Below are 58058 nucleotides of genomic sequence, written 5' to 3'. Positions count from 1 at the left end.
CTTTGGGGCCACTTGTCAAGTAACTGTCGATGGCTTCCAGGAGCTGAAAGCAGTCCTTGACTGACAGCTACCAAAAAGACAAGGACCACAGTGTCACAACTGCAGGGTTCAGCCTGGAAGAGAACCCAAGCCTCCAATGAGAGAGCAGCCCTGGACAACATCTTTATCTTAGTCGCGTGAGGCCCTCAGCAGAGAATTCAGTTAAACTAGCCCTAAGCCTACAGAAGCTGTGAAATGACAGGGGCAGGGTTTTGTTGTTGCCACTGTTTGGGTATGGGTTTTTTGTTTTTTTCAGAAATAGAATTTTTTTTCACATACACAAGGTCATAATTTTTGGATTTTCCTCCCCATTCTGGAGAATGTAGACTTGTCATATTTGCTTACTACTCAAGTTAAAGACGCCCAGAACATTTTCAAATGGCACTAATAACACGCCCCTTCCTCCAGTCTTTAAAGCGAAGTGAGACTCTTTAAAGGGAAGTGTACTACTCCGTATTTTGGAATGGAATTAAATGGAAAAACAGAATGAAATAGCCAAAGAAGGAGGAAGAGGGAGAGGAGGAGGAGAAAAGGAGGGACCGAGGGAAGAGGAAGGGAAAAGGCGGAGCAGGAGGAGAACAAAAATCAGGTCATAATTCTACCTCATGGTAGATTCTCTTCATCAGGTTAGCGGGCTGCTCTGTTACACACACTAACCCAGAAAAATACCACACAATTAGATTATATAGGATTTTACTTTATTGAGGCAAAATTCACATAAACTAACCACTTTAAAGTGAACAATTCAGTGGGATTTAGTACATTCACAATATTGTAAAACCACCACCTCTGTATAGTTCTAAAACATTTTCGTCCCCCAAACAAGAACCTCATACCCATTAAGCGGTCACTCCCCGCTCCCATCCCCCCCCCCCTCGCCCCGCCCTCCAGCCCCTGGCAACTATCTGTCAGCTTTCTCTCTCTCTGGTTTTACCTGTTCTGGGTATTTCAGATGAAAGGAGTCATTAGAGTATGTGACCGTTTTTGTCTGGTTTCTTCCACTTAGCATTATGGTTTATTCACGTTGTATCCTGTATCAATGCTTCATTCCTTTTTATAGCTGAATAATATTCCATTGTATGCATACCTCACAATTTGCTCATGCATTTATTCCTTGATACGAATCTGGGTTGTTTCCCCCTTTCTGACATTGTAAATCATGCTGCCACAAACGGGGTACATGTATGCATTTAAGGATCTGCTTTCAATTCTCTTGACTCCGTAGCTAGGAGTAGACTTGCAGGGTCATGTGGTAATTTTATGTTTGACCTTTTGAGGGGCCGCCAAACATTTCCATGGGTGTTGTTTTAAGCCATTGTTTGTGGTAACGTATTATGCAGAATTACAAAACAAATACACCTTCATGGTTTCTAAAATTTTTTAAATTTATATTCATGTCTCCAAATAACATGCTCAGTTCACTTAATTGTTACTTTCTTATATTTTTTAGAAATACAGTGACAACTGTCCAGTGACTTCCCACCATGAAAAATGAGTATTAAGTCCTCTTAATTCCCAGCACCATCACCCAGGTGCCGCCTTCCCAGCTTCATCCTCCCAGTTGACTGTGTTGTGACTTTGGTTAGATTATTATGTGGTGCTTACATGATTAGAACATCCATGTAGTTGAATCATGCCTTTTTTTTTTCCTTCCCTGCACAACATTTTGTTTTCCCTGGCATTAATGACTTAAAATCTAGGCTTTACATCTGCCTCATTTTCCATTTATTCATTACTATTTCAGAAACAAAACACTTTGCTTATTATTGAAATAGTCTCTCAGAACTTTCATACACACTAGGGAGGTATTCTAATAATTTTAACCTGCTGAAGAGGTTTCTTTCAGAGCCTTTTGACCTCTGTTCCCTGAACTGCCTGCTTCTTATATGTGATGCCCAGCTGGCCTCCTGGTATTTCCCTTCTGAACCATCCTGAGATTTACTTTTCTTCTCTGTTGGAGCTCTTGTCTCCTGTATCACATATATTTTCTCCTTACCTGGCTTACTCCCTCTTTGATGTTGCAGGATATTCCTCAGTAATTTTCTGAGAAAGGGTCCCTGGAGGGAAACAAATGTCTTTATTTTACCATCACACTTGACTTATAGTTTGGCTGGGTAGAGAATTCTAAACTGGAAATTGCATTCCCTCGGAATTCTCTGTATGCTAGTGTTATTATTTTTTCAGTATAACCTAATGACTAGCTTTACAGACTTTGGTTGAAACAAAAACATGTACATGAATATTCAGATCAGCAATATTTACAATAGCCAAAAGTGGAAACAACTCAATGTCCATCAAATTATGAATAGATAAACAAAATATGGCATATTCATACAATGGAATATTATTTGTCCATAAAAAGGAATGAAGTACTGACACATGCTACAATGTGACAGAATGTTCTGGAACAAGATCAGAATGGTTGCACAACATTGTGAATGTCCTAAGTGCATTGAATCATACTATTTAAAATGGTTTAAATAATAAATTTTACGTTATGTGAATTTCATCTCAATTAAAACAAGGTGTTGAGACATTTGTTAAAGTTTGGGACATGCCATTCCAGGACTATTGTTGAAAAGAATTGAAACCATTTTCATTTCAATGCTTTGTGTGTTATCTATTATTCTCCTCTGGAGCCCTGTAGGATGTTCTCTTTGTCTCTGGTGTTATCTGATTTCACAAGACTTGCTGAATGATCATATTCACCCATCATCCATTCTACTTGGCATTCAGTGATTCCTTCTAACCTGGAAATTTTTCTTAAAATGTTTCATTGGTCATTTTTCTCTGTCTCTATTTCTCTATTTTTTCCTGAAAATTATGTTGATCAGATATTGGACCTTATGGACTGGCCTTCGAATTTTCTTATCTTTTCTCTCTTGTGCGTTCTTTCTTGTTTTCTTTTTCTACTACCTGCTGAGCAATATATTCAACTTCAGTCTTTGAGATTTATATTCAAAGTTTTCATTTCTGCTATCATATTTGTAGTTTCCTAGAGCTTTTGTTTATCTAGAACTTTTTAAAAATATTATACCCTGTTTTTGTTTCATGGTTGTAATATCTTTTCACAGTTCTGAAGAGATCCAGAACAGTTTATTTTCCTGAAATGTTTCTCTTCAAATAGGTCTTTTCCTCCAAGATTCTTGTTTTAAAATGTTTATTTTTCCCTCTCTCTTTCACATTAGAAGTTTTCTTCAGATGACTAGTAAGTCTTTTATGTTCATATTTAACAGTGGGGACTGCCAGCATCATATGTGGAAAGTAAGGGAAGAAGGCAGAGGTGGACTGGGCCAGCATCTCAACATCCAGCATGTAAAATCCCCTCAACACCCCTATTCTTAGGGCTGTACCCCAGGACTCAACTGTGTATGTTGTGCTTTAGTCTTTGTCACATCCTCTTCAAAAAATAAAGCTTCAGTCTTTATTGGGCCCAGGGGAAAGGAAGCCATTCAGCTCACAGAATGGGGGAAGGGACCTGGGACTGGCTCCTTCATAAACAGACTTTCAACCAATTCTTATTTTATTACTACAAGTCCCTCCCCCAGTTACAGCACCAGGTGTCTGGTGCTGTCAGTTCTGGAGCCTTTGGGGGGACTTCGCAATAACTATTGAGTCAGTTTTCATCACTGTTTGGTTTCTTCCATTGCCAGATTAGAAATAGTTTTTTTCAGATCTACTAGTTATTTGCCATTTTTCCCTCTACCTGGAAGTGTCTATTGACATATCTTCAAGCTCACTGATTCTTTTCTTAGCCTTGTGCTGTCTACTAATGAGCCCATCAAAGGCATTCTTCATTCCTGTTACAGTATTTCTACGACTTCTTTTTGATTCATTCTTAGGATTTCCATCCCTTTGCTTACATTACCTGCTTACATTACCTATCTGTTTTTGCATGTTGTCTACTTTTCCCATCAGAGCTCTTAGCATGTTAATCATAGATCATTTACATTTCTAGTCTGATAATTCCAACATTCCTGCTATATCTGAGTCAGGTTCTGATGTTTTCTATGTCCTTTCAAACTGTGATTTTGATTTTTAGTATGTCTTTTAATTTTTTGGTGAAAGCTGAGCTAGGTAAAAGGAACTTTAGTAAATAAATAGGCCTTTAGTGATGTGGCGATAAGTGTAAGGGAGGGAAAGCATTCTATAATCCTATGATTAGGTCTCAGTTCTTTAGGAGCACAGTGAGTGAGGAGTCCCAGGGCAACATAATTTAGAGGAAATAAAGTTGGAAATACTTCAAAAACGCTATCCTCATTACAGAATGAGTGAACCAATAAAAAGCAAGGGGAATATCTAGAACTGGTTGATATTGTCAGGGAGGAAAAACTTTTCTTTCTACTCTTCTTGGTCCTTCTGACTGGTTTAAGAATTAAATTGACATGACGCAGATTAACACGAAAAAATCAAGTTTAATTTCATATGTATGGAGGGCTCATAGATACAGGACCTAAAGAAATAACCAAAGCAGGCAGCTTTTATTTTTTTAAACAAAGAAACAATAAATTCATGAAGAACTGAGAAGACAAAGGAACTTTGGCTTGGGTACTATTCAGTGAAGAAACTAAGCAGAGTGTATTCACACAGCCTTCTAGGCCCTGAATTTCCTATCTCTGGTGATAAAGATGTCTCTTCACCTCCTGGTTCCAGGAGGGAACCTTTCACATGGAAGACTTATTTCCTGCTTTCAGGGAGACAGAGAGGAAGATCAGGAGTCCTTTTTGCACCAGCTGTTTCTCAAGGAACTTTAATTCAAAATAATCAATATGTCAAAGTGGCACATTTTGGGGTAGCAAATACCCCCCCAATATTTACACATTGATAGAAAAAGTGCCACATTACTGCTGTCTCTGTAGGCTCCACAGTGATTTGCCCTTTAGTGGGCACAAAGAAATATTTGCTGACTAAACTTTGGAAGGAGTGAATGAATGAAGAATGAATGTATAAGTAGATGAGTGGATCATGAACACCCAAAGCAAGAGTACAGTAAGCTCTGAATGCTTTGTAGCTTCGTAGCAGCTTCTAGATCCTGATGATATTTGATAGATGGGTAGATGGATGAAAAGGACCACACCCAGACACTGGGGACAGGGTGAGGCCAGCTCTAAGCTGCTGGCTTGCCCCACAGCTTCTGGCCTGCAGACAGTGGGCAATGACAAGGCTTGCTGACAATGGAGGAAGTACGACTTGCCTTCTGGCTGGGCAAGCACCTCCCTCCCAGAGTTTGAACTCTGTCTATGTTACTGGGGTAGTTATTCTGAGTACAAGGTGATGTGGAGATGAGTTAGAGCTTCACAGTTCTTTATTAGTTGTCCTATGACTTCTCCCAGGGGTGGAGGGAAACAGTATCACCCATTTTACAGCCCAGTTGACAGAGGCCCAGAGAGGGGAAGAGACAGCCTGACATCAGACTAGCTCAAATCTAGCTGTGGATGGTCCTTCTGACTCATTGTCCTATGAGGATGAATTTCCAAGACAATGTAAGTGACTCCCAGCCTAACCACACGTATGTCTGGCTGACTGCTCACACCTTGGGATTCACCCATAGGTGGCAAACCTGCAGCTTCCCATTGCCCCTAGATTTTTCTGGCCTATGGCCCATTTTAAATTGGCCACAGCCTCAGGCCCCCTCTCCTGTGATTTTCTGTTGAATGGCCAAACTAGAATCCTAAAGGGCAAGCATATTCCACACCAACAGTTCTCAAACATTTTGGTCTCAGGACTTCTTCACACTCATAAAAATTATTGAGAATCCCAAAGAGTGCTTGCTTACATGGGTTATATCTATGAATAGTTACCAATTTGGAAATTAACACTAAGAAACTTACAAAAGTTTTATTCATTAATTCATTTAAAAACTAATAAACTCATTGCATCTTAACACAAGTAACACTTGTTTATGAAAAATATAGCTATAGTTTCCAAAACTAAATATAATATTAATAAGAACGATATTGTTTTACCTCTTTTAAACAAATGCCATTAACTATATAGGAGGCTTACTAGAAAAACAACTCTATTCATATATCTGCTTTTACATTAAATTTTTTTTCAACAGCATATATCATGTAGCCTCTGGAAAACTCCACTGTACACTCATGAGAGAATGAGTTGAAATGAGCCCCCAAAAAACCTTAAGAATATTACAAACATAATTTTACTTCCCAGATTCGTTAAGAGTCGAAGGACCGTGGATCTCCCTCTGAGAATGGATACCCTGGATAGAGCTTCTCAAACTTTAATGTTCTTGGGATTCCCTTGAGTAGCTGTTAAAAGCAGATTCTGGTTCAGGGGTCTTCAGTAGGCCCAGAAGTCTGCGCTTCTAACCAGCTCCCACGTGATGCTGATACTGCCGGTCTGTGGACCTCACACTCGCGGGTTCACAGCTCTGCCTCGCGCACTGCCAGATAGATGCTCTGAGTCCCGAAAAAGTCACAGTGCGCTCGCAGTCTCTATAATTGAACAAGAGTAAATTTGAAATTAAATGAACCCAGCAAGGTTCTTATTTTTTTCCAAGGTGACCACTGATTTATTTTTTTTAATTTAAATTATTTTTGGTGCTCACATTTTGCTGGTCTTAAGCCTGTAAATAATCCATTACCCGCTGGAAGGGCAAGCGCCCTGCCTAGGCCCCTGCTGCTTTGCTGCCTGGAGAAGGCCCCTCCCCCGTCATTCACTGCCCTATTTTTTCTGTATTCACCCCACCACAAGGACAGGGAACTTTAGCATGGCCTCCTCCCCGCCATGTTAGGACCTGGTGCTGGGGAGCAAGTGGGAGGACAAAGAAGTCTGAAGTCCACAAGGTATCTTCAGTCAAGGAGCCTGAAATGGGAAGTACACAAAAATATCTGTAAAAGTAGCATTACGTTTCTTCATGAAGACAAAAAGCTGGAAACAACCTGAATTCCCATTGATGTGAGAGGGGTTAGCTGAATTATGTAAATCCACACAAGATGCCACCAATGATGGCAGTGCCTGTCTATACTCTATGATTTGAAACAGAACACAATATAAGTACAATATGTGCTTAAGAAAAAGGTCAAGTTACAAATCTTCTCCATACAATAGGATTTATTATGTAAATTGATTTAAATATGCATATATGCTTTATCTCTGTTGCTTGAATTTTCTACATGAGTGTGTATTATCTCTACAGTCAGAAAGACAATGACACTATCTTTAAAACATCTGTTTATTCCACAGGCATGGATTTTAATTTGTGAAGTACCCGCTATCTGCCAGGCATTGGCCCACGTGGCATTGGGGTATATATACTAAGTTGCCTCAGTCTTTGGATCCCGTCTGCCATCTCCAGCCTGATCATTTTAGAATCAAAGAATGTTGGAACTGGTAAAACTCAATCATAACCTTATTTCACAGATGAGGGATCCAAGGCCCAGAGAAGGTGGCTGACTTGCAGAGGGTCACACAGCCAGTTTAGCCCAGAGATAAAAGCCCAGTTTCCTGGCCTTCATCCCAGGCCTTTACAGCCAGGCTACGCTGCTCTCCCCCAAAGCTGAGTATGAATTGTTGTTTGGGTTCTCATGGGGCAGGCGGAGGACAGGGAGTGCTTTTGAATGGCTTGTGTTCTGGAATACCCAGCCCAGGCAAATCCAAAATGAAAGATAAAAGATCTCTGAATAAACTGTCATTAGTGGGGAGGAGCATGACCCTGCACAAGCAGAAAGGCAGCTTTGGTAGTTCTCAGGTCTGTCCATTAAAGATGTTTGCCCTGTGTCACGCTGACAAGCACAAGTCAACCCCTTCGCCACTTTCTATAAGAAATCCAACCACATCAAACACTTTGGGGTTTTTATAGACAATTTCCCAAATGTTTGGGTGCCCACAGAGAGCAATAGCACACAGCACACAGGCCACCGCCCGCCCCTCCTGTCCACCCCCTCCCACTTCTCCTTTCCTGGCCAGCCAACCCTACCCAGTTTCTGATGGCCCCAGTCATCCCTGCAAGGCCCTTCCCAGCAAGGAGAAACTTCCCTCCCAGCTCCCATGAAAATATAATTCTATTTCATTGCTCATAAGGCTTTCGAAGCTTTGAAGTCTAGAGTCTTTGAACTCTGGAACCTTAGCCCTTGAACTAGAATAGCCCTTCAGAATACTTCCGTTCAGTCCCTCTACTCTACAGGTGGAGAAGCCGGTTTCTGGAAAGAGGTCACAGGGTACCCATGGCTTCACCATTGAATCAGAGAACCATTCCTCTCTTTTTCTTTTTTAAAGATTTTATTTATTTGCTTTTAGAGAGAGGGGAATGGAGGGAGAAAGAGAGAAAGAGAAACATTCTTTTGGGGTTGCCTCTCATGTTCCTCAACCAGGGACCTAGCCAGCAATCCAGGCATGTGCCCTGACTGGGAATCAAACCAGTGACCCTTTGGTTCGCAGGGCATCACTCAATCCGCTGAGCCACACCAAGAACCTAGGTTGACATCTCTCCTGGCAGTTGGGTTGTCAGAGGGAGGCCCTGCAAAAGTCAAGCTGAGGGTCGCCTCCAAATTTCCAGGGTAGATCTAACCCAGGCAGATGGATAAGTTCAAGAATGGTCCAGCTCCCAAAGGACCGAGAGGAGGGACAGGCAAGCCAGGTTTCCTAAGCCATGTCCTTGAGTTAGCCCAATCACCCACTTCATGTCTCTTATAGAGAGGTCACTGTCATTATTTTACTGAGGCTCAGGGAGGATCATAGACCTTAGTCAGAGTCACAGGGTGACCATGAGTAGGAGCTGGTCTTCAAATTCAGGTCTGTGCAGATCTAAAGTTTGTTCCTCCAAAACTCAGGGCTCCTCCGTGAAGGCTTACCCTGCTGGTCAGTGGATGTGTGCAGGCTTGCGGCAGGCTGTGGCATTATGGTGGTATGCCCCTTTGAGAGGAAATGGGCCTTTGCCCCTCCAGATGCCTCTGGAGCCCACATAGAAGAGAGAAGTGTGGTGGTCTCTGGAACTTCCTCATCCCACTTAGCAAGGGGGGAAGACCCCCCCAGACTGAATGCCCTGAGACTGGGTCCTAGTCCTAGCTCTGCACCTTGTAACCATGTACCTTTAGGATCCCCTCGTTTGAGGGTTGTTGTGAGGGGTGAAAAAGGCTGACCATAAACCTCGTTCCACTCTACTTTCCTCTCCTTCCTCCTCTGTTCCTTGCCTGGCTTGTGGTCTTTTGGGGCCTCGGTTTCTCCCACAGAGAATGTGGAAGTTTCCTTAGTTGAAGCCACTCCCACGCTGGATACCTTCGAGGTACAATCCAGGGCAATTATTGGGTGATTAGGTGTCTTGTAGGTGTTGCTGTTGGGGTGAAAAGGACCACACCTCCTCTTGAATTCTGTAGGCTCAGGAGTGTTCTAAGATCTGCCTTGTTAACCTGGGTCTGGCTGGCAGCTCCGACACACCGTCCTGACAGTCCACACACTGCTGTGCAGAGGAAGCAAGGAGTCGGCTGGCCCTGGCATGGCTGGTAAGTGGGCGTGGCCTGGGGGGCCTCAGGAGAAGGGGTGTCTGCAGAATGAAACTTTGATCATTGAGTGTTAGGACTGTAGGGCTGCATGATCCCAGAGCTGTTCCCTCAAGTTCGTTAAAACATGGAGGCCCAGAGATAGAAAGAGCCAACCCCAAACCACCCAGCAAGGCTGTGACAGAGCCCTTCCTGGGCTGGAGCCAGGCCTTCACCACACGCCTTGATGAGCAGGAGGAGGGAGGGAGAAGAAAGGGAAGAGTAGAAGAACCGAAATCTTCTCACACCCCGTGTACATGACATGGATCAGAAACATTTCTGGGCAGAATTGGGAATTGTAGGCTGTCTGTGGAGAAGAGGCCCCAAGAGCTGCATCCTTTTCTAATTCCCACCCCAGGGACTCGAGGGCAAGGGCAATTCTGTGTGAAGTAAAAGAGCAATGTAACTTTGAACTCTCAAAAGAACTTGCCCTTGGTGCTTCCGTTTTCTCATCTGTAAAACAGGGATCATAATGCAAATTATCTCACAGGCCTGCAATGAGGAATTGATGGACCAAGTGTGGGCACTTGTAGACAGTACACTTAGAAAATATGCCCCCTGTGGCCCCAGTATAGTGAGGGGCAAATTCCTCTCTCACCATGGGAACTTGTCTGTTAGTTAACAGTTACATATTTCATATCACCTCTGTGGTAGGAGCTGGGGTCCAGGTCTTTAAAGGATGTCTCTAATCCTATGCCTCTTGTTTTCAATTGTTCAGCATCATGTGACCATTCTGTGAGTCAACTCATTTATTTTTTTTACTTTTTACTTTCAAAGGCATGTATTTTAATGTTCTTGTCATATTTGAACATCTTCTTCTTACTGTCCCCTGCCAGTTACAAACATTACTGGCATCTGGCCTGTCTGGTTCTTAGGACAGGTCTGCTCCCTGAGGACCAGGCCTCATACCCCAGTTCACTCCCTGTGCTACAGTTTCGAGAGCTGGAGTAGCTTCTCACTATTAACCCTGGTTTACAGGGGACTAGTTTTGTTTCTTTCAGGATCTGCTTTTCAGAGTTTACCTAGAAGTCCTCTTCCCCATCCATCTTAAACTTAACCAAGTTTAATTGCTGAGAAAGGATTCTCCTAGGAGAAAAGTCAGTGATGAGGGTTCCAATGTCGGGTCTGTTACTAATTTTCTGGGTGACCATTCCTCTCTCTGAACCTCGATCTTTCCATCTGTAAGACATCAGGCCACTTGGGGACCTCCTTCTCAGAGCAGTAGACCAAGCCTACTATGCAGTCTGTGCATGGATGACAGACATCAGATCCTGGATGGAAAGTATGTGCCCTGCACGCTGCTCTTCTCTCCCCCTCTGTCAGAGCTCTTCCCTGCAGGGCCTGGACGTGGCTCAGAATTCTCCTCAGCATAGTTCATGTAGTCCCTACCACTTGATCTGTGTTAATCATTGAAATAAAACCCTTTTGCCATTGTTAAATTGTAATAATCTTTGGCTCAGAAATTCTAAGACCCAGGAAAACTCTCGCCCTGGCCAGGTGGCTCAGTTGATTGGTGCATTGTCCTGTACACAAAGGTTGAAGGTTCGATTGCTGGTGAGGTCACATGCCTAGGTTGTGGGTTTGATCCCCCTCAAGGTGCAAACAGGAGGCAACTAGTCAATGTTTCTCTCTCACATTGATGTTTTCCTCTCTCTTTCTCTCTCTCTCTCCCCCAACCCCACCCTCGCCTTCCTCTCTCTCTAAAAGCAATAATAACACATCCTTGAGTGAGGATTTAAAAAAAAAAAAAAGAATACTCTCTGCAAGGGTGGTTCTGGCTGGGAAATTGGGTTGGAGTGGATGGGCCACTGCCTACCAATGAGAGACAGGCCAGCAACTTCCAACAGGACTGGAAAGAAAAGGGAGATTGGGCAGTGGCCCCAGGCAACACCCCAATTAATCATTTAGCTGTGGAGGTCAGGTGCCCATGATGCACATTAAGGAGAGGGTCATAATGGGGCCCATTAAAAACCAATTATGTGGAGTCCAGAGTCTGAGAAATGTCACTGGCTTCAGCAAATCTTCCTGGTTTCAGTCCAACTGGCTGCTATTCTCGGGCTGGGACAGAGTTCTGGGGAGGAAAGCATCATCAGCAATTTGGTGTCTCCGAAGGCAGGAGGAAGAACAGCTGGAGTGAGCTAAGGCTGGGGTGGGAGGCAGTCTTCCGCTCACAGAGCCTTCCCTCCAACTAGGACTCTTTCTTGGGCTGATCTCTGGGGGAAGCTGTTGAGCAAGTGAGCTAGAGAGAAGACGGGGTTGTCAGGGATTGGGGGATGGGACCTTGGATGCCAGACTCCTGGTTGTGGGCATGTTGGGTCCTGAGCAGGGGACACGGCAGGCTGACTGCTGTGCAATCAGAAAAGTCTCTTCCCTTGGCGGAGCCTCCGTTTCTTCATAGTAATGTAACAGGATGGATTGAACTGGTGCGGCTAAAAATGTTCTGAAGCTGTTGGGGTCAATCAATAATTTAAGCAAGAGGTGGAGAGGAAGGAATAAAGAGAAAAACAGTGTGTATAAGAATCAAGAGGAAAGAACCAAAGAGAAGAGGGGAAGATTTGAGGAGAGAAGGAGGCAACAATGGAAAACCCCACCTATTGGCCTTGTCACTGCAGACTCGGCACTGTGCTGGGTACCCTGTAAGTAAGGAGCCCACTCAGCCTGCTTGAAGCTTTTTGTCCTGGAGTGTTTATTACTGGCTTCTCCTTTCACTCTCAGAATTTCCAGATTTAAGTGATATATTTTCTCACCACCCTGTTTATAGTCATTACCTCATCCTCCCTAAACTCGATGAGGGAGGCATTATTATTTCTACTTTTCAGGAAAAGAAATCTGAACTTCAGAGAGGTCCATTTAACTTATCCAGAGCCCACAGCCAATAAGTGGAAGATTCAGGAGAACAGTGGAAAGGCAGCCAGGACTTCTTGTGCAAATACTGAAAATATGATTAATAACATGCACATTTAGTGTGTACATAATGGGTGCTGGTACTGTGCTGAGCACTTCGATGAATTGATTCATTTAATCCTCACAACTCAAGGAGACAGCTATTATCACCCATATTTTCACCAGGAGACTGAGGTTGAGAGAGGTTTGATCACATGCCTCAAGTCACACAGCCAACACGTCACAAAGTCTGCCTCTAAAATCAAGTTCCTAATGGCTGTGCAGAGTGGAAGGTGGGAGAAAGGGTACAGGGCAGCAAAGCTGGAGGGGGCGAGAGACTTTGGGGTGACAGGGTACATGGAGAGAGAGCTCTTATGGCATCCCTCTCTCCTTGTGTCTGGTGGGCACAGCCTCAGGCCTGGGGTCCTTGAGCTCAGGGCTGGTAGCTCACCCTGCATATAACCCAGGGTGGGGGCCCAGGGACTAACAACCTGTCAACTATTCTGTCCTCAAAGCCTCAGGTGTGCTGTCAACCAGAGGGTTCCCAGATGTGACATTGCCTCTTCCATCCCTTCCTTGGTGCCCACTTTGAAGGGGAGGCAGGTATTGTGGGGAGGGGCTGAGAGGAGTCCTGGGGTATCAGAGGCACTCGACTTGGAAAACCACAGATGATCCAACCCCTAAGAATCCTGGGTCATTTTTCAGGTAAGAAAACTGAGGCTCAGAGGGAAGCAATTTAGCCTGAGTCCCACATGGAACCAGTGGCAGGTTGGCCTGCCTGGACTCAAGCCACACACTCCACCCACCTCCAGGACCCAAGGAAGTTAGGATGAAAAGGCAGGTTTCAGAATGTGACAGTTTGATGGAGAGGAATTATGGATGGGTGGAGAAGCTGGGGCATGAGTGCTGATCCTTGGGGGTGTGCCCAGAAGCTGGTGAGCATCAGCTCCCCTTTTCACACCCCCATCCCAGCCACGGGACAGCGAGGGACATTCATCATTCATCCAACCCATGTTCACTGAGCACCTACTATGCCCTGGGTCCTGAGCCACCTGAGCCAGGTCCGAACAACCCAGAGAGAATGAGCCCCAGGCCTCGCCTTCAGGGGGCTTACAGTCTAGTGGAGGAGGGAGACATGTAAGCAACGAACTATAACTGGGCTTCCTTGATGATTGACTTGGGGCAATCAAATAGTCTCAGAGAGCAGAACTTGAGCTGAGTACAGAGAGGAGGTGATATTAGATTTATTTCAGTAGTGGGTTCTGGACCCTGGCCCTGAGCTGCCTATACATCGGCTCCCCTTCTTGGTGCTTATTCGTCTCCATGAGGGCTAGGGCAGGATTGGCTGTAATCACCAGAACAATTGCTTTCTCCCTGCAGGATCCTGGCCTGTATATCAGCCCACAAATGCCAGGTCACGGGAGTGCAATGCTAATGAGCACAGATTACTTAGATCACCAAAAGAGCAGCTCTGGGGACAGCTCACACAGGGACCAGCGCAGTGACCTCCTGGGATAAGGCAGGTGTAGAGCTGGTGGCAGGTCAGGGTTTCTTCTTGGTAATAGTTCTGCAAAATTGTCAAGGGGCAAAAGGAACAGCTGTGTTTCTTCTGTGGCAGTAACAGGACAGAGTAGGGACAAATGGGGACAAGTAGAACAAGAAAAAAGACCTTGGTTTAGTGGAAGGAAGACCTTTTTCAATATCTGGGTAGTGAATGAACTGCCTCTCGGAAGTGTGCAAACTGGAACCACGATCGTGTATCCGCTGAGAACTTGACCCTGGGCAGGAAGTTGCAAGGGAGATGATCTTTGAGATCCAGGGATAATGATAATAATGACAGTTCTGACTCATCCTGCCCCTCTTATCCCCCTGTGATGAGGTTTCATATGCCCAGAGGGTGATGAGGGCTGGTTTGGGCTGTTACAGGGAAAGGGGAAGCCAAGGAGGAATTACCAGGGCATGAACCCATGGCCCAGGATCCAAGAATCTGCCACACCTGTAAGCCAGCACCGCCCCCCTTGTAAGGGCTCTTGGGCATGCCAGAGCTAAGATAATTACAACCCAATAACCTCATCCCCTGCGCCTGACTCATTCCTTAAAAAAAAAAAAAGAATGTATGAATGAAATTGCATTCTCTTCTGGCCTGTCCCAACATAGGTCATGACTTGTCTTAGGGGGCTTCAGCTCCAGTGTGCCCTCAGACAAGAAGTCCCTTTCTTTCCATCTGTGGGTCTTAGTTTCTGTCAATAAAATGGAGATGTGGGCTTCTAATGGTCCTTCCAGCCCTGCTGCTACTATTAGATCAGCCAATCCTGTGTACGAGGTAAGGGGTGTTCCTGCCTGAGTTTTCGGACTAAACAGAGGCTGTTCAAAGTCAAAGTTCTGAGATTTGAGAGATCTTTTCCTGCCCAAGAACTCAATGGGAAAGCTTCAGTCCTACTTTCAAGTGTGAGAACTGGCAAGCCATGAGGAAGTCCCCTGCCACACAGGGGCGCTGTTGAGCAGAGGTCCTGTACAGTTCAGGCTCAACCCACCACAGCAGTGGCTGTTGGGGCTCCCAAGCTTGGGATACACGTGTCAGCCGCGTAAGTTCCTATTCATGTGTTCAGTCATTATCCCCAGACCATGATGCCAGGCTAGCTAGAACTAGCCTTTTCCAAGAATCTCAGGCCTAGGTATTGAGACTAGCACCAGCCCACTCTTCATGAATGGAGACCTGTTCGAAGGCTTTTACAGTCTGGACAAGAGAGATGCCAGTAGCTTGGTCTAGGATAGCAGTGGAAACAGAGACATGGGATGGATTCAGGGCATCTTTTGGAGGTGGTACCATGTCAACTTGATGATGGATTAGATAAGGAATGTGAGAGGGAAGGGGAATCAAAGAAAATTTCCTGGTTTGTCCCTGGGCCCCAGAACAGATGGGATGCCATCCACCAAGATGGGAAAATCCGAGACTTGGGGGTGGAGCAGGCAAGAAATCAAGAGTTCAGCATGTTAGGTTAGATTTGCCTAGAAGACCACCAAATGGAGATTTGAGTAGATAGTTGAATATATTGTTTGGATTTCAAAGGAGAAGTCAGAGTGGAGATGTAAACTTGAATGATAACAGTAGCAAACTTCCGTCAAGACCACTTCACTTTGTCAAAAAAAAACTTCCAATAATAGTGAACCTCAAAAGGCAAGATTTTAGGGGTCTCATTCTTTTCCTCCTGAGATGCTTCTTAATAAAGGCACCCATTTTAGAGGATATTGCCTGACTCACAGGAAGCATGAATGTGTTAGCTATTAATCTTATTATTCTTATTATCATGGCTGGGGGCAGGTGGGGGCAGGGTGGCTTTCACATTACCTGGGGCAGCATTACCCAGCTGAAGTAGATAGAAACGGATGGAGGGAGTGGATACTTGGGCTGAAGCTGCGTATGCCCCTCACCTGTCCCCTGGAGAAAACCCCATCCACTTCAAGACCATCTAAACGCCACCTCCTCAAGCAAGCCCAAAGTTTCAGCCCTGAGCTCAGATTTGCTTCTCTACACACCTTGCTTGTCACCCTACAGACCCAGCAAGGCCCATGTTTTATATTTTCTTTCAGCTCCATGCACTTGGCCTTGACAACAGGTATGAGAATGATAATTAGTTATTTGTGAACTCATCTATTTCAGTGTCACCCTTGCTCATCTGGAATATAATGCTCTTGTTCTTGGGGCTCCAGTCTGGCACAGAGAATATACAGTTAATCCCCATATTTGCAAACTCCATGTTTGCAAATGAGCCTACTCGCTAAAATTTATTTTAACTCTAAGTCAATATTCTTGGTGCTTCATGGCCATTCAGTCATGTGCAGAGTGATGAAAAATGGGGTCGCCTAACCTGCATGCTCTGCTCTTTCTACTTTTGCTCTTGTACTACAAACAAATTTCCTTTTGCAGTCTATTCAATGCCATGCTTTCTGCCTTTTTTTTTTTTTTTTTTTGTAATTTTGCTGTTTAAAATGGCCCCAAACATAGTGCTGAAATGCTATGCACAGGAAGGCTACAGTGTGCCTTATGGAGAAAACATGTGTTAGATAAGCTTCATTCAGGCATCAGTTATATGGCTATTGTCCATGAGCTTAATGTTACCAAATCAGTAATATATTAAATAAGGTCCCTTCAAACAGAAACACACATAAAACAAGGTTAAGTAATGAACAGCTGATGAAAAAGTTGTGACCAGAGGCTCACAGGAACCCAGCCCTGTTCTTTCCCCAGAAGCAGTGGTTCAGTGCTCACTAATTCAGCGTTCATGGAGCCTTTGCAGAACGTAACTACCACAAAATAACCAGAATTCACTGTAAAGGACAAGCAGTGCTTGCAGGAGCACATGGCCGGCAGGTTAAAGCAGATGGGAGGGCATGGATGAGAAACGTGACAAGGGCTTTGCCTCATTGCCATCCTCTCCTGGCTCAGGGGTCAGAGTTGCCAAGGTGGACTGGCAGCGGTCAATGAATGGTGCTGCCCACCACACCCAGGAGTACCCCGGCCCGGAGCTGGTGGTTCGCAGGGGCCAGATGTTCACCTTCACACTGGAGCTGAACTGTCCCCGGGACTGCAAGGAGACGCTCATCTTCACGGTAGAGACAGGTAACCGGCTCACAAGCAACCTCCACTGGTCTGTACTCAGAAACACTTGTCTTGTGACCAGTGACCTGAGACCCTGTGGTCATTAGCCCAGACTTGAGGGGAAGCAAATCCCTAGAGCTGAGATGAGCCCTGAATCCTGGAAGCTTTTGATGACAGCTTTCTGGGGGTGGCTGAGAGGTACTGCCAGCAGGCAGTGGGAGAGACGAGATGACAACTCTGGAATCTTGAGGATATTATGGAATCCACAGCTTTGGGAGGTATGGGAAATCAGCAGGCACTTCTGGAGCCGGAGCTTTTCTTCCTGGCCAGGCCAAAGGCAGACTTTGGTCTCAAAGGTCCTGCCACTTTCTCTTAAGTGATCCAGGAGGGGGGTGGGAATCCGGACAGCTGAGTGCCCCATCCTGCCACTGGCCCTCTTATGTCTCGGTCAGGTCCTCCCCACAACAGTGCCCCAGCAGTTCAGCGGGTGAAAGCTGCACTTCCAGGTTTGCAGCATTTCCTCTTCTCTGGCGCTGGGTTTCCTACGGTGACTGGGGCTCCTGATTCCCTCCCCTCTCCTCCAGGACCACAGGCTTCCGAGGCTCTCCACACCAAAGCTGTGTTCCAGACATCAGAGCCGGAGGTGGGAAATGCCTGGGCAGCAGTGAAGGAGGCTCAGGAGGAGAACACAGTGACCATCGGCCTCACCAGCCCTCCCAGTGCCGTCATTGGCCGCTACCTGCTGAAATTCCGGGTTTCCTCTCGCAGGAAGCACAGTGACAGGAAGCTGGGGGAGTTTGTTCTCCTTTTCAACCCATGGTGCTCAGGTAAGAGCTGCCAAGTCCAAGGCAGAAGTTTTCCTGGAAGTGGTCCTAGAGGAGGGCCTGCCCTTGGAGGGAGCCTGGGAGTCAGGCTAATGGACAGGGAGGCGAATGCCCCAAGCCTGGCTTAGGCGGCGGTGGGCTCCAGGCAGGGGACCCTGGCAGCAGGAGCTCCACAGGAGCTGGTGCCAGAGGGGCAGGACTCGGTGCTTCCTGGTGTGCAGAGGCCAGTGGGCAGGGAAGGGGCCTGATGGCAGGAGAGGCCCAGGAGTGGGTAAGACCTGGGCTTTAGCCATCAGACAGCCTTGGTTCAGCCCCAGCTCTGCTGTTGCTGCCCTCTGTGAGTCTGTTTTCTCATCTGTAATATGAGAATAACATCGCCTACCTCTTAGGGTTATGGTGAGAATTCATAGCACTAATGCTTGTAATGTATAAAGCACAGCATAAGGGGTACTGGGGTCAGTATTCTTACTAGTATTTAAGAAATATGAGGCTGCTGTAGGCATCAGTTAGATCACCCGGAGGCACCAGGACCCCTAAAATCTCTGAGTCTTAGGCTGGGTTGGGGTTGGTCCCTGCCTGAGGCAAGATCGGCCGAGTGGAATGGAGGTTGGCCTCTAGGCAGCCCGGGAGCCCAGCAAGCCCTTTCGGCCTCCCCTGCCCCAGTCAGCCTCCCAGCCCCATCCTGCAGCTGACCCCTGATGTAGCCCCTTCCCCAGGCTGGCAAGGCCAGAGCCGCAGCCCACGCTGGGCCTGATGACTGCTTTTCAGAGGATGACGTGTTTCTGGCCTCAGAGGAAGAGAGACAGGAGTACGTGCTCAATGACAGCGGGATCATCTTCCGAGGAGTGGAGAAGCACATCCGAGCCCAAGGCTGGAACTTCGGGCAGGTCTCCAGGGGCACAGGCCAGAAGGGGGGCCGTGGGCTGGGGCCGTGCAAAAACCTAGCCAAGGAGAACTTTTGTCTGCTCACTTCTTCCCAGGAGGGACAAGCTCTCTGACTCTTAGAGCAAATTCATTCGTTCATTTATTCATTCATTCACTTACTATTAGTTGCATCAGGGCTGTGCTGGGTCCTTGGGGAGGCAAAAGCTTTGGATATAATTTGGGAACAGAACTGGTCAGAGCTGCTATAGAAAGGTAAATAGCTTAGACCAAGGGTTCTCAATCTCAAGCATGTGCCAGCGTCATACAGAAGGCTCCTTGAAACACGTGGATGGCTGGATTCCACCCCCAGAGCGGCTGATTCAGTAGGTTGGGGCGGGGGCGGGGAGGACATTGAGAATTTACATTTCTAACAAGTTCCCTGGTGATGCCATGGCTTCTGGTCTGGGGCCACACTTGAGAGCCACTGGCTTAGTTAAAGTTACAATACCAGGTGCGATGGGCAGAGGAAAGTCAGGGGAGTAGAGAGAGGAGAAGAGGAAATTCAGAAGAGCATGAAAGAAAATGCCAGCCATCCCAGGGATTGTGGAAGGCATCGTGGCATCTGGGCTGGGCATCCAAAGTTGGGTGGCGTCTGGACAGGCAGAGGAAAGACAGATAGAGCAACGTGGAGATGGGAAGTCAGTGGGTAGCTGAGGTTCCACTAGAGGAGTTTGGCCTGCCTGGGCTCCGGGTGCCCGACCAGAAGGGTGGCCAGGCAAGTTAAGCACCTTGACTGCCGATCTGAGGAGCAGGAGTGGAAAGCATTTAGGGCTCAGGGGCTGAGCAGGGATGATACACTGGAGAGTTTAGGATCCACCTAAGGGGTAACCACTTCTCAGCATCTACCTCTTATTGTCATGTGGAAAGTGAGGGTCCCCAGACCTTGCAACTTTTCAGAGACTAGAAATTTTAATTTGTATGTAAAAGTCTCCCAGGTTTTAAATGAATCCCCCAGTTTGTCAATTAATTCAAATACAGTTGAAAAAAAAAATCATAGAAACCAAACGAGTAGGCCAGTGGGGTAGGTGTGATTCTAGAGCCACAAGTACACCACAATACTACAATACCTGCTGTGTGTGCCGGGAGCCGTGGGAGCTCTGGGGTGGGGGCAGCTACTGAACAGAAGAGGACAGGATCAAGATTGAGCTTCTGGTTCCCAGATGACTTTTTTTTTTAAGATTTTATTTATTTATTTTTAGAGAGAGGGGAAGGGAAGGAGAAAGAGAGGAAGAGAAGCATCAATGTGCAAGTTGCCCCCCGCATGACCCCAGCGGGGGACCTGGCCCAAAACCCAGGAATCAAACCAGCGACCTTTCAGTTCACAGGCCAGTGCACAACCCAATGAGCCACACCTACCAGGGCTCCCAGATGACTCTTTAAAGAAGGGTTTCTGAGACTCGGGAATGCCCTGTGGTGACCTTGGGGGTTTGGGGGAGGCAAACTCCCCTGCACAACACAAGTGACTGACTGGGTGAAGGTCATGGGAGGGTCTAGAATATGGTTGAGGCTCTGGCCTCTAAGCACAGCCTTTCTGGGGACAGTTTGAAGAGGACATCCTGAACATTTCCCTCTCAATCCTGGACCGAAGCCCCAGTCACCAAAAAGACCCAGCCACCGATGTGTCCTGCCGCCATGACCCCATCTACATCACCAGGGTCATCAGTGCTATGGTAAGGAGCCCCACCTTCCCTGCATACACACTCCCTCGTGGATCCCAGGCCAACCCCAGGGCCACACGCAAGTCACCTCTTGTTTCAATTCTCTATTGCTGCCCAAGAAACCACCCAAAAACTCAGTGATGTAAAACAACCACTTATTATGCTTACAGTTTTACAGATCAGGGACTTGGGCAGGATGGCTTTTCTCTGCTCCAAGATGCTTCAGCTGGGGTTGTCTAGATGGCTGCAGGTGTCTGGGATGGTTTGATGGAACCATGTATCTGGGGCCTTGTTCCCAGCAGTCAATGTGTCCTTGGTCTCTCCCATGCCGTGCCTGCTGGAGCTGGAATGTGAGGGCAGCTTGTTCACTCTGGTGTCTGGCTCTGGGCTGGGAGAGCGGGAAGGGCTGGGGCTGGCCAGTCATCGCTCTATCTCTCCATGAAGCCTTTCCATGTGGCTAGGTTGGGTTTCCTCAGAGCGCGGAAGTCTCAGTGTAATCAGGCATGACACCTGGCTTCTCCCCAAGAGATTGTTCCAGAAAGAGAAAGTAGGAGCTGCCAGCTGCATAAGGCCTGGGCCTGCAGACTGGCACAGCATCACTTCCTCCATAGTCATTGGTTAAAGCAGTCAAGGGCCAGCCCAGATTTGGGGAGAAGGTACACAGACCCACCTTCCTGGGGAAGGGCTGCCATCTTTAATCCATTACATGCCACAGTCCTTTCTCCACAAAAAATAGCAAGAGGGCCTTTTATCTCCCTCTAAGAAAGCAAGTGTTAAGGTGATTAAGTGGGCCTTATGATTCCAAAAATGGACAAAGCTGTTTTTCTCATATCTGATGCTCTCAATTCCTCAAGACCTCAGAGGGATGTTGGAGCACAGAGACTCAAAAGCAGTGACCCGTGCTGACAGTAGAGCACTGTGGCCCTATGGAACAAGTCCTGAGCTCCTTTTACTAACTTGCTGAGTGATCTGGGAAAGTCCTTTAACCTCTCTGAATCTCTCTCATTTTTTTTTATCTGAAAACAAAAGGAAAATAATATTAATAGAAATTACTTTAAACAGGTTAATATAATTTGCCCAAAGCCTTTAGGATAGTGCTCACAGTAAGCATTTAATGAATGTTGGCTGTCTCTATAATTATTACATGACCCACAGTCCCCAAAACACCCCATTTAAAACAGGAAATGCTCTAAAACTAGATGATTTTCAACAATAGAAAATCCTAAAGGAAAATAATTGCAAGTAATAAGTAGTAGCAAAAAGTAGATATTTTAAGACAGTAGATGACCCGGATTTTCAGACACTTGAAAAGCAAGGAGTGGCCACAAATGACTGGGTGATCCAACGTTGGAGCCCTGCCAGGTGGTGGACCCATGCCCTCATCTGCCCAGGTGAACAGCAACAATGACCGAGGCGTGGTTCAAGGCCAGTGGCAGGGCAAGTACGGCGGCGGCACCAGCCCCCTGCACTGGCGTGGCAGCGTGGCCATTCTGCACAAGTGGTTCAAGGGCAGGTACAAGCCAGTCAAATACGGCCAGTGTTGGGTCTTCGCTGGAGTCATGTGCACAGGTACCGAGGGAAAGAAGGTCCCCCATCCTGGGCCTGTTCTCTCATTTGTGTTCATTTGCATATATTTGAATAGATCCTCTTCTCCCTCCAAAAGAATCCAATCTTTCTTTATTGGTGATGGGGAACTAGAAGTCTTGTTAATGATGAAAGAAACCAGATAGTTCATTTATGAGACTGTTGACCATTTGTTTTGCAGGAGTCCCACCTCCCTCTGCCTGGAACTCAATGAGAGCCCTTGGGCAAATCCTTTGGCTCCAAGGCCCCTAGTCCCCTCAGGCTGTTACATGGCTTCCAAGGTCCTGCCAGCCTTGAAGCCTGTCTCTTCAAAAGGAGGAGATGAGAGTAGTGTCTCCAGAAGTCCCCTGAAAGAATGTGCAGGAGATGGTGGTGTTTCTGAGAGTGGAGACAGGAGTCTCGCCCCTGACAAAGCAGACAGAGATAAGGAGAACCCTGTAGCTAGAAATGAGGGGGCAGCCTGCTTGGGGAGCCAGACCCCTCCCCTGTCCAGGGCCCTGGCCTACTTCTGGAACCTCACCAACCTCCTCCTCTCAGTCCTTAGGTGCTTGGGGATCGCAACACGGGTTGTGTCCAACTTCAACTCTGCCCATGACACGGACAGGAACCTGAGTGTGGACAAATACGTGGACTCCTTTGGGCGGACCCTGGAGGACCTGACAGAAGACAGCATGTGGTGGGTCCCAGGGGCTTCCTGAAGCAGACCTGGATCTGGAGCCGGGCTCTCTGGAGATGGAGTGAGAGGCACCCTTTGGGGGGAGGGGGTGGTAACAGGTGGGTGACTCTGCTGAGAAGCAGGGGTCTTTGGACATGTGACTCAGAGATCAGGAAGGGGTGGGGCTCAAGATCAGATTGCCTTCAATCCCAGGACCTCCCCTCTGTAAGACAAAGCCTTCCCCAGAGTCCTGTGATGGAGGAGCCAAGATTCCTCCCACATAGTTACCTCTGTATCACGTGCCTGCTTCTCTCTCAGCTGCCTGGGCACAGCCTGCGTGTCGCAGGTGGAAAACAGCCTCCTTCTCAGCTCAAACAAAACTCTTCACACAAAGCTTTAACAAATTAATATTAGTTTTTTAAGAGAGGAAACACATTCATGTGCTTTCACATTCCAAATGTACAAAATGAGTCACAGGGTAAGTCTCCCTGCCACCCAAGTCCAGCCTCCCTGTCCTCCTCCCAGAGGCTGCACTGTGATAAGCTTCTTCCATCTCTTTCCAGAGAGAGGCTCTGCAGGCACAAGAACACACACATACATAGTCCCCTTGCACCCCTGCCTTTTACTATAGGCAGCATTGTGTAATAAGGCATACCTCTTTTTGCATTTCACTTTACTATGCTTCACAGATGTTGCATCTTTTTAATATTGTATTTATTTATTTATTGAGAGGTGAAGGAGGGGGAAAGAGAGTGAGAGAAACATTGATGTGTGTAAGAAACATCCGTTGGTTGCCTCTCTCACGCCCCCTACTGGGGACCTGGCCCACAACCCAGGCATGTGCTCTGACTGGGAATCGAACCGGTGACCTTTAGGTTCGCAGGCCGGTGCTCAATCCACTAAGCCACACCAGTCAGGGCAGATTTTGTATTTTCGACAAATTGAAAGCAAGATCCTCCATCAACAAAAAGATTTCAACTCGCTTTATTGTGATACTTAACTTTATTGCGGTAGTCTGGAATCAAACCCACAACATCTTCAAAGTATGCCTGTACTGTTCATCTTCCTCATACATTTAACAATTTCATGTCACTACATTTAAAGTTTCCTTATATTTTGTAGTGTGCAAAATAATAATATCACAATAGTCTGTGCCAGGGCCAGTTCTAAGTGCTAGACATATACTCACTCATATACTCCTCCGAACAACCTTGTGAGCAAGCTAGTATTATTATCTCTGTTTTGCAGATGAGACGACCAAGCACAGAGAGGCTAAGTAACTTGTCTAAGGCCACACAGCTAGTGAGTGGATAAGCAAGGGTATAGAACTGGTCTGCCTATAAATTGTATGGGAAAAATCATTGTTTATCTAACCATCTGCCATGGATGGACCAAACGGTTGCCTTTTATAAACAGGGCTTCAGTGAGAAACCTTATCCGAAAGTCGTTTAGACCCATTTTAGTTGTCACATAAGTCAACTCTCTAAAGTGCAGGGGAAACTGTGAATAGCACACCAGACAGAACACAGACAGCCCGGGCAACCCCAGTCCTAGAATGCCCTCACCAGCCCCCCAGGGAACGTGCCCAGGAGCCCTCACCCCAGCCTGGCTCCAGCCTCACGTCACCTCTTTGCCCCTCTTCTCCCCGTTCCTTCTTCTTTTGCTTCTCTTCACTCCCTCCCCCTGCAGGAGAACCACAGCAATTACACTCTGCTTTCCTCATGCAGGAGGGACTGGCACTTCTTTTGGATGTTGAGGCCTCTGTCACCATGCAGATGATCTCTCTCCTCCTTTTAGCCCCCGATGCTAATCAAGATATTTCCCCAAAGGCCATTACCTACCTAACAAGGGTTCGGAGACCAGCTGTCAAGATGCCAAGTCGGGTCAACCAGGGTTTCTCTCTGCTGCTTCCTTACTGTGTGACCCAGTGTCACTTTTTCTAGTCTCAGTTTCATCTTTAACACAGGAAACTTAAAGTCTGAATGCCTTACCAAGAACTACAGAATAGCATAATCTGAACCTTACTTACATCCATCCCATGCTTGCTATAGCCCAGAGATACTTACATACTTTCTGTTCCTCAAACACACTAAGCTTCTTTTTTTTTTTTTTTGTCTCAAGAGCTTTTGTGCATGCTATTCCTTCTGCCTGGAACACTGTTCCCATCACTCTTCCTCTGGCTAATTCTTTCTCCTTTAAGTTCAGCTTAGATGTCACTTACCTACAGTAGGTCTCCAGCAGTTATTCTCTATCTCAGGTGCCTCCTTTCACAGTGTGTATTGTTATTTGCATCTGTTTTATTCATCTGCTTACTTAAGGTAAACTACACGAGGGTAAGGATCATCTGCCTTGTTTAAAGTTGCATTTCTGGTATCTCGAACAATAGGTTCTTGATGCACGCACCCACACACGCACAACAGGTTGTTATCAGCACAGCTGAATGGATGGCTCACAAGATTCAGACACAGCGCTCTTGCAGAATATCGGCCCAGGGACTGGCTTGCACTAGGAACTTGCCCTGCCAAGCCCTCTGTGCTCACTGTAGACCACCCTTCCCCGTCCTCTCTCTGTGGCAGGAATTTCCATGTCTGGAACGAGAGCTGGTTCGCCCGGCAGGACCTGGGGACCTCTTACAATGGCTGGCAGGTTCTGGATGCCACCCCCCAGGAGGAGAGCGAAGGTACGGGCTCAGCCAGGTGAGTTCCAGACTCCTGCTCTACCTTACCCATGCTGCTCACGCTCATTCCTCCTGCCCAGGTGTGTTCCGGTGCGGCCCGGCCTCAGTCACCGCCATCCGCGAGGGTGATGTGCACCTGGCCCACGATGTCCCCTTTGTGTTTGCGGAAGTCAATGCAGACTATGTCACCTGGCTCTGGAGTGAGGATGAGAACAGGGAACGTGTGTATTCAGACACGAAGAAGATCGGGAGGTGTATCAGCACCAAGGCGGTGGGCAGCGACTCCCGTGTGGACATCACAGGCCTCTATAAGTATCCAGAAGGTAAGGGCAGCATGGTGGCCTCCATCAGCTTCCTCAGATGACCCGTAAGCAGCACAGGGACAATCATGGGTGGCCCAGACCTGACCCTTTCCCATATGTTCTGATGGTGATAGCTTTGTTCAGTACTGTCTCTGCGTTTTGAGCCAAGTGCCTTTAGCCACCTCTTGATGGGAGAAGCTGCAAAGAAAGTATAATGGCCATTTTTAATCTTCCATAGCAGCCTAGACTTGTACTCCTGGCTAACTCAATCACAGACTCTATCACAGGCATCAGGACTTTTAAAAGCACTCAGGCAACTCCACTATGCAGCCAATACAGTGTTAGGCCAAGAAGGGGGAGGAGGAGGGAGGAACCTCCTAGTTAACCCTGTGCTTGTGGAGGACAGATGGTGGCCCCATTACAGTCTGTGCCCTCGGGACTCACTCCTGTGCTGCTCCCCCAGGCACTGCTGATTTCTTGAGACATCTGGCCTCTCTTTCAGCGCATCCCTTCCTGCCTCACTGGCAGTCACACAGCTTCCCTCATCACAAATTTGCCCCTAGGTCCTCAGGGGCTTTACAAGGCTGTGGCTCCCACACTCATCTACACTCTGTGTCCCACTCAAGGGCTGGGTGGGGAACCCTGGCCGGGGAGCCCAGTTGGTTAGAGCAGCGTCACAATACGCCAAGGTTACGGGTTCCATCAACAGTCAGGCACATACAATAAGCAACCAGTGAAGGCATGAATAAGTGGAACAATAAATCAATGTTTATCTCTCTTCCTTCCTCTCTCTAAAAAAAAAAGGCTGGGTGGGGAGAGATGTCTTGATGGGCTGTCTTCCACCTGCCATCTCCCATCAGTTCTCTTCTCCTGGTACAGGTAACACAGCTCAGAAAGCACAACAGGACAAGTAGACCTCCCACAGCAATGGCATGCCAGCTTCCCCTTCCAATATGTAAGAGCTAAAATTATAAATTTTTAAAAGAAAACATAAAAATTAATCTTTGTAAACTTGGGTTAAACAAAGCTGTTTTAGATATATCAAGAAAAGGAAAATTGGACTTCATCAAAATTAAAAATTATCAAGAACGTGAAAAGCCCACAGAATAGGAGAAATATTTGCAAATAGTGTCTCTAGTAAGGGACTTGTATCCAAAAATCTACAAAGAAGTTTTATAACTGAGTAATAAAAAATAAATAATCCATTTTTTTTAATGGGTGAAGGATTTGAATAGATAACTCGACAAGGATGATATACAATTGGCCAATATACACATGAAAAGATGCTCAACATCATTAGTCACTAGGGAAAATGCAAATCAAAACCACAACTGACATATGATATCACACCCACTAGGACTGCTTTAATCAAAAATACATACAAGAAGTGTTGAGGATGTGGAGAAACTGGAACACTCATACATTGCTGGCAGGAATGCACAATCGTGCAACTGCTTTGAAAAACCGTTTGAAAGTTCCTAAAAACATAAAACAAAGAGTTACCATGCAACTCAGTAGACGCACGCCTAGGTATATACCCAAGAGAAATGAAAACAAACACCCACACAAAAACTTGTACACGAACATTCATAGTAACTTTATTCACAAAGCTAGAGTGGAAACAATCCAAATGTCTATCAATGGATAAATAAAATGCGGTATATTCATACAATGGAAGATTATTAAGCATTTAAAAAAAGAATGAAGTACTAATAACATGCTACAAAGTGAATGACCCTTGAAAACATGTTAAGTATAAAAACTAATAACAAAAGACCACGCATTGTGTAACTCCTTTTTATGAAATGTCCAGAATAGATGAATTAGAATTTAGATTAGCAGTTACCTAGGATCAGGGTCCCAATTAGGAGAAATGGGAACTGACTGCTAATGGTTATAGAGTTCCTTTGGGGAGAGGAAATGTTCTAAAATTAGACTGTGGTGATGGGTGCACAACTCTGTAAATATACTAAAAACATTGAATTGTATTCCTTAAGTGGGTGAGTTCTATGTTATGGAACTGTATCTGAATAAAGCTGTTTTTTAAAATCAAGTGGTCAGAAAAGACCTCCCTGAGAAAGTGATAGTAGATTCTTCGGCAGTGAAATGAACCTTTTTTTAAAAGATTTTATTTATTTATTTTTAGAGAGATGGGAAGGGAAGGAGAAAGAAAGAAACATCAATGTGTGGTTGCCTCTTGCACACCAACTGGGGACCTGGCCCAGGCATGTGCCCTGACTGGGAATCCTGGGACTCGAACCTGTGACCGGCCAGAGCTCAACCCACTGAGCCACACCAGCCAGGGTGAAACATTTTTATAGTAAAACATATTATGAATACATTATGAAGTGAAATGCAAAATTCACATACATTTTAATAATAAAACATGAGATGTTAAAAAAACCTTTAGGGCCACATGGTTGCTCAAGCCAAGGTCACACAGTACTGAGGAACCTTGTGGGTAAATATTAGGGAAGGAACCATGTGGGAGACTTCATACCACAATTGGGGAAGTGGAACCATTAGATTTGGATTTTTGAATAATCGGGGTGGGAAAGGGACTGGAGTCAGGGTGCAGTCTACATTCCCAGGAAGAGAAGGAACATTCTTGACCATTGAACTCAGTAACTTGCCTATGGGTCTCTTGTTCCCACTTCACAAATGGAAAAACTGAGATTCAAAGGTGCTAAGTAATAAAAAATAGAATAAAAATCCACAATATCTGATGGCAAACTGACCTGATGATGAGGTTATTTATATGGTGGTCTGATGAAAGATTAGAGATGGGAGAAAAGGGCAGATTCTAGAGATCAATGAGGGTGCTCGGCAGGCCTTGGTGACTGATCAGCTGTGGGTGGTAAGGGTGAGGGAAGAGTCACAGGCACTCCCAGTTTTTGACTTGTACACTGGGTGAATGGAGGAACCCTTCACTGAGTCAATCAGTGGGTGAATATGGAGCCATCTGTTCAATAAGGAACGCTGTTGGGGAGAAGATGGCGTGTTTGGTTGGCTGTTGGGCAGAAGATGGCATGTTTGGTTGGCTGCTGGGCAGCAGATGGCATGTTTGGTTGGCTGCTGGGCAGAAGATGGCGTGTTTGGTTGGCTGCTGGGCAGCAGGTGGCATGTTTGGTTGGCTGTTGGGCAGAAGATGGCATGTTTGGTTGGCTGCTGGGCAGCAGATGGCATGTTTGGTTGGCTGCTGGGCAGCAGGCGGCATGTTTGGTTGGCTGTTGGGCAGAAGATGGCGTGTTTGGTTGGCTGTTGGTAGAAGATGGCATGTTTGGTTGGCTGCTGGGCAGAAGGTGACATATTTGGTTGGATCTGAGGCATCTGTGCGACTTCCTGTGGGTCAGGGGTTGGGGGGAGGCTGTCCGCTGAAGTGTATTTGTCTGGGGGTCAAAAACAGGCCTGTGCTAGCAATAGAGAACATGGAAGATCAGGGGTCCTACACTCACATGTCTTCAGGGCCCTTGCAGATGGCACCCCGTGAGAGCAGCAGGCCAGTGGGTAGAAACCATGGAAAATGAGAGAATACTTTGCTCTCCAGAGAGAGCACTCATTTCTCAGCTCTAGACCCATGCTGCCATGTAGAGCGGGAAGGGAGCATGGTTAAGAACAGGAAATTGGGAGTCAGACTGCTTGGTTTCAAATCCTGCCTCCCTTACACGTTGCTTTACTTCTCTGTGCCTTGGGTTCCTTATCTGTAAAATGCGGATGATAACAGTACCTACCTGGTGGCGGGGAGGGGGATACAGAACCTAGAGCTGCAGTGCCTGGCACAGAGTCCGTCCACGGAAGTGTCAGCTATCGTTATCACAGGAGACTTCAGACCCAGTTGTCAGAAACGCTGCAAATCTGTATTGTTGTGTGAAATGTCCTGGGCCTAAGTCGTTGGCAACTGATTGAACATTTATTTAAATAGCCCCTGAAGCAAACACAATGCATACGGCTGAGGCCTGCACGTGGCTCTTGGGCTGTCCATTTGAGGCCTCCGGCCGCGGTGGTAATTAAAGTGGTGAGGGGGTGGGTGGTGGTTTTGCCTAAGAGTGGGGGAAATGACAAAAGGTGGCCCTGGGTCTCAGAGGTGTGCGCTGCCCTGCAGGGTCCCGGAAAGAGAGGCAGGTGTACAGGAAGGCCCTGCGGAAGCTGTTCGGCGTGGAAGCCTCTGGGAGGAGGTCCCGGGTCCGCAGGGGCGGTGGCCGTGGTCTCTGGAGTGATGATCTCCTAGAGCCCCCCACCAAGCCTAGCATCACCGGCAAGTTCAAGGTGCTGGAGCCGCCCTTGCTGGGCCACGACCTAAAGCTGGCCCTGTGTTTGACCAACCTCATCTCCCAGGCCCAGCGGGTCCGAGTCAACCTAAGCAGTGCCACCATCCTCTACACCCGCCGGCTGGTGGCGGAGATCCTGCGTGAATCCCACACGGTGCGGCTGGAGCCGGAGGAAGGTGAGAAAGCCTCCGCTGGGCGGGACCTGGCCGGCGCAACCCCTTTTCCCGGGGGTTAGGGGCGAGGCTTACTTCCAATAATCCAACAGCCATTCCCAGGAGAGAAGTGGGTATTCCTAGCCTAGCCTTGACGAAGTGCCTCGCGTCTCGTCCGCACTTTCCAAATGGGAAAACTGAGGCTCAGGGCTGGGAGGCTAAAGAATGAGAATAGTAATAAAAGTCCGCAGTCACCTGGTGGCAAAACTGACCTAATGGTGAGATGCTTTATAGTCTCTATCGAATTAGTATGAATATTTAAATGCCAAATAAACACCTGCTGGGAGCATTTCATACTCTATGGAATATACCTTGTGTTACCTTTCTAAAATCCAGGTGTCCTGCATGAGAGGGGTAGATCAGAAAGAGATGTTCCAGGCCCTATCCTGAGAATTCTACATGAATGGAGGTACTACTATCACTAGCTCAATTTCTCAGAAGAGAAACACACCCGGAAAGGTGAACTCGCCAGTTCAAAGTCACGCAATCAGTATGTCTAGTGGCAGGACTCACACCAGTCTGGCCTTAGAGATACACTCCTGACTAAGTGCCCACAACAAGAAAAGCCAGAGCACATTTATTCCGTTGCCTGGCTACAGGCCTTGGAGTGGTGGGTCAGGTCAGCCCACACCAGTTATGCTTAACGTGCCTAATGGTACCTTTGCCTGAAATGCACCTCAGTATTTTGAACCAAAATAGAATAAATTCAACCCTTTTGAAGGTTTTTGCACAATTTTAAGTAACTTTATTTCAACTGCTTAAAAAATATTTCAAGGATTTTTTCATGATCTTTAAACACATTGCATTTCATATATGATTTACTAAATGTATTCCATTTGATTATTCTTTCTCTTTTTCCTACTTTCTTTTTCCCTCCCTCTCTCTTTCTCTTTCTCTCTGCCTTTGCCTGTATGTCCCTATCTCCCTCCCCCTTTGGCTCTTCTCTCTCTATCTCTTCACATACTTTCTGAACTCTAAGGATTCAGTTAAGCAAAGAAGTTGTTCCTCTGGTCCAATTTCTGGAGAGTGAAACTTGTGTATTTTGACAAGGCATGAAAACATGTGAAAGAGGTGTCATTTAATTTCCATAAAATGTAAATTATACTTTATAATGAAATATTAATTAACATACACTTTCTCCTGGCTTTTAGCAATTTTTTTCATATTGAAAGTAATACATACTCATTAACAATTTAGAGCACACAAGAGAAAGATCACCTATGATCCTGCCACCCACATACAAATTAACATATTTTCATTCCAAATTTTTAATGCCTGTTTGCTTTTTGAAAAACACAGTTCTAATTATACTGCAAATACTCATTGGTGCCCTACTCTTTTCAATTTACATTGTAATTTAAAATTTTTATAAGCCTTTCATTAACATCATTTTAATAGATATGTGATCTGTAAATAAATATATGATTACTTATCTTTTCCCTTTTTTTCATAGTTATCAGCTTATTGCTCTAAAAATATAAACACTAAAATAAACATCTTGTGGTGCAGAAAGAAATCCCCTTTTCTCACCTGAATTTTGGATTGTTTTGTCAGACTAGATTCACAAACATGAAATTACTGGGCCAAATGGTATGACTATCAAAGTACAAAATTTATTAAAATTTATCTTTTTTCATTTTTAAAATTTTATTGTTGTTCAACTACAGTTATCCCAATTTTTCCCCCATTGCTCTCCCCTGCCCTGTCCACCCCCTCACTCCCCCTTTCCCATAATGAATCCCCACCCTGTTGTTCATGTCCATGGGTCCTTTATACTTGTTCCTTGATTAGACCCTTCCCCTTCTTTCTCCCGTTATCCCTCTCCCACCTCCCCTCTGGTCCCTGTCAGTTTGTTTCTTATTTCCATATCACTGGTTCTATTTTGCTCATTTGTTTGTTTTTGTTCATTAGGTTCCACTTAAAGGTGAGATCATATGGTGTTTGTCTTTCACTACCTGACTTATTTCACTTAGCATAATACTCTCCAGTTCCAACCACGCTGTCACAAAGAGTAGGAATTCCTTTTTTCTTTTTAATTAGCAGACATTTTTAACAGTTTTACCCCTATACCTCACTCACCACCCCCCATCTTTCCATATTATTAACATCTTGCCTTAGTGTAGTACATTTGTTACAACTGATGAGCTAATGTCCATACATTATTTATAATAAAGTCCATAAGGTTCACTATATTGTACATTCTATGGTTTTGGCAAATGTATAATGACATGAATCCACCACTGGAATATCATACAGAATAGTTTCACTGCCCTGAAATTCCAGGGTGTTTTGTTTTTTTTTTTAATCAATTCACTCCTCCTTCCCTCTCCTCAAAGCCCTGGCAACCACTGATCTCCATAGTTTTGCCTCTTTGAGGACGTCCTATAGTTGGTATCATACAAGACTTTTCAAGTTGGTTTCTTTCACTTAGAAATATGTACTTAAAATTACTGCATTGTTTTTTGTTTTTTTTGTGTGTGTGTGTGAGTGTGGCTTGGTAGCTCATTTCTTTTTAGTGCTGAATAATATTCCACTATATGGATGTACCACACAGTTTACTTATCCATTCACCTACAGAAAGACATCTTGGTTACTTCCAAGTTTTAACAATTATAAAGAAAACTGCTAAAAACAGTTGCGTGCTGGTTTTTGTGTGGACAGTTTTCAGCTCACTTGGGTAAGTAACAAGGAGTGTGATTGCTGGATGGTATAAGAGTATGTGCGAGGTCTTTCCAGAAAAAGTGCAGCTATCGTTAATATAACGAGAACAGTTTACATAACATCAATGTAACCTGGCAGCCAAGGAGAGTGGACTGGAATGCACTTGCCTGAACAATGACAACTTCACTGTACCAGTCAGTGGGGGCAGTAGACACTGTTAAGTGAGCATGTGTACTGTGTGGGCATTGCATTCAAAATGACTGAGCATGTAGAGCAATGAATCTGGATCAAATTTTGAATTAAGCTTGAACATTCCTCCATGGAAACTATTCAGATGATTCAGAAGGCCACAGCTGTGGGCAACTGGTCATTGGCAGCTTCATCACAACAATGCACCTGCTCATGCATCACATCTCATGCAGAGTGTTTTGGCAATACATCAAATCACCCAGGTGACTCAGCCTCACTATAGCCCAGATTTAACTTCTGGCTTTTCTCAAAACTAAGATCCCCTGTGAAAGGGAAGACATTTCAGATAGTCAATGAGATTCAGAAAAATGCAACAGGGCAGCTGATGGCAATTGGGAGAACTATGTGAGGTCCCAAGGTGCCTACTTTGAAGGGGACTGAGGCATCATTGTCCTATGTATAATGTTTCTTGGATCTTGGATCTTCTTCAATAAATGTCTTGTTTTTCATATAACATAGCTGGATACCTTCTGGACAGACTTTGTATAGTTTTCTAAGAAACTGCCTGTTTTTCAAAATGTGTGTACCATTTTGCATTTCTACCAGCAGTAAATGAGAGTTCCTGTTGCTCTACATCCTCTCTAACTTTTGGTGTTGTCAGTATTTTACATTTTTTGTCATTCTAATACATGCAAGCTAGTATCTCATTGTTGTTTTTATTCGTAATTCCTTAATGGTGTAAGATGTTGAGCATCTTTTCATGTGCATCTGTATAGCTTCCTTTGGTGAGGTGTCTGCTCATATCTTTTTAGTTGTGTTGTTTATTTTTTTATTATTGACTTTAAGGATTCTTTGTGTATTTTGGATAGCAGTCCTTTATCAGATGTATCTTTTGCAAATACTTTCTCCCAGTCTGTGGCCTGTCTTCTCATTTTCTTTCCACTGTGTTTTGCAAGGCAGAAGTTTTTTATTTTAATGAAGGACAACTTGTCGATTGTTTCTTTCATGGATTGTGCCTGCGGTGTTGTATCTAAACAGTCACCACTATACCCAAGATCTCTAGGTTTTCTTGTAGGAGTTTTATAGTTTTGCATTTTACATTTAGGCTTATGATCCATTTGAGGTCATTTTTGTAAAGGGTATAAATCTGTGTCTATATTTCTTTATGCTCATTTATTTATTTGTATTTGGATGTCCCATTATTCCAGCATTATCTTTTTTATTGTTTTGTTGTTGTTGTTTTTAATTGTTCTATTATAGTTGTACTATCATTTCTCCATTTATTTCCTTTGCTCCATTGACTATACTTCTATGGCTCCATTTCTGGAATCTCTATTTTGTTCCATGATGCATTAGTCTGTTCTTTCACCAATACTACACTGTTATGATTACTGTAGCTTTTAGTAAGTCTTGAAGTCAGGTAGTATCATTTCTCTAATCGTCTTCTCCTTCAATATTGTGTTGGCTGTTCTGGGTCTTTTGCCTCTCCACGTAAACTCTAGAATCAGTTTTCAATACACATGAAATAACTTACTCGGACTTTGATGGGGTTGCCTTAAATAGAGGTCAAGATGGGAAGAATTGATATCTGGATACTATTGAGTCTTTCTATGCACGAACATGGAATATCTCTCTATTTATTTAGTTCTTTGATTTGTTTCATCAGAGTTTGTTGTTTTCCTCATATGGATCTTGTGCCTGAGTATTTCATTTTGGGTGCTAATGTAAATGGTATTGTGTTTTTAATTTTAAATCTCACTTCATTGCTGGAAAGTGATTGAATTCTGTATATTAATTGCATATCCTGTGATGCTGTAATTACTTATTTGATCTAGGATTTTTTTGTTGTTGTTCTTTCAGATCTTGTACATAGATGATCATGTCATCTGTGAAGAAAGAGTTTTATTCCTTCTTCCTTATCTGTATAACTTTTATTTCCTTTTCTGCCTTATTGCCTTAGCTAAAACATTCAGTACAATGTTAAAAAAAGAGTGATGAGAAGGACCATCCTTGCCTCATTCCCCATCTTCATAGGAAAGCTTTGAGTTTCTCATCATAAGGTATGTTGTTAGCTGTAGGTTTTTTTAAATGCTTCTTATCAAAGTTCTTGGAGAACAGAGAGTGTGAGCCAAGCTCAAGCCCTTTAAGGGCTTTTTCCACAGGTTTAAAACTGAGACACCTTCAGAAGCAGAAAGGAAACAGAAATAAAGAAAGCAGTGGCAAGAGAGCAGTAGAGGATGGTAAAGCCTGGAACAAACTGGAAAGGATATGGTGCAACTAAGTGTGTGTGTGTGTGTGTGTGTGTGTGTGTGTGTATGTATATTTCATAAATAACCCAAATATTACTGACAGTCAGATATGTCTTGTGGTGAACCATACTTACAGGAAGAGAATACATAGGCAGGGTGTTTGTGACTGGTAAAAGAGACAGAGATGGCCAAGACCATAGGAGCTCAGAAGGCAAAGGACACCAGATCACTGTGTGGGGTTATTAGTGAAGGTTTTTCATATCTGGTGGGGCTGATTAGGACTGGGCCTTAATGGGAAGGGAGGATTTGGAGAACTGCAAAGAAATTTGTCTGCTCCCTGGATTGGAAGCTTGAGACATGTCTTTGGCCCTCCTCTTCTCTGTACCTAGCACATAGTATGTGCTCAGTAAACAGTGAGTGACTTCCTGATGAGATGAATAATTGATTAACTGAGAGATTTCCATTTGAAATGACTAGAAAACATTTAAACACATCTCCAGAAGCTCTTGGAGAGATGATATGTTGTCATGGTAGTTGACTGACCTGAATTTGAATCCCACCTCATTGTAGCTCCTTGATTTACTTGCCAGGTGACATTGGAGGAGACATTACTGTCTCTGAGACTTAGGTTTCTTCATCTATGAACTGATAATTATAATGCCTGCCTTGCTTGGTTGTAAGGACCAGAAAGAGTATAACTATGAGTTGAACCTTACCTTCCTCTTTCTGGGTTCTGTTGAAGGACACTGGATCCCCAACTCCCATTTCTGCTTTTCCTTCCAGAGAAAAGGATCCCAATCACAATATCTTACTCTCAATATAAGGAAGACCTGACAGAGGACAAGAAGATCCTGTTGGCTGCTATGTGCCTCATCACCAAAGGAGAGAAGCTCCTGGTAGAAAAGGACATTACCCTGGAGGACTTCATCATCATCAAGGTGACTTCTGTCTGCATCCACCACCCTGTTCCTAGCAGAGCTGAGGGAAGGAATCAGAGGCAGGGCGGGTTGTGCTTTTAGCTCCAGCTTCCACTTTCAAGGGTGGGAGAAGTGGCGGGATGCAGTAGGGGTGGATATAATGATGGAGCTCAGCAACTGGGTATGTAAAAGCAAGGGATAGACATGATTTGCCCCACCCTCTGACCCAGCCAGAACCATCGGTTTTCCTGGAGGAATGGAGAGGAAGAGGGATGACTTATGGGTATTGCCCCTCTAGGTGCTGGGCCCAGCCGTGGTGGGGGTGGCGGTTGTAGTGGAAGTGATGGTGGTCAATCCCCTCTTGGAGAAAGTGGAAGACTGTATGCTGATGGTGGAGGGCAGTGGCCTTCTCCAGGAACAGCTCAGCATCAAGTAAGTGCTAACCTGGGGGTGGTAGAAGTGGGGAGGGGAGCTGCCTTCATTATAAGATGGGCTATAGAGAAGCTGCTGGTAGGAAAGTACAGGAGAGATTCTGGAACCCAAGGAATTAGGCCACTGCCTAGACACATCAGCCTTCATTCATTTATTCATTCCTTCATTCATTTAATCATTAACTTAATTATGTAACTCATCCATTCACTATCACTCGTTTATTCAGATTTTCATTCATTTATCCATTTACTTACTTATTCACTCACTTTTATTCATTTGCTCTCTTTTACTCATTCATTCACTCTTTTTTCCATGTTTTTACTCATTCATTCACTTGTTCACTTATCTGCTTAACTGAGTTTTGACTGGTTCATTCATCCTCTCATTCTTTATTTGATTTGCTCATTCATTTATGCATTCACTCTGTCATTCACACATGTTCCATTCATTTAAACACTCAGTAATTTACTTATTCATTCTCAATGATTCATGTACTCATTTATCCTTGACCATACTGACCTGTGCTCTGAGCAATATATCAACAATTGGAAACACCAAGATGAGAAAATGAAGTTCTTCTTGGAGAAAGGTTCTCAGAGACAGATGGTCTTTTAAATGCAGATACTGTGAGTTATGCAGACAGATGGCTCCCCAAGGTCTGGAGAATCAGAGGCAGCCCTTGAGTGGGGGTGAGGTGGGACCATGGTGAAACCCCAGTAGAGCTGATATTTCATCTTGGACTTAAATGATGAATTGAGAAGCTTTGGGGGTATCAAAAAGGGTGGCAGGCTTCCCAGTCAGAAGTCTCCTTGGCTGGCGTAGTCAGGAAAGGTCTCTGGGAGAAAAGAAACTTGATCTTGGCCTTGAGTCTGTTTGAAATGGGAAGGGCATCCAAGGTGGGAAGAACAGTGCTGAAAAAATCCCTGACAAAAGAAGCATAAGATATGTTCGTGGCACAGGGAGGAGAATAGCCTTGCTGGCTGGGAAGAGTGCGAAGTGGTAGAAGAGAAAATTAAGTTGGCAGCGTATTAATGGAGCATATTAATCTGGAGGCTTAAATGTCAAGCCACAAGGTATGACCTTGATCTTGAGAGTTCTGTAGAGCCATGAACTGACAGGCCAGGCTCAGGAATGAGGGAGAGCTGATAGTCTGCCTTTCTCCTTTCCTCTTTCCCCAGAGTGCCCAGCCTAGAGCCCCAGGGGCGGACCTTGGTCCAGTTCAACATCACCCCCTCCAAGAGTGGCACAAGGCAGCTGCAGGTGGACCTTGTCAGCTCCCACTTCTCAGACATCAAGGGCTTTGTGATCATCCACGTGGCCACAGCCAAGTGATGGGCCATGAGAAGCTGAAAGGAGAGGAGATGGCATCCATTCCTCTCCTGTCCCCCTCTTTGCCCCTGCCATGCTGGAGCCAGGAGGCCTGGGTCCCAGTCCTACTTCAGCTTCTGGCCTACTCTGTGAACTTTGGCAGGTCCCTTTCCCTCTTTGACCTTGGTTTCCCTATCTGTAATATGAGATATTAGACTCAGTAATCCTTAAACTTTTCTACAGTGATGGATTACATAGGGAGCCTTTACCACTTTATCTCCTCACCCTGTTGCTGGAAGGCTGACAGGTAGAACATCAGAGTGACCCCAACCCACCCGACACTGCCACCACCTGTCAGCCAGATCACCATCACCTTGGATGACTCCTCGGCTCTCGTTGCTTTTCTCTCAGCTCCCCAATGCTCTGACCACATGCAGACCCAAGAATCTTCTCCCAGCTCTTACAGAGAACCCAAAAGTTTTCAAGCTGAAATCTAAACATTCCTCAACACTTGCATTTTACATAAAGTGAAGAGCCTTGACCATGAACTTGTGCTTGCCACTTATACCATTTAAGTTTTACTCCCAAGTCATGTTCCTGAAGAGCATTAGATTTGAAGGAATGAGAGATTTTCCCTCAGTGAAGAGCCAGGCCCAGAATCTGAGAGACTACTTCGGCCTGGAAGAAGCTGAAGACAAAGGAGGAGCCATCAAGACTGGATTACATTTGGGTATGCAGTGCCGAATCTGATCTGGTTATGGTCATAAATGGTCTCATACAACAAACGCAGTGTTAATTTTCTTCTTTGGAACCAGAATAGTGTTGACTTTGCAGAACATCCCCAGAAGCTTACACTACGCACAATCACACTCTCAACCTCAAACAGGACAGAGACCCCTGGGATGAGGACCAGAGCAGAGACCCCCCAGGCTCTGAAGATAACCACATCAGACATGAAAATCAGCTCCAAAATTTTCTAGAAAACCAAAGGAATCATAACTAATCATATAACTGAGGAATAGAGTAAAGGAATAAAGTGGAGTCACAATGGTAAAGTACTAAATTATTAAAATTAAGTAGACTGAGGGACGAGGAAGCAATTCTATTATTGTTTTAATTGATTCTGGGAACTTAAAGTTTTGAACTTTCCAGTCCTGCATCAATACCTGGCACACATCAAACCCTCAGATGATCATGTGATTGACCGCAAGAAGAAATTGTCTCACTATCATAGCACTAGACATCTAAAGCTTACCATCTCAGACCAACCCAGTCTAAGAAAACAGGGTTGATTCTTCTCAAGAATGTATTTTTTACTATAAGAACCCTCAGCTTTTTTTCTCCTTCTGAACACTCCGAATGCTCTTGAGTTGCGTTTCCAGTTTGAAAAAACCCTAAGACCCTTGAATAAATCTTTGTTATTTTATTTCTAGTCAAAGCCTCCTGACTCTTTGAGTATGTTTGACCTAATTTAAGTAATCTGAATAACAGCAACAAAGCAGGCTCATCCTGGATGCAACCTCATGTGGGAACAATTTATGCAGTGGGTCTTGGCAAACAGGGGGTTAGGCAAACACATGGATGGTGTTTAACAGATGAGTCTCGTGACCAAGGCTTCAGTGAAGGCATTTCTCTGATGATTCTACACAGCATGGGAACAGCTTAGAGAACTTAATAAGTCAGACCCTTGAGCTGCCTCAGCTCCAGGACTCCCTTTCCAAACCTAGATTTTAGATGCCAATCCTCTATAAGAAGGGCAGCTGGAGGTTCAGAGCAAGGCAGGGTTGAGCAGCAGGAAGGGGCACTGGGGGCTGAAGGCAACAAGAGGTGATCTCCCACTCTTAGTACGAAAGACAGTACTTTCGGCAGGGAGACTATGACAGTCTTCCACGTGGTGGTCGCAGACACTTCATTCTTCCAGCAAGCACCAATTGCCCATCTTCAGCTGTTGCAGGTTGAGTTTCTCGGGAAGCTGACCCTGAGATGGAGTTTAGGGCACAGGATGTTGATTGAGAAGTGGCTTGGGGATCAACCCCAATCTCAGACTAAGTTCTTACCGCAGGCTAAACTCTCATCCCAACCTCAAACTAAGTCCTGACTGCAGACTGAGCTCTCATCCCGGCTTCAGTCTAAGTCCTGAACCAGGTCTGAGCTCTAACCCTGATCTCTGATTGAACCCAGAACCCAGGCTGTGCCCTGTTCCCGAATAGAACCTGATCCTGGTCGGAGCTCTGACCCCACATTGAGCCTTCACCCAGCTTTATTCTGAGTCCAGATCTGGCTCTAGGCCTTGGCTTGCCTTTCTCATCCACATCTAAGCTTCTCACATAAGGGGCCACACAGCCCTCTGGTGTACTTGATGTCACTGGGTAAACACAACCTCTTGTACTAGACCAGGGATCTGAACTCACTTTCCTTTCCCTTTAAGATAGTTGGGCAGAAATATTTGAAAAGTGTGGTGAACCCCTGGATTCTTCAGCTCTGTCATGGTGTGGGAGTCTGCATTCACAGTCCAGTTCTTCAGGAATAATATAAAAGCTGGATCTGACCAGGGCCCTCTCCACCACTCATGTGCATTCATATTTTCCAAGAGCAAAAGGAACTCAGCTACACACCTGCCACCAGAACAGGAGGCGATATCCCACTCATCGTAAAGGATGCTCTTTTCAGCGGGGAGACTCCACATGTCATCAGAGATGGTCTCCCTTTGCCGCAGCCCCAGACTCCTCTTCCTTTCAGCAAATGCCAACTGCCTGTCTTCCTCAAGCTCAGCTGTCACAGGTTGAATTTCCCAGGAATCTGATTCTGAGATGAAGTTCAGTGTGCAGGACATTTATTGAGGAATGGCCTGAGGATCAACACCAGAGGAAGCAGGGGAGGGGAGAGAGGGAGGAATCAAATCATAATGCAGACAATGACAGCCTTGGCCCACCTCATAGGCAGCTCTGGAGCCAAAATGACCCATTGGAGTCATCCCAGATTGAGCTGATATGGCTGGACCTTTCTGTGCTTGCCCCTGTCATTGATTTGCCCCAGAAGGGGAATGACTTTGGGCAAGACAGCTCTCTACAGTGAGACCATCCCTGAAGCTGCTGGCAACTGAGGGTCGTCTGCAGGCAGCACTGCTAGCACTTAGAGCAACAAGACCGCCATTGAAGGACGGTCTGGACAGTGCATCTTCATGTCCACCACCCGGCATTTTGTTCAACCCAAGAACTGAACAGCAATGTGACAACTTCCCTGCGCTCATATTTTGAAAGGTACAAAAAGTAAAATGAGAAATAAAAGTAAACAAATTCATGAATAAATAAGCAGATTAAATGTAGTGACACATACCAAACAATAAAATAAAACTGAATGCCATTCAGCGTGCTGCATATCTGTTAGTTCAACATATTGATAATACTGCTTTGAAGTCTGCTAATCTATCACCTGGCCCCCCTCAGAGATTGAATGTTGACTGCCCTTTTTTTCAAAAGTGAGAATTTTTAATTATTAAATATTATATTTGTTTTAAAGGCTTTAACTATCCATAATCATGATACAATATGTACGTAAAAGAATCCATTGAACATGAGTTAAGAGGTACAATTGTGTTTTGAAATATGCAACCTGAAATATAATTTGATCTAAAAACCCAACTGATGAGTACAATAAAACAGTATGTTTTAATAAGAACCCGATGCAGATTCTTAAATGATTGTTGCATGCATGTTCCTAGTCATGTTAGACTTCTCCTTCACTTTTTTTAAAAAAGATTTTATTTATTTTTTAGAGAGAGGGTAAGGGAGAGAGAAAGAGGAGAGAGGCATCAATATGTGCGATCAGCAGTTGCCTCTCACACACACCCAACCAGCCTGCAACCCCGGCACGTGCTCTGATCGGGAACTGAACCAGTAACCTTTTGGTTCGCAGGCCAGTGCTCAGCCCACCGAGCCACACCAGCCAGGGCTCTCCTTCAGTTTTGATTGGAGTAATGTGTCTTCCCCAACACTGATTCTAATGTCCATCTGAACAGTTTCTTGCTCCAGTGCGGTTAACTGGTTTATCTTCACCGAGGAGCACCATCAGTCATACTGCTGCCTTTTTCTTTCATTTCTTGCTTTACCTTTTCCAGTGCTTCAGTAACCTCAGGACAGCAGTCTGGGCCTTTGAGCCACTCTGCCATTTCCTTGCTGGTGGTGCTCCCTTGCCTCATTCAGCCGAGCTTGAGCTGCATGATATTCTTGAACCAAGTGCTCAAGCTGACGGTTGATGTATTTTTCTTGGCTGTTGATCTTTTCCAGAGTCCTGATAATTTTATTATGAAATTTGTCCAAAAATATGTTGGTCTCCTTTAGAGCAGATTCAACTCCACTTCTGTGCTTGTGCAAAATTTGGTCAACATGGATTCTCCAATCTTTAGTGTCGGTCCTATTAGTGACTTTCAGTTGTGCTAATCCACGTTCCACTCCAGACTCCATTTTGCCACATCTGCTGTGACATCTTGTTGTTTGGCAGACTTGTTCATATCCAAGCAATAGGCCTGGACTTGTAAAACTTTGTGACAAATAGTTTTCTTCATTGTCTGTCTCTCCTTCCTCAGATTCTTCATCCACTTTATTTAACATTAATTCTGCATCATCTTCTGGAACAGTTTTTTCTTCTAACTTTTCTGTTGGTTAGAGTAGGTAGTAAACCAAGGCAAGAAGGAGGGGGGAGACATGTGTCGCCTGTTGACTCCGCAGTCCTGAGCCTAGTCTGGTAAGATTGCCAGGGGTTCCGGACATCACAAGCAGGGATAGTGCAGGAGGAGGGGAGTCCTTGAGACTGCGCTGTATATTATCCCCCAGGTTTAAAGGGAAGAAGGAAGGGGAACCTAGGAGTGGACTAAAGTGTGTAACTCCTGAACCCTACTGGTCAGTGCATTCTGATTAGCTAAACATCCACTTGTATTGAACAAACTTATTAACAAACTTACTAATAAACTTACTAACAACTTTATTTCCTCTATATGTGGGGCATTCAGACTAGCTGGGTGCCTATTTGAAGTTTCGTGCTCATATGTATTTTATAAATAAACTTGCTATCTCATTTCCACTATACATGTTGTCTTTTGCTTGAATTCGTCTCTTGCGAGCAAGGCAAGAACCGAGGAACAAGCTCGGTTGTGGGGGATGGAGGACCATCCCCTGACTTGGATTTCTCCCCAGTAATACTTCCACTGGGTATGTTGGTCTTTTCCAGGTGAAACTAATATATTTTAATGCCTCTTCAGCTGAAGTCAAGATCATGGCATACATGCCCTCCATAACCCAGATTTAATTTTGAAGGAGGAAAATCTGCGATTCTCCCAGAATGTTCAAAGCTCAGTTAATATGTTATATATTGCTGCATTGGGGTCATCAAATCCCTGAAGCTGCTCAAACGGGCGTTCTGCTTTGATAATCAGCCAGCTAGCAAAAGTACAAAACGGGTAGAACTGTTCACCAGGGTTGCTAGGCAGTGCAAGATAATGTCTGGATGGGGGCTTCAGGTTGTTCTTCCGGAGGAGTTCCTCCTCGTAGTGGAGCAATTCCAGCTTCTCCAGCAGGTCCTCCATCACCACAAACATGTGCTAAGCTGTGCTGGGCTCTGCTCCATGACCACCTCCCCAGCCCCTTTGCCACAAGACCAAGACACCCCATCCTCCAAACCCAAAGGTGTGACCACTGCGCAGCGGTCGCTGCAGAACAAACAGGAAGAGCCCAGCGTGGGCTCCCGCCCACAGATTTTGGCAGCCTGCACTGCTGCAGCCAAGACTGCTGCCACCGGTGACCAGGCAACCCGTCACCAGGGAAACTGACTGCTTTCTTTCTGGTTTGTGTGTATGTATGTGTGTTCCATTTTATGTTGAAGACTGAACATTTTACATCATATATCCTTGCAACTCTGAATTCTAATCCCCTCAGGAGGAGCAGTTTTTATTGCTGTTTATTTGTTACTCTGTTTATGTCCTGGATTTGTTACTCTGTTTGCCTGAATTCATTCTATGGAGTCTGTTTCCCTGGCATCCTTGTGGTATCTGCTTAGAGGGGTTTGTTTGTTTGATCATGTTTTGATTCTTGTTTTTAATTTTAAGCCTGATTTCCTAGAGGTCACCCGTGGGTTAGCATGTGATTAGTCAGAGTTAGTGCTTAAATGCCTTGAGACATTAAGGCTTCCATCATTTGCTGATGGATCTGTGGATAGTTAAGAAAATGCATTGAAAGTTCAGGCAATTTACAAGTGGGATCCATCTTTTATGTTCTGTATTTACAAGGCCTCATGTTCGGCCAGAGAAAAGTAGCAGGCCCTCCTTAGGTGTTCTCAGCCTTGGGCATAGGTTTCTGCTCAAATTGCCCTTTATCAGTAGGGCCTTTTCTGACCGCTCTAATTAAGTAGCACTCACAGCACTTTGCATCTCCCTCCTCCTGATTTTCTTTTCTCTATAACAATTATTAACATAATTTATTATTTGTTACCCATCTCCCCCTCCTAGAATGTGAGCTCATCAAATACAGAGAATTCTGTTTTGTATACTCTCGTATACCCAGCAAAGTGGAATAAAACAGTTCCTGGTACATAGTATAATTCAATAAATACTTATTGAATGAATAAAGAAAGAAAAGGAAAACTCTAGCCAGAGTCTCATCACCTAGTCACTGCCACAGTTAACATGTTCATAAATTTCCTTTTTGATTTTCACCACTCCCAAGGAAACCATTATGCCAAATTGTAAAAGTAGTTTTTGTGCTTTATGTAAGTGGAATTGCACTGTATGTACTTTGTGTCTGGTCTTTGACTCTGTCACTTGACATTCTGTAGAGAAGATTCATCCCCACTGCTTTGTGTTACTGCGCATCTTTCATACTGTCTGATGTCCAGGGTTCCCGTGTAGATATACTCCTCATCCACTTTCCCGTTGATGGATATTTGGGTAGTCTCCAGTTTGGAGCTATTCTGAGTCAGATTGCTGTACACATTCTTATACATGTCCGTTCCTGAACACAGGTCAGCACTTCTGTTAGGCATGTATCTAGAAGTGGAACTGCTGGATCATAGGATGCGCTTATGCTCAGCGTTACCAACCAGCCTCCCCACCCCGCACTCCCAGGGACATTCTCTTTCATTCATGTCAGCTAACAACCCCTGACATACATGAAGTGCCGGTACTGTGCATGACCCTCAGTATGAGGCATTCTGGAAACGGGCATGTATGTACTTTCTTTGAGTCCATGCAAAACACTAAACCTCATATGCTACACAGAAACAAAGACAAATAAGCCAGATAATATGTAAAAGTTGCCAAAGCCCATACCTATAGATATCACTCCTGAAAAAAAAAATTCTAAAGTTATACTCAAAAGAAAAAACTCTCTTTACAAAGTTGAGTCAAAAGACTCAACAACAATAATAGCAATACTGACAACATCCTCTGTGCTAACCTTATTATGTATTATAGTACTTCACTGAATCTTCAATGAGGTTCTATCATCCTATAATAAAAAGTCTGATTTCAATTTTGTTTACTGCATTTTCAAGCCCATGGGAAAGCCCATGGGCTCCCTCCCTGGGCACATATGGGAAGTTTAAGACATACAAGCAAGCCCTGGTCCTCCTGCAGGACCCTCACCGCAGCCCCGTGCCCTAAGCACAATAAAAGGAGCCAGTCGCCCCTCACTCAATGGCCCAAGCCATTTTTAGACTTGCTTAGGAGCCTGCCCTGATCCCCACACAGAGCCTCATTGTGTCAGTAATGACTCTTTCTCTGCCCCCCGATGCATGTCACCAGTCTCAGCTGTCCAAACCAAAGTTGGGGGAGGAGTCAACCAGCCTCCCATGGGGTGAGACACACCCTCATTGTATAGATGAGGAAACTGGAGCTCAGAAAAGTTATCATTCATTCATTCAACATGTTAAGTGTACAGAGCAATGGAAAACATGGGACAAATTCGCTGCCCTCATTAGAGTGGGGGTTGTAGTCCACAGAGAAATACAGTTGTTTTTAAATACATGAAAACTAGCATTCCTTAAAACTGAATACATATTAAAACAAGGAGTTTTTTTTTTTAATTTATCAGATCAAACAAGAAATGACACAATACACTGTGTTGGCAAGGATGTGACTAGCAGGCACCTGTATGCGCTGTTTATGGAGTAATGTAATACAACTGGAGGGCTGTTTTATATATACATTAACATTTTATACACCAACATTTTAAATGTAACCTTCTTCCTCAGTAACTCTACTTTTATGAATTTATACACAAATACAGCAATATGGCCCCCACAGCTAAAGAGGGGCAGGGCTTGACACTTTCTTAAATAACGTATATTTTATTTCTGTATAGGTCTTGGTAGAAAATTAGAACAAAATACAAAGTGAGGAACATAAGAAATCCATAATCCCAATACCCACACATAAAAACCTATATACATTTGCTGCTCCCTTTCTGACAGACCAATGCTGCCTCCCGGTGGATTTTTTTAAACTGCATTCATTATTTCACCATTTTTTATTTTTTAAATGTACATAAATTTTATAACTAAGTAATGCAGTTACACGGCTCAATATTTAAGATTTCATTTATTTATTTTTAGAAAGAGGGGAAGGGAGGGAAAAAGAGAGGGAGAGAAACATTGATTGGTTGCCTCTCATGCGCCCCCAACTGGGAACCTGGCCTACAACCCAGGCATGTGCCCTGACTGGGAATGGAACTGGTGATCCTCTCATTTGTGTGACAATGCCCAACCCACTGACCCCACCAGTCAGGGCACGGCTCAGTATTTTAAAGTTCTAAATGGTATACAGTGGTAATTCTCCCTTTCATTTGTGTTCCCCTCCAACTAGGTTTCTTTCCCCACAGGCAACCAAACTGACCAATTCCTTGTATGTATTTATGCACACACCAGAATTCAGTAAATGAGTTTCCTTCTTTCTACTGCCTGCCTTCAAATCATAAATAGGGCTCCTAAAAACTTAGGAAATTCAAAGAAAAATTACTTCTACACACTTATTACTACCTGATTTATAATCATAAAATATCAGTTAATATGAATTCCCAAAATCAGAATGACCAAGTTTTCACACTCACTAGATTTACACTAGTAATTATTATAGACATGTACTAACATTTAAAAAAATCTATTCCCCAAATTTTAACACAATACACAAAACAAATAGATAACAAAATTTTAAATCCCTCCTTTAAAATAAAAACAATGATATAGATATCATTTTCAGCTGTCAAACTAGAAAAGTATAACAATTATCAATTCTGAAGAGCATGTTATAAAAAGTATGGTTGTCTTTTTGTAACGGGGCAGATTGACTCAGGTTTTAAGAAAGTTAATTAAAACACTTACATCCTTCCACTCAGAAATTTCTTAGTGATCTAAATATAGAATAACCTTTATGCAAAAATATGGTCATCACCTTGTCAGTGAAAAAACTAATCTAAATGTCCAACTACAGAGAATTAGTTAATAGTGGCATGTTCCCTTAATGAACATGTTTGCAAAGATCTGGGATATGTTTTTGACATTAAAATAGAAAGTTGAATATATATAAGATCACTCAGTAGAATGCTTGGGGTGTTGGGATTCTTTCCATTGTCACTCTGTAGAAGATATTTTTTTAAAGAAACAGCAGAGTACATAAACTATGAAATAGTACACATGTGGGTCTGACCAAGCAGAATTCAGACTTAAATCTAGCAGCAAATCTAATGCCTTTACTGTTGTATCTCATTTAGTCATCACAGCCACAGACCAATTTACTAATTGAACTAACATTATATTTTAGAAGCTGGTATGAAAACTAGACTGGAATAGTCTCTAAGCAAGTCAAAGCACATTAGGAATCTCCACCCAAACTTCTTTCACCTCTAGGGACTTAGGAGTTATCCTTAAGATACACTGGGAATGCCCAGATATCTGATTGCTCTTTCCCTTCTGTTCTCTTTAGTCAATGGTTCTTGAAAGCAAGTGTGCTTAAGATTTTTCTGTGTACGTTTGTATACACAGAACCACATACTTCACTATTAATCAATTTTCAAGAATAGCTTTGAGAATGGATTTTTACTCTGCTAACCACTAGGCAATGTGTGTTTTCCCTTTGATTTATGCTCATTTGTGTAGAGGCCCTGCCCTTTCCCCTAGGCTAGAAGTACAAAACCCTTTGGGTCACACCTGGCAGGTATTAGATTGGGAGGCCAGACAGAGGGTTGCCTCTGCCCTCCTTTATAAAGCTTGTGCTGCTCAGGGCAGGTTCCTGTGACATTGTCCGAGTCAACCACCGACATTTGTGACAAGCTGCTGCCGCCAAGCTCACCTGCCTGGTATCCTATTCCTCAGACTTTTCCTCTGCTGGGAATGTCTTTCCCATGACAAAAAACCTTGGTAAACTCTGTGAAGAAATTTTTTTAATTGAGGTCAAATTCACATTAATTAACCACTTTAATTTGACCATTACACCTCAATGGTATTTAGTGTATTTACAATTACCAACTATATCTCTATAGTTTCAAAACTTTTTCATCACCACATAAAACATCTCATACCCATTAAATAATCTATTTCCTTCATCCCCATGCTCTGGTAACTTCTAATCAGCTTTCTGTCTTTCTGGTTTTACTTATTCTACATACTTCATATAAAAGTAACCACCAATCAATTATGTGACCTCGATGTCTGGCTTCTTTCACTTAGCACAATGTTTTTAAGGTTCATCCAAATGGTAGTATCAACACTTCATCCCTTTCATGGCTAAATAATATCCCATTGACTGTATATCCCACAATTCATCCACGGATGGACAGATGGATTGTTCCCACCTTTTGGTTATTATGAATAATGCAGCCACAAACATTCATGTACAAGTTTGTGTGTAGACATGCATTTTTATTTCTCTTGGGTACATACCCAGAAGTGAAATTGTTGGATCCACAATTCTATGTTAACTCTTCAAGAAACCACCCAAACTTTTCCATAGTGGCTGCACCATTTTACATTCTCACTGGTAATGCGCTAGGGTTCCTCTTTTCCCACATACTTTGCCAACATTTTCTTTTCCCCATTAAAGCCATCCTAGTGCGTGTGAAGTGGTATGAAGAAGCTATCCAGATGAGTTCCTTCCAAAGAGGATACACCAAGTCCCAACCCTCACCAACAGTGTATAAGTGTTTATTTCAAGGAACTGGTTATTTGCCAGTTTGATAGGTTACAATGTCTCACTGTAGTTCAATTCTGTAATTCTTTTGGTATGAGGTTGTACAATACATCTCTGCAAATGTGTAGAAAAATATTTTATAAGGGCAGCAGCTAAGATTAGGGCTAATTTTCCCAAGGCACCCCTTCTTGACTCAATTAAGCACCAATTATTATCAAAGATTTTTCTATAAATGAACAAACACCAGGTGCATGCACAATATCCAAGTAAGAGTCTATTAAGAGTTTATTATAAATTTGTTTCACAGGCCACAAGGAAATAAAAGGACTATGTACAGTCTTTCGGGAAACAGGCAGGGAGCTGAGGAGGGCCAAGATGAGTCTAGGGCCTTGGTGGGTGCATTCCCGGGGGAGGGGGCCCTGTAAGGGAAACCAGACAATCCGTAAGAAGAAAGACTTGCAGAGGAACGGTGAGACTCCAGAACAACGGCATAACAAACAAACAGGTCTGTGGTAACGTGGCCCTGGCAAACCGGGCCACGCCTCTGTGGAGCTACTTTCATAACTCTGTGACCAAGGGTCAAAGGAGGCCTGAAGTAAGAGTAAGAAGTTTAGTCAGTGCCTGATCTGCAACTCAAGTCCCCATCCCCGCCCCAGCCTCCCACTCCCTGCCAGTTATCAATCGATCAGAGGGACATATGTGCTGACTGGAAACTTCCTGGGGGCTGACTAGGTTCCTATGCTTATAAAACCCAAAAGCGGAAAACCCAGACTAGACACAGGAGTCACCAAGTGTGGCTGTGGGATATCTTAGAACCCACTACGGCTTCGTGAAAAGAACACTGCTCTGGGAGTCTGGACACTGAGCTCTCACTGGGCCTGTTTCCTTATCTATAAAATGAGGATTGATCTATGTCAGCATTTCTCAAACTGGCGTTAAAAGGATATACAGTGGTACCTCGGTACTCGTCATTAATTCATTCCAAACTCATGACAAGTGCAAAAACCAAGGAGCACTGAACGATGAAGCACGTTCTCTTGCGGGGTGGTGTCGTGACTCATACAAGTTCTAGCAAGTGCAACAAGTCCCAAGCAAGAGCCAAGTACTGAGACATTCTTTTCTCATCAAAATGCGACAAGAAGAGTCTGACGGGTACCGAGGTATGACTGTACATACTAATAGTATAGCAAAGCCCAGAGCCTTCCCTTAATTACCAAACACTATCAAACCCAAGAGTGTAAGACAATTCCATGACCTTTCCTGGGATCCCTCGGAGTGCATTATTCCACACCGCCCTGAGAACACTGCTTTGGACATGGAGAAGTACCTGGGTGCAGGGCCACTCTAACTGTTCTAAGCAGGAATGAGGCCAATTTAAGATATGCTGTTCCCACTTTCCTTTTGGGGTTAAGTTGTATTCTAAGAGTTCACGTCCCTGGGCCCAGAGGGTATGGTCAAAATCTCATCTTCCCTCCACTTCCCATCCCAATATGGCTCTAGCAAAGGAAGTCAAAGTGACTGCTGTGGGCACTTACCTCGCATTCCTGGGGGAGGGGGCCGCATTCCTGGAGGGGGCATGCCCATTGGAGTTCCTCTTCCAGGGGGGATCCCCATTGGGGGACCCATGGGAGGCCTCATACCAGGAGGAGGGCCCATCATGCCTACAAGAGAAAAGCCCCAAAAATATAGCTCAAGCATCTATTAAAAGGTAGCAGAAAACATACCAAGATGTCCACCAAGTTCTGACAGATGGACCATTCCACCCTCACAGCATCTCCTAGCAAAATGGGTGCAACTCCAAACAGCTCCTCTTCCACAGTTAATCAGGCTGGATTTCAGAGTAATCCTGCTTATAAAAACTCATCATCAGTTTTAGTCAAGGTATGTCTCATCATAAATCCAGCTCAGGCATCTTTTATCAATTAGTAATGGTCTCCTTACAGGCTCCTCACCTGGAGGGGGTGCCCCTCGGCCTATAGGTGGGGGAGGACCCCCACGACCCGGTGGGTACTGGGTGGGGGCCCCTGCAATACTGGCTGTGGCAGCGGCTGCAGCAGCTGCAACGGTGCCTCTTCCTTGTGGAGTCATCACCTAAGAGGACACAGAAAGGGAATTATGCAGAATAGAACAGTGCAATGCAGCATCCCACTCTCCTCCCCAATCTGGGAAAGAAACAGCAGGCTCCACATCACCTAAGCTACAACTCATGGCATCAGACTTCCTATTCAAAACTACCTTTCAGAGAAGAACAAGTTTGAATGCCCAATTCCCATCTTTTAGGCATGAGCTGAGGATACCCGACACAAATTAGAAAAGGCACCTGCATTTTTAAATCACTGGTAACAGCTGTAAGAGAATATACTTCAAATGTTGTCATAGAAACATTTTGTTCCAATTGTTGACTAATACACCTTCCTTGAATCTCTTTAATACCATTAATATAATTTACAATGACAAGTTTTCCTTTTCACTTGATTCCAGGAACACATACACAAAGCACCACACGTGAAACATGGAGTCTATTAGTCACAGGTTGGTCATTCTGGACTCTTCCCAAACTGTGGACCCTTTATTTTAACCACTAGACACTGGTGCCCTTCACCAACTCACCTGTTGGGATGGCCCACCAACCCCACGAACTGGCCCAGCAAGTCCTGCAGGGGCCTGGGGCATGGGAACTCCAGCTGGGATTCCTCTGCCAGCAGCCCTGCCGATCCCTGGCCCTCCAGCAGCTCCAGCAAGTGGCACTCGGGCAATGCCAGTCTGAAAAGTAAAGAAACATGCTAAAATGCTTGCAGCCTAGAGAATCAGACGTATACTTTGGAATGCCATTGCCAAGAGAGCCCCTCAGACTTCTAGGGCATAAAAAAACAACTATCCGCCTCTATGTGGTAATACCATTACTCCTCCACTTAAGAGTATATGCCTAGCTGTCACCCCTGCAGCAAGCCAGAAGTTAAGGTCAATTTTAGAGAAACATGCCACAACACAGCCACCTATATGCATTCCTATGAAAACTAAACCAAAAAAGGACCAGGGCTCCATTTTAGACAAGAGCATTTGACAATTTGGGAACTATTTCCTCAACTGCAAATGATGGAGTTACGACAAAACTGGTTGTGGTCACGAAGGTTTACAAGGGGCTACATTAGAATAATAAATTCTACTGGAAACTGATACCAAGACTTATGAATATGTACATATGCCTTGAGCCAAAAAATAAGATAACACCTCTTGCAGACATTTATATTGAAAAAAGCTTCAACTGATGTCCAAAAGGAAATGACTTGGACAAACTACTTCGTATTCACTTGAGAGGATATCTTTAAGTCATTTAACTAATAAGACTTGTATACAGCAAGCAGAAAAATGTTTGCGTTGAGAAAGCAGAATATTACATGCATACTATACATTAAATACTAAAAAATAGATATGTGGACAAAAAAAACAGGATAAGAGGAATATTCCTGTGATGAAAAATGTCTTAAAATGAAAAAGGGAAAACAAATTTGGTTAAATTCTCTAAAGCCTTCTCTATTTCTAAATGTATTGATAGGCCGGTGTTTACAGAACCAAGAATGCCTAGAATCAAATGCCAATGTCACCAATTACTAGCTATGACATAAAGTAGGAATAATTTGTCTCAAAAGATGATTACAAGGATTAAATAAAATACGTAAGTGCGCCCTGACTGGTGTGGCTCAATGAACTGGGAGTTGTCAAACCGCTGGTTCGATCCCAGGTTAGGGCACATGCCTGGGTTGCGGGCCAGGTTCCCGGTTGGGGGCGCACAAGAGACAACCAATCAATGTTTCTCTCCCTCTCTTTCTCTCTCCCTTTCCATCTCTCTAAAAATAAATAAGTAAAATCTTTTTAAAAAAACACTTAAGTGCCTGGCACAAAGCACATGCTCAATAACGACCGTGCACTGCCGCTCTGCTCTGACTTACATCTTTGGGAGGCGGTCCCTCTACTGTCATTGAGACCAGGTTCTCCCCTCGGAGCAGCACCAGACCAAGGACTCTCTTCTCTTCTCTCTCTGCTTGTTTTGAGTTCTTCGGCCTACAGACAGGTTTAGGAGAAAGAAAAAAGCAAGCATTAGAAAGAGAGTAAAGTTCATGTTCACCTACCTAGGGGCCTCCAAGATTTGTTTTACACTCTTCCTTGTGACAAATAGTATATAAACTTCCCCTAAGATAGCAACTCTATAGACGGTCTTCACAAGCTGAATCTCTACCCCTAACGTGGCTGCTTCCCATGCCAAACTGAACAAGAGATAGAACAACAGTCAGGAAGGCCCAGCCCTGGCTCAATGTTATTCAGCAACAACCATCAAGTCATCCCTCCTCAATCTTCTCTGCTATCACTCCTCCCCCCTTTAGCTTACGGTCTTGCCAGTGTCAGAAAGCAGCCAAAACAATTCCTCAAGTCAACTGAATCCCACTCACCCCACTTACAAGTGGGTTCCTTCCAGTAACAATTCAACCCCACAGGCCTATCATTCCATCCGTCATCTCACATCAGAAATAGAAACCATAAAAGAAAAGTAGGAGTTAACTACATAGGAACTACACCTCTCTCCTCAAGAGCACAAAAGCAAAAATCTCCAAACAGCCACAGCCATAAAAGGATGAACAAAATATGAATGTAAACTGGAAAAAAGAACAAGACAGAGGAAGGGAAGAAAACCCAAAAGTAGTATACTAAAAATAAAGAAAATATCCAAATTTAAAAACCAACTTAAAGGTTTCATTTTAATACTATTTTATATTAAATTAACAGTGATTTTCTGTGGATGGACATTTTTTCCCCCTTTCCTGGCTTATCTGTATTTTGTTATTTTTAAATGTAAGTACACATTGCCTTTTTACAATCTTAAAAATCCTTCTGGGCATTTAGATTTTTTCCTCATATATTTTTCTGTATTTTTTAAGAAATATTTTCTAGTAAACATTTTTTTTTTATTATCAGAATAAAGTTGGTTTCACTTGTAAAACAAGAGAACTACCTGGAATAGTTCTACACCAATCTGCTGGCCCTTCCCTGGCACTCACCCGGCCCTACCACGTTTTGTCCTATACTTCTTAGCCTCGTGCCACCAAGAAAAGAGCCCCAAAGGGAGCAAAGGGAATTCACAGCTGTTGACAACATAACACAACACTGCACATGGCAAAAGAGAGCTCGAGGAGCATGGAAACCACATAACTTCCCTGGGCCTCAAGATGCCTTAAATGTAAAAATGGACAAAAAGCTACACCACATATTTTAGTTAAGCCAGAAACTTAAGATCCGTGAGTCTTAATATAAGGGAGTTATTCAATAACTTATGGAACTGTGGGAAAATAGAAAATAAGTCCAAATGTTTCTATAAATGCCAAGAAAAATCACTGGCCCCAAACCCACAGCAGGAGCTGAGCACTTACCCTGAAGAGGGTCAGAGGCTTCTTAAAGCAGTTTCAGACCAGGCCGCATTGGGAGAGCCTTGTAGGCTACAGCTTTACAAATAGGCAATGAGGCCAGAAAACCAAGCTCTCCCCCCTCACACACCTGTGGGGAAAACACGAGAGCCCTTTACCCCAGTACCCAGGGGCACAAGAAAGTAAGAGAAACAAAAAGCCTAGGAGCCCTCCTTACAAGTTGTAACGTGCTAGAACTACAGAGCAAGGCTCGCTGGGCTAAGGAAGGAGACTGCTTAGTGGCCAATGTTGCCATTTAAATCTGCCCTCTAAAAAAGGACAGCAAACCTACAAGAAGCAGCTAGCTACACCACCACCTGTCACTGGGACCACCCACTCAATCGGCTCCTCCCCATCCAAATGCCTCCCCACGTAGCCCACTCCTCACTTGATCTTCCTGAATTCGTCACAATCACAGAGGATCAAATTCATATGCTTGTCGAAAGCCTTGAAGGTGCCAATGAAGATGCGACCGTCTTGCAGGATGCACCTCATCCTGTAGTCGATGTGCTGCAGCATCTTGCTGCTCTTGCCCACGGTCTACAAGGAGAAATCAGCAGGGATGAGATTCAGCTCTTTTGGACCCATACATCCCTCAGTCCTTCCTAAAAACTTCTGCTGCAGTCTTCTTTCCCATGTGCCTTTCTCAGTACAGCCAGTCCTTTTCCCTGGAACTCTCCCATGGTAGCCTCTGCTTTCAGTCCTGGCCTCTGCTCACTACTGTTTTCCCTTTCCCTTCAAATCATCTCATATTACAATTGCCTTTGTTTAGGCTGGGCAAATTTCAGGGGTGAGCCTGCAGGATTTCTCCAAACTAACCCAACCCAGAGATTAGCCACCTGCCATAGTGACGATTATAGCTGTGTGACTCCAGTGCTTTACAACACCCATATCCCATTAAAAGGAGTGAGTAAAAGAGCTGAAATGGGACTGGCACTAAAAATCTAATCAATCAGAAGCTTATCAGACAGACACAGATCATCCTGGAAGTGAGAGTGGAATCCTCCAATCAAGAATTTGTTAGTGCCTCCAAGACTACCTTTGGGAGGGAAACTTTCTTGTGGCCAGGGTACTAACCAGTCTGAACACATAACCTTTAAGGGCATATAACTTGCTATACTCCTTAATTAACCCAGCAACCTTTTCTGCTTTATAGTCTGGCTTGCAATGTATCTTTGCTAAAACAGACTACAGAGACATCACAATGCAAACTGTCGGGTGCCCTTGGCAGTTATATTTCTTGTAGAAATAAATGACCTGGTCTTTGATCGTGTATTAGCCTCCCATCAATCTGATTGGCACTGGCCAGTCTTAACTAATCCAAGTGCCTTCCATGTGCCAGGCCTGTGTACACTGTTCATCTGTGGGCTTGGACAAGAACAGGTTTCTGAACATACAAATCTGTGAATCAAAACCTTGAGCTGCACCCCAGAGACCCAGGTTATGTGGGATGACTCTCTCAACTGCGCTGTAATCAATCACACAGCTTCCTACCACACAGACCTCAACCTTTATGGCAACATTTTTTGGTCCGCCCAGTAATAACCAACCCTTACTGGGTGTTCGCTGTATACCAGGTCCTGCGATAAGCACTACATATCATTTAATTCTCAAAATCAGCTCCGTTGTTTTTTTTATTTTACAGATGAGGCCACTGAAGCTGGAAGAGGTGAAGTAGCTTGGCCTGTCTCGGGGTCAGGAAGCTGTGTTAGAACCTAATCAGCCTGAATCCAGTGCCTACTCTTCTAACCAATTGCTCAAACAATATCCTACCACAGGGGTCTCCAACGCCCAGGCTGTGAGCAAGGCTCTCCTGAGCTCTTCCCCACCCCCACCCCCAACCCCCCTTTCCCGTCCTGGAAAAACTGCCTTCCAGGAAACCAGTCCCTGGTGCCCAAAAGCCTGGGGACGGCTGTCCTACCAGGTTTCCCTGCTTTCACTTCACCCAACACATAACTTCCACAGAACAAAGCGATCTTTCTGAACACAAAGTTCATGTCCTTTTGCTGGTTGCAGTCCTTCAATGGCATGCCTCATCACCAGCACAATTAAGTAGCACGTAAGGCCTGTAGTAACCAGGCCCCTGCCCATTCATCACATCTCCTCTTCCACCTCTTCCTCCCTCCCTTTCCCCCTCCAGGAACTCTCAATGCTCTGCTCTTGCATCCTTCGGGTCTGTAATATTCCCTCCCAGGAGTATTCTCTACTCCTGAAAGCATCTTACCCCGCCTCCCTCCGCACCATTACTTCTACTCGATGCTGAATTAACTTTGAATTATGTCCCCAACTAGAAAGTGAACTCGGTGAAGGAAACGTTTCACTGCATAGCCCCAACCCCTGAAGAGTCAGGCGTATCTGAATACATATACGCTGAAGAAACGAGTTCAACTCTTCCTCCAAACAGCCTCCTTCACCCTCCCGTTCCCTCCTCCCCACCTACTAGACCCAAGAAAACTCCCCGGTTTCGGCCAAAAGCCCCTCTACTTTCTGCCCCATGTCCTTCTCAGGCACTCACCCCCTCCCTAGTCCTCCTGCGGCTCTAGCGTCTGCTCTCGAAACCCAGACACACATTTCTTCAGCAAAAGTTGATTTAGTGGCTACAGGATCCCAAGTACTGAGGCAACAACGGCATGGAGTGCCGCGGTTCTACCCTCGCCCCCACCGAATGACCGGGGCCTCCGTCCCGTAGTTCTAGCTCTTTCCTCCCCCAACCCGACAAACGTCCAAGGTCCGGGTCTTTCGCGACCGGACGGAGCGGCCGCGGTCCAGGCCTTCATCACCATGAGCAGCCAACCACGGCTTCCTCCCCAGTCAGTCGCGGCCGCCCTCTCTACAACAGATTCGGAAGCGCCCGCGGCACCGGCCTGTATCTCCTCACCATGGTGGCGGTTCTGATGGCTCCGATTCCCGCCGGATTCGCCTGCTCGAAGGCCTAACCGTCTTCCAGTAGCCCGCTTCCCGCCGCCGCAACCGGAAACACGGACTCTGCTAAAATGGGGTCGGGTGGAAGCTACTTCCGGTCTCAGATCCGGGCCCTCTACCTCTGCTGGGGGGGGGGAGCTCAGTGGGGCGGGGCCTTAGGCGGGGCTTAGAGGGAGCTAAAATCAAACTGAACTACCAGAGCTGCTCCTCCCCACCCTCATTTCCCCGCCCATCTCGCCCCCACCACGGCCCCTTAACTCTTAAGTCCACAACTCCCACCACTCTACCCCGCCTCTCTCCGGTATTGCCACTGTCCCAGTTTCTCCGTGACCTTGCTCGACGTCCTCCTGCCTCAGCACTTACGTATTTGCTGTTGCCTCTGCCTGGAATGCTAGTCGTCCGGGTTTGTGCATCAACAGCTCTTGCCGTAACCTTCAAGACTCGACATTTCCCACTGAGGACTTATACTTCCCTGGCCATCCTGTTCAAAACTGCAACCTGCCCTTGCTCTTTAACATTAATAACTAACATACTGTACATTTTTGTTATTTTGTTATTCCTCCCCATTAGAATGTAAGTTCCAACAGCATGAATTTTTGTGTTTATTCATTGCAGTAAGTGCCTAGAAACT

The 58058-nt window shown here is 44.8% G+C and overlaps 2 protein-coding genes and 1 pseudogene across 3 annotated transcripts; 1 reads left to right on the top strand and 2 right to left on the bottom strand.

The window, feature by feature from the left end:
• The first annotated feature begins 9430 nt into the window (after positions 1–9430).
• On the top strand, positions 9431–39311 carry TGM6 (transglutaminase 6). The gene is made up of 13 exons (XM_090285237.1): positions 9431–9500; positions 16867–17040; positions 17604–17846; positions 18612–18730; positions 20309–20437; positions 21817–21994; positions 22547–22685; positions 25241–25344; positions 25422–25664; positions 29746–30087; positions 36006–36160; positions 36438–36571; positions 37750–39311. The coding sequence occupies exons 1-13, from the start codon at positions 9494–9496 to the stop codon at positions 37901–37903; spliced, it is 2121 nt and encodes a 706-aa protein (XP_090141363.1). The 5' UTR covers positions 9431–9493; the 3' UTR covers positions 37904–39311.
• Positions 39312–41547: 2236 nt separating this feature from the next.
• On the bottom strand, positions 41548–44872 carry LOC150003333 (intraflagellar transport protein 57 homolog; annotated as a pseudogene).
• Positions 44873–49310: 4438 nt separating this feature from the next.
• Positions 49311–57514, bottom strand: SNRPB (small nuclear ribonucleoprotein polypeptides B and B1). Of its 2 annotated transcripts, none has more exons than XM_090286142.1 (7): positions 57384–57514; positions 54894–55045; positions 53000–53111; positions 51660–51812; positions 51002–51140; positions 50585–50710; positions 49311–49468 (listed from the first exon to the last, which is right to left on the bottom strand). In XM_090286142.1, exons 1-7 carry the CDS (start codon positions 57384–57386, stop codon positions 49431–49433), a joined length of 723 nt encoding a protein of 240 aa, XP_090142268.1. In that variant the 5' UTR covers positions 57387–57514; the 3' UTR covers positions 49311–49430. The 2 variants fall into 2 exon arrangements, with proteins under 2 accessions (XP_090142268.1, XP_090142269.1); XM_090286143.1 differs by lacking the exon at positions 49311–49468 and adding an exon at positions 49571–49639.
• Between the last annotated feature and the right edge of the window lie 544 nt (positions 57515–58058).

The sequence above is a fragment of the Furipterus horrens genome, unplaced genomic scaffold, assembly GCF_987537825.1.
Source record: "Furipterus horrens unplaced genomic scaffold, mFurHor1.1.pri manual_scaffold_8, whole genome shotgun sequence".
Taxonomy (NCBI): Eukaryota; Metazoa; Chordata; class Mammalia; order Chiroptera; family Furipteridae; genus Furipterus; species Furipterus horrens.
The sequence above is the reverse complement of the archived record's forward strand: the minus strand, read 5'-3'. Positions and strand labels throughout refer to the sequence as shown.

Coding starts and splice junctions, on each gene's coding strand:
- TGM6 (XM_090285237.1), top strand. Junction 17,041..17,603: donor CATCTTCACGGTAGAGACAG/GTAACCGGCTCA, acceptor CCTCTCCTCCAG/GACCACAGGCTTCCGAGGCT. Junction 25,345..25,421: donor CCCCCAGGAGGAGAGCGAAG/GTACGGGCTCAG, acceptor CCTCCTGCCCAG/GTGTGTTCCGGTGCGGCCCG.
- SNRPB (XM_090286142.1), bottom strand. Junction 53,112..54,893: donor GACGAATTCAGGAAGATCAA/GTGAGGAGTGGG, acceptor ACCTGTCTGTAG/GCCGAAGAACTCAAAACAAG. Junction 51,813..52,999: donor AGGGACCGCCTCCCAAAGAT/GTAAGTCAGAGC, acceptor TTTACTTTTCAG/ACTGGCATTGCCCGAGTGCC.